The sequence below is a fragment of the Camellia sinensis genome, chromosome 15 (genome assembly GCF_055761805.1).
Source record: "Camellia sinensis isolate YWXY chromosome 15, ASM5576180v1, whole genome shotgun sequence".
Lineage (NCBI taxonomy): Eukaryota > Viridiplantae > Streptophyta > Magnoliopsida > Ericales > Theaceae > Camellia > Camellia sinensis.
This window is the reverse complement of record NC_138975.1, coordinates 86,445,981-86,518,069: the sequence shown is the minus strand read 5'-3', so window position 1 is coordinate 86,518,069 and position 72,089 is coordinate 86,445,981. Positions and strand designations below refer to the sequence as shown.

At 38.8% G+C, this 72,089-nt stretch overlaps 3 protein-coding genes and 3 long non-coding RNA genes across 7 annotated transcripts; 1 reads left to right on the top strand and 5 right to left on the bottom strand.

Annotated features, from left to right (window-relative positions):
• Nucleotides 1-29,985: 29,985 nt before the first annotated feature.
• LOC145813391 (uncharacterized) lies at nucleotides 29,986-32,049 on the bottom strand. Its single transcript, XR_014356402.1, has 2 exons — nucleotides 30,513-32,049; nucleotides 29,986-30,279 (listed from the first exon to the last, which is right to left on the bottom strand). It is a non-coding gene; the product is annotated as an uncharacterized LOC145813391 (long non-coding RNA).
• Nucleotides 32,050-32,131: 82 nt separating this feature from the next.
• On the bottom strand, nucleotides 32,132-37,902 carry LOC145813562 (uncharacterized). 2 transcript variants are annotated; one of them, XR_014356709.1, is made up of 5 exons: nucleotides 37,391-37,902; nucleotides 35,809-35,847; nucleotides 33,388-33,472; nucleotides 33,196-33,223; nucleotides 32,132-33,100 (listed from the first exon to the last, which is right to left on the bottom strand). It is a non-coding gene; the product is annotated as an uncharacterized LOC145813562 (long non-coding RNA). The 2 variants fall into 2 exon arrangements; XR_014356710.1 differs by lacking the exon at nucleotides 33,196-33,223.
• Nucleotides 37,903-39,730: 1,828 nt separating this feature from the next.
• Nucleotides 39,731-42,278, top strand: LOC114282235 (uncharacterized). The gene is made up of 2 exons (XR_003636170.2): nucleotides 39,731-39,869; nucleotides 41,925-42,278. It is a non-coding gene; the product is annotated as an uncharacterized LOC114282235 (long non-coding RNA).
• A 3,862-nt stretch (nucleotides 42,279-46,140) lies between these two features.
• On the bottom strand, nucleotides 46,141-49,490 carry LOC145812740 (uncharacterized). The gene is made up of 6 exons (XM_082907862.1): nucleotides 49,293-49,490; nucleotides 49,124-49,213; nucleotides 48,942-49,028; nucleotides 48,505-48,846; nucleotides 48,324-48,407; nucleotides 46,141-46,422 (listed from the first exon to the last, which is right to left on the bottom strand). The coding sequence occupies exons 1-6, from the start codon at nucleotides 49,455-49,457 to the stop codon at nucleotides 46,411-46,413; spliced, it is 780 nt and encodes a 259-aa protein (XP_082763988.1). The 5' UTR covers nucleotides 49,458-49,490; the 3' UTR covers nucleotides 46,141-46,410.
• A 213-nt stretch (nucleotides 49,491-49,703) lies between these two features.
• LOC145813101 (uncharacterized) lies at nucleotides 49,704-50,342 on the bottom strand. Its single transcript, XM_082908366.1, has 4 exons — nucleotides 50,048-50,342; nucleotides 49,919-49,948; nucleotides 49,749-49,830; nucleotides 49,704-49,710 (listed from the first exon to the last, which is right to left on the bottom strand). Exons 1-4 carry the CDS (start codon nucleotides 50,340-50,342, stop codon nucleotides 49,704-49,706), a joined length of 414 nt encoding a protein of 137 aa, XP_082764492.1.
• Nucleotides 50,343-50,486: 144 nt separating this feature from the next.
• LOC145813543 (uncharacterized) lies at nucleotides 50,487-52,631 on the bottom strand. The gene is made up of 3 exons (XM_082909075.1): nucleotides 51,432-52,631; nucleotides 51,243-51,342; nucleotides 50,487-51,167 (listed from the first exon to the last, which is right to left on the bottom strand). The coding sequence occupies exons 1-3, from the start codon at nucleotides 52,493-52,495 to the stop codon at nucleotides 50,517-50,519; spliced, it is 1,815 nt and encodes a 604-aa protein (XP_082765201.1). The 5' UTR covers nucleotides 52,496-52,631; the 3' UTR covers nucleotides 50,487-50,516.
• Between the last annotated feature and the right edge of the window lie 19,458 nt (nucleotides 52,632-72,089).

Below are 72,089 nucleotides of genomic sequence, written 5' to 3'. Positions count from 1 at the left end.
CCAACCCCACATCTTTCTATCTCTTTTATTTACGTGCTTTCTGTGTATGGTATCATGTCTTATTTATCATACTCCTGACTTGCATACATTTTTCATGCATTCGGGTTTGGCTCATTTGCATTTGTTAAACTTATTATTTTTAACCTAATTATGTGCACTACCTCATGTCTTGAGACGATACGCATGCCCTATGTTAGTAGTCGAGCCTCTAGTTGCATCTTGTGGGTGTATTGTATTAGCTATCTTTATATATGATCATGCATATACTTCTAACACATTCTTTTGGCTTACCATGGAGTACTAGGTAAGCATGTTTGGTTTTACCATACTGTATGTCCATGTGAGCTATTATATCCATTGTCATACCATAAGGCTAGATACTTAAGTGAAATATCTGCGTAAATGCCAACGGATGGAAATTGTGTTGCTTGTGTTGAAATACAGTTGATTCTTATGCTTTTAAAGACATTTATTTATTCTGGATTATACAAAAGGCTTTTCAAAATGCATGAAATCACAGTATAACTAGAACAAGTGACATAATCTATATTTATTTGTCTCAGATAGTAATGATAGCATTATCAAAATTGGTACATGGATATAAGGAGACTATAAAAATCACATCATGACTTAGTAGAGACCGAACTTTTGATCGGGTGAGTGGGGGTGCTCGATTCATGACCTTCTCCTTTCATACCTAAGTTCCTAAACTGAGACAGATTGGTTATGATGAATAGTGGCCTTTGGCATGAGTCACGAGTTTCCTAATTTTCCCAAAAAAATTAAGTGGCGACTTTGAGATCTGGTAATGTAGTTCACTTTGAGGCAAAGATTTTACAATAAAATGGATTTTCTATGCAAATTGCTAGATCTGGACTCTCATTTATATTTCACATTGCACTTGTGAAACTAGATCAGAAGATTGGGAGTCTAAACTATTGGGCGCACTCAGAAACCCCGAAAGGCATCTCACACTCTATTTGTCATGTTTCCTTTTTCTTTCCTAATGGTTTACACAGCTCCCTTCTTTCTGTGTAGGAGCATTTTTGTCCCATCCATGGTTTCGACTCTCCATCTGACGTAGTTGAGTAATACTCGGCCCTCCCCAAGACCGTTAGACTTTTGGTAGACAAGTACGGCTTTGGTCCTTTGTGCGAGTCCTTCGATGACACACGAGTTAGCCACGACCTTCTCACAGCCTTGATGGAGCGATGGTGGGACACCACTTGTGAAACCCTATATTTTTTAGGCATTAATATTTTAGTGTGAATATTGGCGGCAGTTTGGTGGTGAGATTTTTAGATGAGAACCTAACTTATTTTCTTTATTTGTTTTATCTCTTTTTACCTCCATTTCATTATTATCATTATTCATCTCTTTTATTTATTTATTTATTTTTGTTTGCTTGGGCTCCAAGCAAAGGTTCTTTTCTTTCCCTCCAAACAACCTTTCTTTACCTACAAGTCATCTTTCTTTCTCTCCAAGTTTACTTGGAGGCTACTCTTTGCTTTGCCTATAAATTGGAACCCATCCTCTCAACTTCTTTCCATTCTTCTTCTTGGTCCATCTATATCTCTCTCCCATATTGTTCTCTCTTAAATTATAGAAAATTAGAGTTTAGATTAAGAGTATTTAGAGTGAGGGTTAGCATTTTATTCAAGAGGAAAATTGTAGATTTTGTTAAACTTTACATACCTTTTGGATCCACAACCTTTGGAGATTTATGGTGATATAACAGATGATTAAGGCATTGATGTTTGAGGGATTTTGCATCAAGTGGTCATGGCATTGTTTTGAGGTAATTCGGGTGGTATACAATATAATTCCTTTAAATCTCTTTGCAAAGAGTTTATTTTAATTACTTCCAATTTTTAATCCTCTTGATTATTGTGATCATTTGATAAATCCTGTGAAATCATTATCTGCTAACACATTTGAGTACTCTAGTCATTTGATAAGTTTTCTGAAGTTGTTCTGTGTAGTCATTGTTGATTTGTCTAGCTAAATGACGTGAAAATGCTCCGTACATGGATCGAGTGCACCTTGCCAATAGCTTAGATAAGCAATTGTGCTTGGGTGAGATAGGTGAGGCCGGTCACTGGTCATGTACTGAGTAGGACAAGGTATTTGGTCCTAGATAAATTATCATATGTCGAGTTGGCTTGTTTGTGCAATTTGGTAAATTGTTTGATTATCGAATCTAATCGGTTGTGTAATTGTTGGATCCCTATTGATTTATTCTCTATCTGAGCCTTGTTATTCCTATTGTATTGTATACTTTCCGAATTAATTTATTTTTCAAGTGTGGAGGAATTTAGTGGAGATCGGATCAGAAGTTCTAAAGAGATTATTTGTGTTAGAGATTTTTTGCCCACAACTATATATTATTTTTGGAGATTTGTATAATTTATATTTTGGAGACATTTTTGTTAATTGTTTATGGAGACGATTTGTATATCTGAGATTATAAGTTATCTGCAATTACAAGTTTGAGGTTGATTTGATTTATTAATGGCCCAGAAGTTGGGGCGTTACCCCACAGACTCCTTTTATTTTTTGAGCTCTAGCGAGATGACCATGACGCCAGAGGACTTCTGTCTGGCCTTTTAGTTGGCGGCCTCCCTATCCCGCTCGACTAGGACCTTGCCCGCCTAGATGATGCATTGAGGTTCTTTCTAGGCATAGCCCCACGTCACAAGAGTGGCTTGGTTCCACACAAGCGGTTCCATGATTGCTTCCGACACAGTGGACCGATTACTCACATCTAGATTGCCTATTACACTAGAGGATTCCTGTTATACCTATTTGAGAGTGTTTTGTTTGCGAATAAGTCTAACAAGGTCCATGTTCGTTTCTTGGTTACCATAGTGGACATGGATAATATTGGAGACTATGACTAGGGCGGTGCAATTCTGGCCACCATGTACAGTTATGTGAGTGTTGTCTCGTGTAACTATAGTACCGGTCTAAGCAGACATTAGCGCCTATAAGAGGTATACTGCTTTCTTTCTTTGTGCATATATATCTATTCACCATCTGTCTGTTACTTATTTTTCTGACTGTCTATTCCCTGTGCTTGCCTGTAGATGTAGTTCTTCGAGTATTTCCCAAAGGTGAGCCTTGTGGTGTGAGGCGTCTCTCTGGACGTCTTTCTTTGGACTGACTAGTACCAGAGGCGCCACAAGAATCAGCAGCATCCCCTTATTCCATCCATGCTTTAACTGCCTTGATTCCTAATTCACCTCTGTTTGTCTACTGATTATCGAACTTCCCTTTTGCAGATCATGTGGCATTCGTGGGAAGTTGTGCCCCGTACTGGTGAGACCTGCTATCCAATTGTTCATGAGGCCACCCGACAACAGCTCTTACCGGAGGGACTGTTTTGTCATTTCTGGTACTTGGTCGAGTAGGTCTGCCGCCAGTCATTGGGCATAGCCCAGCCCAAGATTCCATTATTTTCTCTCGCTAGCATGAGGGCAGGAGATACTTTCACTAAGGAGAAGCTTCTCCTTATTTGAGGTGGCACCGCTGTTGAGGGTTTGTTGGTGGATAGGGACTTTATGAGGTACATCCTGTTCCATTTTGGAGGATGATTGATAGGAGTTGCAAAGGGTCCTACCATCTTTCCTAGTGCCCGAGATCGAGACCGGGGTCAAGTTCCAGTTTCGGTCCCAGTCCCAAACGCAATGTCGGCTATGGTGTGGGTGCTAGTGTAGTGGTGGAGGGCCTACCGGTGGCGCCTCCTGTAATACAAGTGATGGTGTGGCATGGCACAATGATAGTACACATCCTAGAGCCAACCATAGTGCCCTATTATGTGCTTGCTAGAGTAGAGCAGGTATCTTCTCTGTCTTTATCAAATTTTCCCTAGTATCCAGTCTATGTTTCATACTTGATCTTTGGCCCCCATTTTACAGGTTCCTCATGCACATGTTGAGGACTGCTATAGGACGATGGTAGGAATGGTAGTGCTAATTTGGGAGTTTGCCATGGGTGTTGGGGCTTCGATTGAGGTATCTCATTTTCCCTCCTTGCTGGTGAACTGTTCTAGAATTCTTGGCATAATATGAGTTCTTTTCTAATTCTCTGTAGGATGCTGTCCCATCCAGGCATACAAGAGGTGCCTCTGCTATGGGAGGGAGCAATTTTGACGATGACTTTAAACCCAGCAATGACAATGATGACGACGACGATGATGATAGAGATGAGGGTCCATCTTAGGGTGCTTTGAAGCGCTCTTAAGCTGGTTGACTAGGCCCATTGTCATGACCTGAACCAGCCCCTATAGGTTAGGATCATAACTGGCCAGTAATCATGAGATTACCTTCGGCCTCAGACTCAAATCAAATTATATTTAATAATAGGGGGCCAGAATACGGAAGGAAGATACAAAGATTGTCCAATAAGCTATGTAAACATGGCATAATAAGAAAAAAAACTCTTCACATGTATATAATAACTCTCACATTACTTACATAAACATATTATACATGCCCAAGATCATTCAAAAGTAGTCGTAACAAAACTAAGGTTATATACAACTTAGTCACACATGACCACAAAAAAAAAAAAAAAAAAACAAAACAAAACAAAACAAAACAAAACAAAACAAAACAAAAAAAGAGAAATCAAAAGCCTCATGCGTAAGGCAACCTTGGCTGACTTCAAAATTTGGGTGCTCTTGCACACTTTCAGTAAGGCTGGGGCGGAACATCCCTTTGCTCACCTATATACATATAAATAAAGAGTGAGCTAACACCTAGTAAATAATACCAGAGTAAAGGGGTTCATGAATGAGATTTATTAAATCAAAATCCATATACTATACTTGTTGATCAATATCAAAGAAAAATGATCTCGAGTCCAATATATCATATATCATATCCATATATAAAACGGCCTCAAGACCAATTCATATATACAACGACCTTGGGTCCATTACGTGCAAAGCGACCTTGTGTCCAATTCATATACAAAACGACCTTTGGTCCATTATATGCAAACCTTGGGTCCACCATTTCATATTCACATTTGTGCGCACTTTCAAATCCAAGATCATGTTCATATTTGCATTCATATTCAAAATGACCTCAGGTCCAATCAATTCCTTATTCAAAATGACATTTGGTCCATTTAATAGTCATACAAAAATGCCTTAGGCCCAATTCGTATCCTTGTTAATATACCAAATGGCCTCGAGCCCATTTCACATTCATACATCAATCATTTCATATATTTCATTACAAATCAAACGGATGGAATACTTATTCATAATACCAATTCAGAAGTTTAGAAACTTACCACATAGGTAAGACTCAAAAAATAATACATACACAAAATATCTTTATTAAGATATTACTCATAGTGTTCTGGTGCTTGATTCGTCTTTACACTTAATCCTACATAATTCACAACACATTGGGTCATAATACAATTCAATCCGTTCTTTCGTTTGCTTAATTTCATAGGCTTCTTTTGCGTCCATAATTTATTTAGGATGCTCTAATGAGTGCCTAAGAATGCTCAGAAATGAAAGAGAACGATAATTAGAACATAAGACAACTTTTTAAAAGTTTTTGAAACAAGGCACTCCGCTCCAGCGCAAGTTTGGTCACTTGAGTGGTTTGCAAACTCTGCAAAAGTACTAGTTGCTTGAATTTTAGGCTCAAGCACAAGAACTGGTCACTTGAGCCAAGAGCAATTCAAAATAGGGTTCGCTCGAGCACAACTTTTGCCACTTGAGCCACTGTACAATTGTCTGTAAAACTTTTGGGAGCTAAATTTTTCGCTCAAGCGACACTTAATGTGCTCGAGCGAATTGCACAAATTTTGGATTTTCTAAAATTTTGTTTGAGCTGCAAACACACATTTAAGGGTCCAATTTCATGCTTGACTCACCCAAATATGCAAAAACTCTTCCAAATACATATATTTGAAGTTAATTTCAACCCATAGTTCACAATTCCATGGATTCAACAAAATTCGAACCGTAAACTTGATATATATATATATATAATCTATGTTCTATATCATGCATTTATAAGTTTTGAGACTTGAGATTGGACCTCAAAACATAGCAATTCGTGTATGCATGTATCAAACAACCCTCAATTCAACATGATTAACATGCTTTATGTTCAAATATGAAGAATTATGGCAAATTTCTACATGTATGTACATCTTGATCATGTTTTTTATCATCTTAGCTCAATTCATGATCTTAGCTACATACTCACTTTGAATTCATATTTTTATGAGCTTAAACTTATGAATGAGGGTGTAGACAGCCTATTTTTGATGACCCTTAAGACTTGGGCGTCTCATGGTGAACATTCAGTGATGAATTGTTATGCTCTACAATTGTTCAATTTCTTCAGCAAAAGGCTTTGGTTTTCTAACTTCAGAGCCCAAACCTTGCACCCTCTTTGGACCAAAACCTAAGCTGGCCAAAAAGTGGCTAGGAGACCAATTTTTATTAGGAGGTTGTGGATGGTGGTGGGTGGTGGTGGCAGATGGGTGGTGGGTGGTGATGGGTGGTGGTGGCAGGTGGGTGGTGGTGGCAGATGGGTGGTGGATGGTGATGGGTGGTGCTGGCAGGTGGGTGGTGGGTGGTGATGGGTGGTGGATGGTGGTGGGTGGTGGTGGCAGATGGGTGGTGGGTAGTGATGGGTGGTGGTGGCAGGTGGGTGGTGGGTAGTGGGTGGTGATGGGTGGTGGATGGTGGTGGGTGGTGGGTGATGGTGGCAGATGGGTGGTGGGTGGTGATGGGTGGTGCTGGTAGGTGGGTGGTTGGTGGTGGTAGGTGGTGATGGTGATAAGTTCACCATTTAAAAGTGTAACAAATAACAAATAACAATAATAATAATAATAACAACAACAATAATAATAAATAAAATAGCATAAAATAATTATTATATTTTACTTTTTTACATCACCCGATTTTATAGCAAAATATTTTTTTATATGAAGAATGTGTAAAAATTCGCAGGGTCCCTCTTCAAGTAAGAGTGTATAATTTGTGTAAACACTGGGGTATTCACTTTAATTTTCTGTACAGAAGGTTATATGAATCTTTTTTCCCTTTTCATTAAAAAAAAAGAATGTTTATTATTAATTTTTTTTTTTTTGGGTATTGTAGACGTCCCCGAACGTCCTGGGGGGGACCCCCGTTCTGTTCATATTGGGTTCACTACAGTTTGGACTCAAATTGTCACGGTTCTTAATCTTAACCAAAACGTTCAAATCCGGCAAATCGTTTTTGAGAAAACAGATTTTTAGAAAAGAAGTGCCAAACATGGACTGCTTTGCCAGATACAGAGTCGCCACCTAAATATTTTATTTTGGGAGAATTTAGGAAACCCTGACTCGTTTACCTAAGGCCACGTGTTCGTCATCACCAAAGTTGCCTCGGCTGGGGAACTTGGGTACAATTGGAGAAGGTCAGCTATGAGCACCCCCTCTCGCCTGATCAAAGATCGGCCTCTACTAACCATGATATCGAGTTTTGAAAACACTATGCATTCTTATTCCGGTTATTAGCCTAGATTTACTATGTGATGCGCGCAGCAAACCATTATAGACTAGATCGCCTAATTTGGAACAAAGCATTGCATATCCGTTTGTTTGGAAAATGGTTTGAAATTTGCTACTTGCGAGTAGGCTAAAACACGGATTTCAACGAGTTATTCCAACTCAAACAATCCAACCTTCACCCACAGGCATTCAGGCAGTAATATCACATAAGCACATAGCCACATGGTAAGCATGCTGTCATGTTAACATTCACACTCGTGCGAGATGCTAAAGCATAAGTACTTACATCGTACTCTGTGCCAAAAGAATGAACTAGTTAGTAATCATGCATGACCCTAGTTCATGTTAAAGTGACTAATGCATCGCATACAGAATGTCATTAAAATAGGCTCGGCTAATCTACAAATGACATGTAAGATGCGACAGATAACACGTATTCAAGTTTGATTTGAAATACTATGCAATTAGCATGATGCGTTAAGCCCGGTGCATGCAAGACTGGTGAATGATGCATGCATGCATAGCATAAAGTATGCTAAATTAAACGTGCCCTAACACTAACCATCAAAGCAGGTAAGTAAAAGGGAGAAAGAAGTGGGGGTTGGAAGACATGCACACACGCACCCGCACTTATTACAAATTCGCCCTCGCTCGGAGGGACCAAAAGAATATACAGATTAATTAACCTACAAGCTAATTAATTATTACAGGCGATTAACTAGTTAAGCAAATTAACTAAGCTAATTAAGTAGAAAAAGGCCTCGGGAAGAGGGTCCAATGCATGCGTGCTCGGTTTCGCTCGGAAATCCGCTACCATGCACAAGTTGCCTCTGTTTTCCCTACTCTGCTCCTCTGAAATTTGCAAAAGTCCTAGGGAGCACTGTTTGGACACTGTGGAACACCACCGGCTAAGGCAAACGGTCACCGGCCATGGCAGGATGGTCATCGACCATTGGTTGAGCGATCGGCCACCAATTGTTGGTCGGTCGGCACTTGGTGTAGTTGACCGGCCAGCTCTATCTGCAGAAACTTGTTTTGACAGCAGCAGAGGGCAAAACATGGCATGGCAATGCATTTCAAGTAAATGTATGCACCAACACACCTTTTATCATGTTTATGACTCAAAGGGGTATGTTCCTTGGTTCTCGGGCCACCAATCGCGCATTTCAATGCGTGATGGCTCAAGAGACCAAGTTGTGCATTTTGATTTTAAATGAAATGCAATGCACATAAACATACAAGGGAGCCTTCAACCTCTATCATGGCTTGATCAAGAGGTGAAAGATGCATGCAATGATATGCAACCTAGGCATGTTAGCTAACATGCTATGAGGACAAGCATGCAAGTATGATCATGGGGCAAACATGCAAACATGCAAGCATGTGGGATGCAATGCCAACATGCAAGTGTGCAAGACATGTGGCATATTAAGCAACCAAAGCAAGGAGAAGAATGCATGCCAAATGCACTAAGATTTAAGCATGCAACACATGCGATAGGCCAAGTATGCAACAACACACAAGGTGAGCATGCCACAACATGCGAGAATGGACTTAGACTAATTTAGGCAGCCCTCAAACAAGCCTAAAACAGTGGCCAACATGCTCAAGAATGGAAGCCAAAACACATACAAATAGGCATGCATGCAAGGTCCAACACTTAGGCACATAGAGACAACTTTTAAGCACACTTAAAAGAGAATAAACATGGACTAATGGCATGCATTATGAGCTCTGAAATTGCATAAAATAGAGGTGCCAAACCAACTAATTAAAGCAAACAAAGCATGCTCATGACATCCCACATTCAAGGCCTACAAGCTAGAATGCAAAGAGGCTATGCAAAGCATGTTGAGCATGACCAAAGAAAATGAAAACAGAGCAAAGGCACACTGAAATATACACAAAAGCTTCACAAAGCTTGGCCAAAGCCATGCTAGAACAAGGATCAAAGCTTAAAGCATGTTAAGGCTAAATCATGGCATTACAAGACATGTATACTAAGCAAGCATGGTGTGTCTAAACCAACCTACAACAGTGCTAAAACATGGCAAGATAAGCACAAATAACAGCTAGGACATGGCCAACATGAACCTAAATAAGATGCTCACTCAAGAGGCTAAAATGGCCATTTTCAAGGACAACAAGGAAAGGGGGTGGCCCTCTCCTTCTTGGGACCCTAAATCACCATCCTCACCACTGAAATCCCTCAAGATTTCAGTAGTAAGGAGGCCCAAACAATGTGGTCCCGGAGCTCACCAAAATAGCACAAAAAAGGGGCCTGACAAGGTTTAAGAGGGGTCAAACAACCCAAAACAACAAAACACCCTTAATCAACTATTTAAAACACTCAAAATCAAAACTTTTATTAGTTATATGCAAAGTCTAAAAACAGGTGTAAGGTAGGTTAAAATGCTATGCAAAAATGGGGTAAAAAGGGGTAAGATTTTTACCCTTGTAGACCCTCTTTAAGAATGGAAGACCAGCAGCTTCTTTGGCTCAAACCAGCTCCAAAACTTCAAGAACAGCCCCTTAGTACCTCAGTAGCTAAAGGAAAGTGTAGAACTAGGTGTTTGTGTGCAATAGTAAGACTAAAACACCTTAAGGCAAAAAAGAGAGAGATATAGAGATAGAATAGCTACAACTATGAACTAACCCTAACTCAGAGCTCTCTCTGTATTTTTTTGTAACCCAAGAAGAGGGAGGAGAGGCCCTCCCTTTATAGAAGATCCCTCTTGCAAAGTAAGCTAGTCAAGAGGGAAATCCCTTTATACACGTGTATGGAGGGGGTGAAAGTGTATGCTAGCTAGCACAGCTGGTATAAAAATATCTGCAAAAGCAGATGAACAGTGATCGACCAGCCAAAGATGCCATTTTGACAAAATAAATGGCCGACCGACCATCAAGAGTGCCGACCGGCCAAATATATGGCCGATGGCAACAAAACACTGGCCGGTGGCCTCTATACATGGCCGGTGATGTGTGGGGATGCCTCACAAGGCATTCCCTGCCCCTCAAAGGCAAAACACAAGTGTTTGGTGCAAAACTAACCACGAAACAGTCGAGTCGAGAGATCCTGAGGCAAGGCACGTAGTCGAGACCTCCGGGAACTCAAGACGAACACAAACATGGATGATCACCGAGTGTTCAAATGGTGAAGTCCAAGTCTTGAGGACAGTCAAAAATGGGGTGTCTACAGGTACACATGTTTATTATTAAATTGTAACCTGTTGTATTTAATTTCAGAACATTAATTTCATTTTTTCTATTAATTGATGCACACAAATTATTTAATAATTGTGTAATTTTTATTTATTTTTTATTAAAATGAAGGTTTTCGTAGACATCTATGACGTACTATTTATTAACATTATAACTGTGTAATTAAATGCTTCCAAAAAAAAACCCCTCATTCTTATTCATTACGTGAATAGAAAAGTTTATAACAAAATAGCAAAAGTAAAACAATCACAACAAAACTCACCAAATAAATAAGCAAAACAAAAAAAAAAGGAAAAAATATAACCGCCGTATGATTTTTAAACAAGTTAAGCATCCTTGTTAGGTGGTGTTGGAGGTGGAGGGAAATGCTGATGGTACAGCTGAGTGACTCGATGGTCAATCAAATCAATGCGGTTCCTTGTCAGTTCAGCACGTCTCTCGGAGTCTACACGGAACTCACCAAATTGATGAATTAGTGAGTTTTGAGCGGTGGCAATTTCATCGAATCGAGTACCAAATTCATTCAACCGAGTACCCAGTGTATTGAGCTGATTAGCCACTTGTTGTTCCCATTGTAGGTGCTGATTGTACCGTTCTTGTTCCAAGGCTAAATAATCAGTCCAGCAATGGGGTTGTTCATTTGGTGGCATGGCATTGTCATTGGGTTCTTCCTCATCAGGTATTGGTTCATTTTGAAGATTAAGAGAGCCCATCAACGTGTCAGAACCACCAGCTCGGGTCAATGTATACTTAGAAATTGGTGAAGTGATTCTGATCCATACTTCACCTTCAAGGTTCACATCATGGACTTTGAAAATTATGATTAACAAAGCTCCAAAAGGTAGGGACCGGCCACTCTGAGTATCCAATTTTGCAACCATCCTTTCTTTTAGTAATATAAAGCATAAATCTAATTTTTGTCCAATTTCAAAACAATATAACAAGTAAACTTGAAAACATGAAACAGTATTATAATGTCCTTTTTTGGGGGTGATATTTTCAACTATCCATTGATGGAGAATACGAATGTGAGGTTTTAAATGGCTGACTTTTAATTTAGTGCCGCTAAATCGGTTGTCACAAATTATGGTATAAATCTGAGTGACATCATCAACAATTTTTTCTAAGACAGACTCATTTTGAAAATAACATTGTAAATCTCCTGTTTTGACTCCAATAATTTGTGCAAAATGACGAAGAGAGAGTGTGATTATTTTCCCCTTAACATAAGAGGTAAGACTGAACGATTCATTTTGTTGGTCACCCGCTGTCAAGTGAACATAAAATAATCGTAGAAGACGGGGATATATCTCATTTGGTAAATTATTTAATGGTAACCATCCCATTGTATCTAATTTGCCAAGTAAGAGTGAATCATATTGAGAAGGTAGTTTTATGTTTCTCGCCGTAACAATTGGTCGATGAATGAAATGTTCATAGGCTTGTTCATGATGATATGTTGCAAAATCATTAGTTGGATAGCCATCATCTTGTTGCTGTGGTGGTGGTACAGGGGTTGACAATTCACCAAGTTCGGGTCTGGTTCGTTTTGTTCTTGGCATGATGACTGTAAAAGTGAAAGAAAAATGTATATTAAAACATATGAGAGGTAAGAAAAATGTATGAAAAATATATCAAACATTTGTATCTTTTTGTGCATACAAACTTATTTTTATGTAAAAAATAAATATAAAAAAATTTGGTGACAAAATTTAATTAGGCAGATGCCAAAGAAACAGATTTGTATATAAAAAAAAAATCATAGGGAATGATATTTGTCATTGGGGTTTGATTCATACAGTTTATTAGAACTTAGAAACTGATAATCAGAAAAATAAATGATAGTGTGAAAAAATTATAACAGATATCAGAAAATATAACAGATGAAAATGGAACAGATATGAAACAAAGAATGGTGACTGGGCTGGGATGACTGGGCGGATGTCCCACGGGATGACCGGCCGGTAGATCGGCGGGATGACCGGCCGGTCGTCCTCCCCTTTCCCTCCCTCACTCCCTCTGAAGCTAATGTCTAAAGCAAATATGAAGATGAACTGGCATCAAAACTAACCTGTAAATTATGGAAGTGGAGAAGGAGGACCTAATTAGATGGTGGATATCTTCTATTTGTCTAATTTTTGTTCTGTGATGTAACTGGAGAAGGTGTTTTCGAGATGGTGAAGTTGGTGCGGTAAACGGAATGAGATTCAGATTTAATAAGAAGGGTAAGGTTCATAAGGGTGAGGTTCAGAAGGTTCTTGTAATTTTTTTTTTTTTTACTTTTTATTTGTTAAATATAATATTATTACTTTTTTCATGATACCACATGCGTGTACTGAGCTGCATCCTCTGCTTTTTCTTTACCTCACTGTTGAACACAGATATTATATAATAGGGAGTAGGTACTAAGTAAGTGAAATTACGATCTCACCCTTTGTATTTTGTTTTATATAATCACTTCTCATTAAGTCCAGAGGGGCATAATGGTCATTTCGTATGTCAATTCCCACAATTATATGAGCTCAACGGGTACAATAATAGATTGCATTTCTGTTACACTTCTGTACTAAATTGCAAAAAATGTAATAAATGGAAAATAAATTGATAATGTTTTGTAAGATTTATATTATGATCTGTATTTTAAAATATTAAAGTTAGTATATTTATTCCTTCTTTATTAATACGACTCCGCTACGTAGCTCGAAATTCTTTGGCACGAATTTGGCTCGACACCAAAACGACGTCGTTTTGGTGTTGTTGTTTTTTTTTTTTTTTTTTCCTGTGTTGTTTGCAGAGAAGGAGAACAGAGAAGAAGAAGAAAAGGAAGAAGAAAAAGAAGGGAGAAGAAGAAGGGTGGAGAAGAAGATCGGGAGGAGAAGGGAGGGGAGGGGGCCATAAAAATCGGGCTGGAGGAGGAGGTGGGGCTGCGCCTGGCTAGCTGCTGCGACGAACTGGACAGGAGGGGGTTGCGACTGCGACTGCGACGATCGGCGAGGCGGTGGTGCGACGATCGGCGAGGAGGTGAGGAGGTGGTGCTACGACGACGGCGGCGAGGCGACTGCGACGGTGGTGGTGCTGCCTCCTCCTCTTTCTCTTCTTCCTCTCTTCTCTCCCTCTTTCTCCTCTCCTCTTTCCTCTGTTTGTGCAGAGCTCCTTTGCTTGAAAAGGGAAAAAAAAATTCGAGCCGTAGAGTTTCGAGCTCTGGATCATTTTCGTTATTAATATGTATTTTCAAAAGGAATAATGTTTGAGGGCCCGAAATTAGTGGCTCGAATTTGGCTCAAAACCCAAAACGACGTCGTTTTGGGTTTTGATTATTTTTTTCTTCCTTTTCTTTTCTTCATTTTCTTCCTTTTCTTTCTTCTTCTTCGTTGCAGAGGCGAGAGAGAGAACACAGAGGCGAGAGCGAGAGCGAGAACGCAGGTCGTCGTCAGCATCGCAGCCCGTCGGCGTCCCAGCTCGTCGGCCGATCTTGCAGCTCGTCCCTCGTCATTCGTCGGCATCGCAGCCCCGTCTCCACCTCTGCCTCCGCCCGCCGCCGCCTCCGCATCCACCTCCGCCTCCGCCTCCACCTCCACCTCCACCTCCGCCCGATTTTGTTGGCCCCTCCAGTTGAGTTCTTCTTCTCCTTCTTCTCCTCCTCCTCCTCCTCCTTCTTCTTCCCCTAATTTCGAGCCAAATTCGAGCCCCTATATTCGGGCTCTGTAGCATTACTGTTTCAAAAGTTGTTGACTTTAACAAAATGTTAGAAAAAAATTAAAAACATATTTTATAAATGAATTGATAGAAAAATTAATTGGCAGAAAAAAATTGACATCGGTTTATTTTAAAATGAAAAAATTATTTCGAAATAACAGTTATTCAAAAAAATTACTAAAAGAAAATAATTGACCAAAAAAAATAAATTTTTAATATTAGTATTTTAAAAATAGTTTGGTTATTATTGTTGATAAAAAATATGGATATGGATATCAATATATGAGTTGTGTGTTTGATGATAAATTATTGATTGAATTAAGTTTTGAAAATTACTTTCAAAACACATCACCAAACAAATATTCACATTTCACATGTCACATCAAACTTTCAAAACTTAATTTAAAATACATCTTCAAAATACAATTCAAAACTCTATTTAAAAATCATAACCAAATAAATTTTCTACACTTAAATCATAATTCTACAATCTATAAACTCAAAATACAACTCATACTCTCAAATTACATTTACAAAACACAATCAAACGCAGGCTTGGTTTCCCAACCCAAGGCTTGTATTATTTTTTATCATCTTTTAACATTGGAAATAATTAACTGATGTATTACCATACACTCAAATTTTTCTTCTTCTTCTTCTTCTTCTTCTTTTTTTTTTTTTTTTTTTTTTTTTTTTTGGTGGTAACCCAGAATTTTCAAAGAAGATATTCTTGTAGAAATTCAATTGTTTTGATAAAAAAATTCGAACAAGATGATTTAGGGCAGTGGATTCAATTGTTGAATTCTTTCTTTAGTTTCAAAATTGAATTGTTTTACTCTTAAATTTATTACTCTGAGCAGTGTTAAATCATTTGTGTGTGTTTGCTATTACACTTTCAACAACCAACATCACATCTATTTGGGTGTCAAAAAGAAATCTGCTGATAGATATTGAATCCTCCAAATATTATTACCAGAAGTGGGTTTACAATTTGTTGAGTTCATAGTTTGAGCAGGGTTTATAGTTTAATTTAGATGGAGTAGTTTAATTCACAAGGAACAAATTCTTGGAAGTGTTTGTGTAGGAAATACGTTTAATTTCTTATTGTGTTTTTTTTTTTTTTTTTTTTGGTATGATGCTTCAGGTTGAATCCTCCAAATCTGTAACCTATATAAAAAGTGCATAACCGTTCTAGAATTTCTTATAGAGAACTGCTTCATCTCCCAACCAATCGAACAACCAATCGGAAGCCACCATCTCTCCCTTCTAGAATTTCCTGTTCGGTGCCATAGCTATGGATGTGTTGTATTCAAATCATCCGCCATTGCTCTGACTGTGGCCCATCAAGAGGGGAAATCACCGAGGTACAACGCGTGTTGCCGACCCACGATTTCCTTCCTCACTGCTACTACGAAGCTACTTGTCCATGGCGGTGTGACTGGCTCTGTTCTGGAAGCGTCAATTCCATGTGCTTCATGACAAAGCCTGCAAATATCAATTCGTTTTCAATTGTCGCGAAACCCTCTTCCTTCAATTGTTACAAAATTTCAGTTCAAGGAAGCCTTTTGCTTTGAGTGATTTGGAGAGAAAAGAAAAGAAAAGAAATTGAGTGATATGTATTTCTCTTATTTGTTTGAATAACCTAAGTAGAGAGAAATGGGAAGAAATTGAGAGAAACTCATTTCGCTTATGAGCCTCATTTTCAATCTTCTCAAAAGTGGAGAGATTGGGAGAGAAAAGAAATCACTATTTTCATAATACCTATTTTGTCTCTATAAAAATAAAAGAAATAAAATGATTGAAAATATAAAAAGGTTATTTTGGTAATATAACATAAAATAATTTCTTTTCTTTTCTTTTCTCTTAATGAAACCTAACCAAACAAGAATGAGAGAAATCACAATCATTTCTTTTCTTTTATTTCTTTCTTATCCAAACAAAAAGGAGAAAAATTACAATCATTTCTGAGAGGGTAATTTTTGGGAAAGAATTGGGCCGAGCTGTGAGTTGGGCCCTGCGGCCCAAAGTGTGAAGGAATCGATAAAAAGCCGTAGTGTAACTTCGGCCCATAGAGGTGAGATTACTCCGGTTCAAAGAAGAAATAGTTACTTCGGCCTAAGGAAGAATAAAGCTACTCCGGTCGGAGGCAACTTGGAGTTAGGCCGGTCTCAGAATTAGTCCGGTCGCGATATGTACAGGGAAGGCTGGTTTCGGGATTAGTCCGGTCGTCACATACTATGGTTAGGTCGGTCAGAACTTGTTACTGGGAAGGTTGACCTAAGCACACCAAGGTTGAACAAGGGCAGCCGAAGTAATGAGTTAGAGGAGAAGACCGAGCTAAGGATAGTTCGGCCTTCTATGTGGCTCAGCAGAGCCAGTGTTATTTCGGTCATGTTATAGTTCGGCCATGAAGAAAACCATCCCACTTGGTTTAAGCAGTGGAGAGGGTGTAAAAGGATAAGCATTATCCTTAGGAGAATGAATCCTAGGAGGACTCTGCATGGAGAAGTACAAGTCCTTCTAGGATTGTGCCACGGGAAACTTATAAAAGCCTACAAACGTCACCTTGAAGGAGGTAATTGAACACAATCTTTCTGAGAACTTAGAGCTTTGTCTATTTGTCAAGTTTTCTGACTTAGGCATCGGAGAGGTTTCCGGCACACACCCGCCGGCTAGCTCACGTTTGTGTTTTCAGGTGACAAAGCGACGTCGTACGGAGGAGCGCGGACTTGGTCAACAGGATTATACGAGGAGAATTATTTCCTCCCCGTACAATTGGCGCCGTCTGTGGGAAGAACAGACAAGAACAAAAACCTCTTGACTAAGCTTCTCCTTTTCTCATTCAATGGCACACATTGAAGACTTGCCGCAGTCCGCCGTCGACGGACTAACTCCAGAAGGGGGCGCAAGGCGTGAAGGATTACCTGCCGTCCCTCCCATGGCGGACTTGGAGCCCCAACAACATAATTCCAGGAGGAGTGGCAGGGGAAGGCGGAATGGCAGCCCTCGTCACTCTCAAAGTCCCGACAGACAAAGGAGGAGGATTGATCCTCAAGCCCTGGAAGATCGCGTAAAGGAACAAGATGAACTAATTCGAAGGATGGCGGCGGACATGGAGACTTTAAAACGCCAGATGAAGACTAAAGATGTGGCGACAGGAGAGGGGCGCAAGCATAAGACGCCCCCTCGCCACTCAGAGAATCGTAGTAGGAATACTACGCCCTCCCAAGGAGAGAGCAGAAGCCTCAGGACAGGCGACACTCACTCCTTATCTTCAAGAACTCGTCACTCCAGGTCTGAGAGGACGAGATCCGAAAGATCATACACTGAAGGAAGCACGTATTGGCCTTCACATTCACACCAAACCAGATCCAGACAAACCGAGCTACCCAGGTCATCCGACTTACGAACCGTGCTAGAAGAAAAAGCACGATGCAAGGAGGATGCCAGGGCAAGGGATCCACACCGAGTTTCGGCCTTACAACGGTTGGCTCCTCGGACGCACGGAAGCGTCGAGGTTGGAATGCCGATACCGCGACCGGCCTACGAACCAACGGACAAGGCATTGGTAAGACTACAGACTTCGCTGTTTGTCCCAGCAATCGAAAACGCCCCCCTACCATCAGGCTTCCTTCAGCCGAAGTTCAATACATATGAAGGGAAGACGGATCCGTATTCTCACCTGAGCCACTTTCGCCAAGTCATGGCTGTGTACAGGCGAAACGAGGCCCTAATGTGCATACTCTTCCCATCAAGCCTGGGCGACTTAGGCCTGACTTGGTTCGAAAAACTCCCAGAGGGCAGCATAGCCTCCTGGGCCCAATTGGCAGAAGCGTTCGTAACAAGGTTTCGGACAAATACTAAAACACCGGTGGAGATAGACCAGTTACTCTCCATCGACATGGGTGAGAAAGAAACCCTCAGATCTTACAACAGTCGCTACTGGGAAACATTCAACCAGATTGGAGACTGCCCCACCAATCTAGCCATTGCGCAATATAAAAGAGGCCTACCAGTAGGGAACCGACTAAGGGATTCAATTACCATGACGCCGCCCCTCACCATGGAGGACCTGATGGAGAGAGTGCATCAGCACATCAGGGTAGAAGAGGATGGCGCACGTGCAAAGGCGAAATCTAGCACTACCATAGTACCAGAAAAGAAGACCTCAGCAAAGGTCAATACAGTAGATAGACAGAACAAAAACGGGCGTGGCAGACGAGATAACGGAGAAGACCCAGACAAAAGATGGTTGAGAATCCGCACTGCCATAACAACGGTATTCAAAAAACCAATATATCGGATTCTGAGCGAAATAAAAGACAAGCCTTTTGTCAAGTGGCCAGCCAAGCTAGGGGAAGGCCAGAAGAATTACGATGACAGATCACGGTGCACTTTCCACAAAGAAAAGGGGCACCGAACTGAGAATTGCACGCCACTAAGACAGCACTTGGAAGAATTGGTGGCAGCGGGCCACTTGGACGAATACATTGAAGGAGGAGTGCAGCCGGCCCCCCAAGATCATAATGACCATCCCAATAGAATGCCAAACGATGCACCACCACAAGGCATTATCAATGTAATCCATGGAGTTTTTGAACCTGAGCGCGTATGCGAGCTCAGAGGTTCAATCAAGAAGGCTGAGCACTTTAGAGAAGTGTTAAGTACCCAACCTGCCGCCAAGAAGGGGAAAACAGAGGCAACAAATGTCATGTCCTTTTCGGATAAGGACTTAGAACGAATTTACTGCCCCCATAATGATGCCCTGGTCGTCACTCTCCGAGTCAAGGATTTTGACGTCAAGCGGATTCTGATTGACCAGGGTAGTTCATGTGAGATCATGTATTACGACACGTTCAAACAACTAAAGCTGCAAGACAAAGACTTGGCACCTGCAGTTTCTCCCCTGATTGGATTCAACTCCATGCCAGAGTGGCCTGTCGGCAAAATAATCCTTCCAGTCAGAGCAGGAAGTGTATCAAAACAGGTGGAGTTCTGGGTATTGAAGGTCCCCTCCACCTACAACATCATCTTGGGCAGAACATGGCTGCATGCCATGCGTTCGGTAGCGTCATCATACCATCAGGTAATGCGGTTCCCCAATGACGCCGGTATAATTGAAGAAGTCTATGGCGATCAGATCATGTCAAAACAGTGCATCGCCACAGCAAATGGAAGCCGAGCTGCCAAAGGATACGTTCATTCGGTGGAAGAACCAGAGAGTAATGGACTATTCGCAGACGTCGGTAAAGAAGCTGATCAGAAAGCGGTGGAAGACTTGGTGGAGGTAAAAATAGATGAGAAGAACCCGGATAAGTTCTTCTTGCTTGGCTCATCATTGTCCAGCGCTGAGAGATTAGAGGTCATGGAATTCTTGACCTCTAATATCGAAGTGTTTGCCTGGACACTGTACGACATGCCAGGCATTGATCCAAACTTCATCAGTCACCAACTCAATGTCCACCCATCCGCCAGACCAGTCATTCAACGCACACGCAGATCGGCGCTCCACCACGCCGAAATAGTGGCAGAAGAGGTAGGCAACCTGTTGGAGGCAGGAGCGATAAGGGAAGTGCACTACCCAAAATGGATCTCCAACACCGTCGTAGTGCCAAAAAAGAATGGTAAATGGCGTGTCTGCGTCGACTACAAAACAGTCAACAAAGCGTGCCCAAAAGATAGCTTCCCTCTACCAAGGATAGATCAACTGGTGGACTTAACAGCAGGACATAACCGACTTAGCTTTTTGGATGCATACAGAGGCTACCACCAGATCGCCATGCATGAACCAGACCAGGAGGTCACTTCCTTCACAACACCAAGAGGGTTATATTGCTATAAGGTCATGCCCTTTGGCCTAAAGAACGCAGGGGCGACATTCCAAAGGATGGTCACCAAGATGTTTGAACCATTGTTAGGCAGAACAATGGAGGCGTACATCGACGACATGGTGGTCAAAAGCAAGGATGAGAATGACCATCTGAAAGACCTAGACGAGATGTTCCAGATCCTGAAGAAACACAAGCTACGCCTCAATGCGTCCAAATGCGCATTCGGAGTTGGATCTGGCAAATTCTTGGGCTTCCTGGTGACCAACCGAGGTATAGAAGCCGACCCCACTCAGATCAAAGCAATCCAGGAGTTGGAGAGACCAAACTCAGTCAAAGAAGTGTAGCATCTTACTGGTATGGCGGCTGCACTCAACCGGTTCATAAGCAGATCGTCGGACAGACTACGACCGTTCTTCCAAGCTTTAAAGGCCAAGTTTGAATGGGATGAAGAATGCGACCGAGCTCTGGAAAGCTTGAAGGAATACATGTCTTCCCCACCACTACTTGTTACTCCAGTACCTGGTGAAGAACTCTTTTTGTACCTAGCAGTCTCTCAACACGCAGTCAGCGCAGTGTTGGTTCGTGCAGAAGGAATACAACACTTGCCCATCTTTTATGTCAGCAAGACATTGTTGGGAGCCGAAACAAGGTACTTACCATTGGAGAAACTAGCATTAGCATTAATGATGGCATCCAGAAAATTGGCGCACTACTTTCATGCCCACACCATAGTTGTCCTCACGGCCTTTCCACTAAAAGCTCTATTTGAAAGGGCGAACTTTAGTGGGCGAATTTTGAAGTGGGCGGTGGAGTTAGGACAATTCGACATCAAATTCCAACCCAAGACAGCAATAAAAGCCCAATCTTTGGCGGACTTCGTCGCGGAATTTACTCCTGGAAGTCATCATATCTGCCCAGTCGACCTGACTGACACAACCCAACTAGGGACGGAAGTTGACGCCGGAATAGCGCAACCCCTAGTGGAAGGTAGTCCAACCGAACTAGGGACGGAAGTTGACGCCGGAATAGCGCAACCCCTAGTGAAAGGTAGTCCATCAAGCACAAAGGCAAACTACATTAAGGACCACAAGGAAGAGACGAACAAAGGCTCACCAGCAGTTCAAACAGAGGACGAAGGGCAGACAGCCAATATGGACTTTGAAGAAAACACCATCCTTGACCCCACGGCATCGTCTGACCCTTCCACCTGCTGGAAACTATTCGTTGGAGAGATGTGGAAGCTCTTTGTGGATGGAGCATCCAACCGACATGGTACAGGGCTTGGCATAGTCCTCATCTCTCCAGACGGCCTGGTTATAGAGCAAGCAATCAACCTTGGCTTCCCAGCGTCCAACAATGAAGCGGAGTATGAGGCGCTTCTCGCAGGACTCAAGTCGGCACACTTCATGAAAGCAGCCGAACTAATGGTGTACAGTGACTCACTGCTGGTGGTAAACCAAATTTCTGGCGAATACGAAGCAAAGGATGACAGAATGGCCAAGTACCAAGAGCTAGTCAGAACGGAGATCAAGAAGTTTGATGTGGTAAGGATAGAACAAATTGGCAGGGAGGAAAACAGCCGAGCGGACGAGCTAGCAGGCCTTGCCTCAATGGCAGATACATCAATCCCTCATCCATTACTCGTCGACTTCTTACCAAAACCAAGCATAGAAGACCCCGAAGCAGAAGAAGTATATTGCGCAGAATTAGGGCCCTCTTGGATGGATCCCATCATCCTGTTCCTAAAAGACGGCATCCTACCAGAAGAGAAAAAAGAAGCCAACAAAATAAGGGCGAAGTCGCAGCGGTTTTGGCTATCTCCATCTTTGGCATTATATAAGAAGTCGTTCTCTGGGCCTTACCTCAAGTGCGTTCATCCCAGCAAAGTAGAAGCATTCCTGTTTGAAATACACGAAGGGGTATGTGGAAGTCATCAAGGGGGAAGGTCGCTCGCCTACAGGGCTATTTCACAAGGATATTGGTGGCCCTATATGCAAGCAGACTCAGAAAAATATGTGAAGAAGTGTGAAAAATGCCAGAAATTCGCGCACCAAATACATCAACCAGCAAGAGAACTCCTACCTTTAACTAGCCCATGGCCTTTCGCAATGTGGGGCTTAGACATAGTAGGACCACTTCCAACAGCACCCGGAGGCAGAAAATTCTTTCTCGCAGCAACAGACTACTTCACAAAATGGGTGGAAGCAGAAGCATTGGCATCAATCAAAGAAAAAGATGTGAAGAAGTTCGTTTGGCAAAATATTATCACTCGGTTTGGCATACCAAAAGCACTGATCTCAGACAATGGAACTCAGTTCGACGGCAGAATCTTCAGAAGCTTTTGTGAAGAATACAAGATAGAGTTCTACAATTCCACACCGGCGTATCCTCAAGCAAATGGGCAGGCTGAAGCATCAAATAAAGTCGTCTTGGATGGACTAAAGAAAAGGCTAGAGAAAGCAAAAGGCAAGTGGGCAAATGAACTTCCTCATGTTTTATGGGCCTACCGCACCACACCTCGGCGATCAACAAGAGAAACACCATTCTCCTTAGCATATGGAATGGAAGCGGTGATCCCACTAGAAGTTGGCCTCCCCACAATTCGAAGCGAAAATTTTGATCCAGACTTAAATGGAGAAGCCATAGCCTTAGAACTCAACCTTGCAGAAGAAAGAAGAGAAAGAGCGTTGGTCCACATCGCCGCATACCAACGAGAGTTAATCAAAAAATACAGCAAAAAGGTTCATCCTAGACAATTCAAAATTGGCGATTGGGTACTGCGCAAAGTAATGGGAAACACCTTGGTCCCAGGAGACGGCAAGTTAGGCCCCAATTGGGAAAGTCCCTATAAGGTGGTTGGGTTAGCCGGCAAAGGGGCATACCACCTAGAAGACAAGGATGGCAAGGCAATCCCTAGGCCATGGAATACGACCAATCTCAAGTTATTTTACTTTTAGCTTTTCTTTTTCAAACATGTAATTTTCTCTTCCTTCAATAAAATGAGCAATTCTTTTTAGCACAAATTATTCTTTGTAAAAGTTAGCTTTAGACACTAAGTTTATTGCAAACATGTTATTCTAAGTTAGCTGGAAAAACTAACTTAGAGGTTGGGTGGATTAAACCAACACCCTTCCTAAGCCCAGGATAAGGATCCGGGCTGCAGGACATTTGGTCGGAATAACCAAATACTATAAGTTGGCCGGAAAAACTAACTTAAAGGTTGGCTGGAATAAACCAACACCTGTTACTCTTCAGCCGAAGTAAGTGCAAGGCTGAAGAGTGGTTGGCTGGAATAAACCAACACCTGTAACTCTTCAGCCGAAGTAAGTGCAAGGCTGAAGAGTGGTTGGCTGGAATAAACCAACTCTTGTTACTCTTCAGCCGAAGTAAGTGCAAGGCTGAAGAGTGGTTGGCTGGAATAAACCAACACCTGTAACTCTTCAGCCGAAGTAAGTGCAAGGCTGAAGAGTGGTTGGCTGGAATAAACCAACTCTTGTTACTCTTCAGCCGAAGTAAGTGCAAGGCTGAAGAGTGGTTGGCTGGAATAAACCAACACCTGTAACTCTTCAGCCGAAGTAAGTGCAAGGCTGAACAGTGGTTGGCTGGAATAAACCAACACCTGTTACTCTTCAGCCGAAGTAAGTGCAAGGCTGAAGAGTGGTTGGCTGGAATAAACCAACTCTTGTCACTCTTCAGCCGAAGTAAGTGCAAGGCTAAAGAGTGGTTGGCTGGAATAAACCAACACCTGTAACTCTTCAGCCGAAGTAAGTGCAAGGCTGAAGAGTGGTTGGCTGGAATAAACCAACACCTGTAACTCTTCAGCCGAAGTAAGTGCAAGGCTGAAGAGTGGTTGGCTGGAATAAACCAACACTTGTTACACTTCAGCCGAAGTAAGTGCAAGGCTGAAGAGTGGTTGGCTGGAATAAACCAACACTTAATACTCCTCAGCCGAAGTAATTATGTCGGCTAAGGAGTGGTTGGCTGATAAGTATAGTTTAACCAACCAAAAACCGAAATAACACTTGGAGTGAAAGGAAGACATTACAAACGCAAGCATACACACAATAACCGGAAAAAGAGAAGTAAAATTTTCATTCAAAGAGAAGTCATTACAAGAGGGCTTAGTTCGGTTACAAAGGAGAAAAAGTAAAAAAGTCAAGAGAAAAGTTCATCAATTTCAGCGTCGAAAACCGCATCGGCATCAACTTGAAGACCGGTCTCCGGAGGGAGCTCATTCACACTAGGGTGAGCCACTTCGGCTACGGTTCCACTGGGAGGATCAACAGTTAGGTCTTCAGCAGTGGGCACCGACCGAACTGGCTGGTCCACATTTTCGGCCGGAGTATCTTCATCAGAGGCATCATCAGAGTCAGAGCCTTCCAAAAACTGTTGTTGCAGAGCAGCCGCGTACTCCGCCAGGGACTTCGGTATAAAATAATCTGGAGGGTTGAAGACCTCGGTCTGCTGATCTTGACCGAGCTTCTCCACTGCCGCCCTCCAGCCGCATTTGAAGAACAGCTCCTTTGCAGCGTCACATTGTTGGGCGTAAGCATCCTCTGCCCTCTTGAAACCTTGTTTCTCAGCCTCCTTCACCTTCTCCTTCATTTCGGCGTCTTTCTTTCTTTCAAGCTTTACCAGCTCACGCAAGTACTTGTCCTTCAGCACAATGGCAGTCTTTTGCTTTTCGGTCTCGGCCGAACTAACCATTCCGGTCAAACGACCGACCTCACCTCGGAGTTCGGCCATTTCCTTTCTGGCCGACTCTAGTTCGGCCGATTTCGCCTCTGCCTCGGCCGCCGCTTGCCTGGTCACTTTCCTCAGCTCCAGTACTCTCCTGTGGGTGATTTGGTTCTTTTGAATGGCCTGACAAAGCAAACAACTTCCCTTTAACCGAAGAAAGAGTTAAAAAGAAAAAGAAACATAAACAAAAAAGCAACCGAAGTCACTAACCAGAATCATGGATTTAGTAGCAGACCGGATGGACTTTAGCTCGGTGGTTAACTGTTTTTGGTGATGTTCCATGTCTTTGGGCAGACACACGCTCTTGGCCAGGTTGATGGCCAACAGGTGGTCTTTCTCAGCAACGACCGAGTCTGTGTCTAGAATGACTCGGTCGTTGAAGGTTAGTTTCGGTGCCCAGCAGCCGATAGTTCGGTCGGAAGACTCCGGTTGGGGGCTCGGTGGTAAGCTCGGCTGAATAGGAGTTTCTTCATCAATCAGAACTCGTTCGGGTTCGGAAGTTCGGGCACGTTTGGTTCGGCGGGAAGAGGATGGCTGTTGGGAAGGAAGGGCGACAACAGCAGGTTGCGGTTGGCTGGGAGGCGCCACTTCGGGCCTAGCTGTTTCGGTAAGAAGGGCCCTGACCCTGCTCCTTTTCGCCATCTCTTCTTCTGCGGTCAGAGGGACAAGTCTTATCTCGGGCAAAGTTGGGTCCGGTTCCGGTGCCTCTTCAAGAAGGAAGTCAGTCACCTTTGCTTTCCGTCGACCGCTGTAACGGTAGGTCGGTTCGAAATTTAGAAGCTTGGCCCAATCCCTTTCTTTAACCCGAAAAGCGGCTCGCAAGACTCCGAGGTTAGGATAGCTATACAGGGAATGGAGATGGGCAAAATCTGCAAAAAAGAGAGAAGTGTTAGTTCGGCTAACAGACTAAACAACCGAGATAACTTACAAAGCAGAAGACCGAAGTAAAATTACCAGGCTCTCCCATTTTCCAATTTATAGGTCGGCCAGGAATTTGAGCTTGAAAATCCTCAAAGTTCCCAGAGACCCAAAAGAAATCGTCATCGTTAAGATCTTTGTCCGGAGTGTGCTTGATTATCTTCTCTCGGCGGCGGCGAATTCTAAGGTAGTAGACCCACCCAGCATTCTTTGAGCCGATAGAGTATTGATGAAAGATCTCGGCTAGACCAAGATTCAGTCCGGTTTGGTGGTTTAATGCGGCTATCCCCATGATAATACGGTATGTATTGGTGGATAGTTGGGTGGGACATAACCTAGTCTGTCTAAGAAATTCGCAGATTAGCGGTTGGACAGGAAACCGTAGTCCGGTCTCTATTATGGATTGAAGGGTAAAAGGCACAAAGCCTTCATTGTTCCAGGGGGTAGCATCTTTTTTGGCCAACGCCAGATGGACATCATCAGGAATCTGGTAATCTTGCCTAAATTCGGCCAGGCCACCAGGGGTTTCGACTAAATATCTATACTTACCCATTTATTGTATAATTTATGAATAAATTATTTCGGTACCAAAACTAGGCTCAGTAGCTCGGTTGAGCACACGCGGGAGTGCCTGGGCAACCTAAGTCTGCAAAGTAGAAAACAAAGGGGTTAAGCACAGATCGTTGGACCGCGCTACAAATTATAAGCAAGATATACAAATCCTACTTCGGTTTAGCGGGCTGGTTCTACCTCGGCTCATCAGAAGGTTTCTTAGCTCGGTTTCGAGCAGTTTAGACCGGTTTAACGTCTAGGGGCAGCTTTCTGAGTTCGGTCTAAAAATCTAAGAAAGCTGGTTTAGTCCCAAGGCCTAAATCGGTTGTGATGTGAGGAAAGTTACTCCGGCTGAGCCCCTAGGGGCGGCTTTCTGAGTTCGGTTTAAGAACTAAGAAAGCCGGCTTGGCCCCAAAATCTTAGCTCGGTTATAGACCGAAGTACCTAGTTCGGTATGAGCAAGCTTGTTCGGTGATCCTATCTTGACTAGAGTGGGTCAGAAGAAACTACTGATATTCCTACAAGTTCTAGTCCGGTTATGTTCTGAATCTATTCACATACATGACACAGACAGTATCCAAGTTCGGTCGGGACGTGATTCTGGATCAAAATCGAAATTTTTTCTCTAGGGTATATGACATATACATAGAGTTCTAATAGTTTCTCCGTAAAAGTACAAAAGCGAATCAGAAATGGACAAACTGTTTTCAAAAAACATACAGAGCATGGAAAGCAAAGTACGAAAACAAAGAAAGCAAGAAGGATAGGCTTGCTTACCTGTATAAGAGAGAAGCTAGAGATGGAGACGGTGGCAGCAATGGAGGCACGTACACAGCAAACTCAAAGACTCAGGAAGCAAGGGAGAAGAGAAAGTGAAGAATAGAAGGTGAAGTGATTCAAGAAAGAGAAAGGCTGTTTTGTGAAAAGGGAGAGAGAAAAAAGGCGGCAAAAAGAGGCGGGAATTGTACGAAATTTCTGCAGGACGGCGTAACAGTTGGCCACGGCTTATCAGAACCTGCCATGTGTCACTGGAATGGGAAGCGTTACAGACGCTATGATTGAAGAGACGTTTTTGACCGGACAAGACGGGGCCCGGAGTAAAATTAGCTCGGCTTGAAAGTTCAAGAGTTTTTAGTTCGGCCGGAAAAGCTTCGAAACGACGCCAGCTCGGCTGTTGGACAGGTAATCCCAATCATGCTATGCAGATGGAATTAAGGGGCAATTGAGAGGGTAATTTTTGGGAAAGAATTGGGCCGAGCTGTGAGTTGGGCCCTGCGGCCCAAAGTGTGAAGGAATCGATAAAAAGCCGTAGTGTAACTTCGGCCCATAGAGGTGAGATTACTCCGGTTCAAAGAAGAAATAGTTACTTCGGCCTAAGGAAGAATAAAGCTACTCCGGTCGGAGGCAACTTGGAGTTAGGCCGGTCTCAGAATTAGTCCGGTCGCGATATGTACAGGGAAGGCTGGTTTCGGGATTAGTCCGGTCGTCACATACTATGGTTAGGTCGGTCAGAACTTGTTACTGGGAAGGTTGACCTAAGCACACCAAGGTTGAACAAGGGCAGCCGAAGTAATGAGTTAGAGGAGAAGACCGAGCTAAGGATAGTTCGGCCTTCTATGTGGCTCAGCAGAGCCAGTGTTATTTCGGTCATGTTATAGTTCGGCCATGAAGAAAACCATCCCACTTGGTTTAAGCAGTGGGGAGGGTGTAAAAGGATAAGCATTATCCTTAGGAGAATGAATCCTAGGAGGACTCTGCATGGAGAAGTACAAGTCCTACTAGGATTGTGCCACGGGAAACTTATAAAAGCCTACAAACGTCACCTTGGAGGAGGTAATTGAACACAATCTTTCTGAGAACTTAGAGCTTTGTCTATTTGTCAAGTTTTCTGACTTAGGCATCGGAGAGGTTTCCGGCACACACCCGCCGGCTAGCTCACGTTTGTGTTTTCAGGTGACAAAGCGACGTCGTACGGAGGAGCGCGGACTTGGTCAACAGGATTATACGAGGAGAATTATTTCCTCCCCGTACAATTTCTTTTCTTTTCTTTTCTCTTATTACTTAAGTAATCATTTCTTTTCTTTTCTCTCCTTAGTTCCCAAACATAGTGTTACTCCCTCTGGTATTTCTTAATCCATTTGTGCATCAATAAATTGAATACCTGTGAAGTGTCTAAAATTTTTTGTTTCCTCTCTAGTTGAGACACAATAATTACGTTCTTTACTTTGGTTTTGGAGAGAGTGATTCTCTAGTTCGTTGACCCTATTGATGAAAGAATGCCAGGTGTTCACTAAAATTCCTATAAGAACGTTCCTTATGTTTCTTTTTTTTTTTCCCCCTCGATTTGTTTACTTTGTTTTTGGGAGAAGTTGTTTACTACCTTATTACAAACTTGCCTTGACTGCTCAATTGTTTGGTATTAGATACAAAAACTAGAAAACCAAATTTGGGAAACGGATCATGTGAAGTATGGTTTGGAGAGGAGACAACTTTCACAGATGGATTGATAATTTTCAAATTTGTCTTCTGTTTGCCACCTTATCCACGCATGCGAGAGGTGGTGCAAATTTATTTTCATTTTTCCTCTAATAATGAAGGGCTAGATGTATTTAGTTCAGACAATTGTTCTCGGTATAGATTTCTTTCCAAGGTTCTTATTAATTTCCACTACAAAGCATAGATTTAGTTAACCAAATGTCTACTAATAAACTTACGCGTCCATCACCCTAGGGGTTCACAATGGAAAATTCAATGCCTCAACTTACTGCATAACAGAGTAGTTTATTTGCTTGAATTCCATGTCTCTTGCTTTTATATTGTGTTCAAAATTTCGATGATTAATTAATGGCATCACTACAAGAATTAACACTTTTGGCAACAAAAAAATTGGTCGCTAAAAGTCAATTTTTGGTCGGCAAAAGTTATCCGCGACCAATATTTTTGGTCGCTACTTTGGTCGCCAATTGAGGGTCGGCAAAAGTAATTCGCGACCAAAATTGTGGTTGGTCGGCAAAAGTTGGATTTCGCGACTAAATTTTTGGTCGCGAAATATTTAATTACCGCGACTAATTTATTTTGTCGCCAAAACACTTTGGTCGCGAAAAGTGATATTTTCCCGACCAAAAAGTTTGGTCGCCAATTATCACATTCAACGACTAAAAAGTTTGGTCGCCAATGGTGACATTCCGCGACCAAAAATTTTGGTCGCCAATCGTGACATTCCGCGACCAAAAAATTTTGGTCGCCAATCGTGACATTCCGCGACCAACAAAGGTTTTGGTCGCCATTTGTTAATTTTCGCGACCAAAACTTTTGGTCGGCAAAAGTGAGTTTCCACGACCAAGAGCTGTTTTGGTCGGCAATAGATGTATTTTTTGCGACCAAAACTCTTGGTCGACAATTGTTATTTTTCGCAAAAAAAAATAATTTATTTGTCACGACTACTAAATTGATCGCCAAAGCAAGAAAACAATACACCTGTAATTCCTAATAATTCATTCAATCCATAATAAACCTATAATTTTAAAGCATCATTCAAATTAACTGAATCATTAACATTCGACACAATACATAATTCATTAACATTCGACACAATACAACTATTCTAAGTTTTCATTCACAAGTCACATCCATCTAGCATAACAAATTGAAACAATACATAATTCAAATTTACAGCATCAGGAAAATTGCTTAATCCACTAAGTTGCCTTGATAGCCAATCAAAAAGATCCTTGCGCCCTTCCGTGCCAAGCTTCGCATCCATCAAAGCAGTAGTGATGTAAGGCACCTAATAAAGAAACAGAATTGGAAAATTTATCAGAGAAGCATGATAGTGGCAGCAACACTGGATTGCAAACCCGTATCTTTGCAAAAATCAATTAAATCCTATAAACATGTGCATCGAATTGAGACAACTAGCTAGGGGTGGGCGCGGATCGATTGCGGCCACGGAACCTCTAATCCGCCGTACTAACACAAAACTTAAAAGATCAAAAGTGAAGCAAAATTAAAAATACTCACTCATAAAGTTTACAGAAGAGAAGACAAAACTAATAAACCAACAAAATTACAAGATTGCCAAGTCCAACTGACTTCGTCCTGGTCCCAGTAAAGCCCCCAAGGCCTGAACCTGATAGTATATCTTTAAGAATACCGCTGATGCCAAGGAGTAGCAAAGTGTGATTTCAATCTGTCAGAATTCAATTTGAAGGAAAATTGTCAAAACTCGAAGAAAATTGACAGAGAACAATTGAAGATTGCAAGAACAATTATGTTGGATCTTACCTGGAGAGCAGAAGTGAAGCAACTGCAGAAATTTAGCTATTTACATTGGGTTTTTTTTTCTTCACAAAAGATTAACATGAATGCTCTAGAAACTGATTCAGAAACTGATTAACGATACAATCTGTTCATACTCATTAAAGATACAATCTGCTTTGTTATATAGATGTCCAGACACAAATAGATAAGCAAGAATTTCATCCCAAACCTTAAATTCAATCAACTAACTCTAAACATTCTGTAAGAGATTCACATTAACTAATATAGTCCATAAAAATGTAAATCCCTATACTGAACTCAATTTAAGCTGAAAATTGAATTGGAACTATTTTTCCATCAACCAATCCCCATTGAATAGAAAAGAAAATTCACAGCAACTATGACCCAAAAGATACCCATGAAATGCAGGCAGATTGGCAGCAAATAAAATTTTCAGCATCAAACTCACTTGGAGATCATTGACAGAAATTTCAGCATCAAATTTTCAGCAAATAAAATTTTCAACCAATCCCCATTGAGAATGCTGCCATATACAAACAGCATAGCAGTGAAGAAAAAATGCCTGTTGAAATTAAAAGCAAACAGAAATAATTTGTCATATATAGCAATCAAACTCACTTGGAGATCATTGACAGAAATTTTGGATGTTAGTGAAACCCAAAAACAGGGCAAAGAAGGACAAGCTGGCCGTTGAAAGATACAACATGTTTGTTACAAATTATACAATTGTGTCAAAATTTGGTTCACTTAGAATTTAAATAAATTGAAAAAGCTCATTAGTTGTCATTCATTTAACTAATGAGCTTTCTCCAAGAATAGCTCTCCTAGATAAACACCACACTTCAGTTGACAGTTGAACATTGACAGGAATCTGGTTTAACATACCAATTCAACAACCTAAATCCTGGGAGGTCCCTTTCTTCGTGTCCTTTCCTGAGTAGATTGAACAACTCTTTTATCATAAAAATTTGGATAACCACGACCATGGCCCAAATATAGAGATGGCCCATGTGGATTATGAATATAAAGCCCCCAATCATCCAAATAGATGAATATGTGCGAGTCAACATTGATCTGTATTTGTTTTGATCATTAAGAAGTAAATGGCTTCCATTTTCTTTGCCAACCTCAGGAGTAACCTCACAGCCAAAAGGGAAAAAAAAAGGAAGAAAACATTAAACCTGACATTTAGAAGAAGCCATACACTCCTTTCAAGATTTTATCCATTTTGTTATTGTAGTAGGTAACTATTAAAAAGTTCCTAAAAACAACCACTTCCAACTATTAAAAAGTTCCTAAAAACAACCACTTCTATCTACCAAAGACAATGCTCCAAGCATGATGAGCATGAGGTTTTGCCATCTAGTGGAGTGCTGGAAAATCTTCAGTGTTCCTCTTGAAGTGGTGAATATATTATCTTTTTAGGAGAATTGTTGAATAAGGGGGATGAAAAACAGGATTCTTTAGAGGTCACACAATACTTTTGAAAAACCAAATTGTTTCTCAAACTGTCGTTTAACATACATTATCTAGTGAATATAGTGATAGTAAGCACCAAAGTTCATAGACTAAGTTATGCAATTAAAATAGAAGACCAAATTGTGTTTAGGAAAGGCTGATGCTCAATTTCTAAAAAAAAAACAAAGGGGGGTTATAAGGGGCTGATTTGATTAGATTCTGATTTTATTTTATTGTAGAACCAGTTGAGTTTGTGAATTTTTTAATGAGTTTGTTTTACCAAATATGGTTTTTTTTTTTTTTTTTTTAACAAAGTAGTTTCATCCTGGTGTTATTTGGGGACCAAATATGCTGAAATATAAATTTGCTACAAATAATATATACAGGAAAAAAGTTAGCTGGACAAAACATTCAACCAACCATTCAGCTATTACAGTCAGCTTATTCTTCTCCTTCATTGTCATCCATTAAGGAGAAAGAAACCCAAACTGTTAGTTACACATATCAAATGTTTATGTGTATATATTTAGATCTCTCTATGTATAGAAAATATACAGGGGACTTTTTAATTCTTTTACTTTAGAAGCAAATTATTAATAGTAGAACTACAAACAAGAAACAAACAAGATAAGGACTCAGTTCAATGACCCTAGACATACAACAGAAGTGATCTTTTTCACAATCTGGACAGTTTTAGATGAGGAGAGGCAACATACACTGATCTCTTTTTTGGTAAGTGGGGCAAAGGCGGTATCGTCTTTCACACCAGCAATTATGTAGAGCCGCACCCTCTGCTGTCCAAATATCATCTCAATATCGTCATCTTTGTTTAGGAATTTTGAAACATCAAAACCTGTTCCCTCAAGGACCTACGTCAAAAGAGAGAAGTTGGAATGCAGCATCAGAATCTAAATTTGAGTACAGCTATTTTAAACAGCTATTTTAAAGACAGCTACGTCAAAACCTGTTCCCTCAAGGACCTACGTCAAAACCTGTCATGAAGCAAATACAATGATAAACCCATTTGTGATATATCTGCTCAAATTCACAGCCATTATGATTAAAGCTACAAACAAGCCGAGCTGAGCTCGACTCATTTGTGATATATCTTCCAAATAATAAAGCTGGAAGAACACTTTACAGGACATGCAAATACCTGAAACCCTGCAATATGAACTTTTCTGGATAAGATCCTCTTTGGATATCTCGGTTCGATTTCCCTTTGATCGATTAACTGTCGCCTGCAGCAAGAGTAGTTCAATGGAACACAATCCATCCTTTTTACAGAGAGAATATGCACATCCAATCCCAAAAAAAAAAGAAAAAAGAAAAAATCCATCCTCCAAATTAAAAATTAAAAAGCTCATTAGATAATAAATAGTTGGATTAAAGCGATTAGCACAGAAAACAATGTTATTATGGTCTTCGTTGCTTTCAACAATAAATTTCAATGTGTTCATATAATTTGAGCAGAAATAATAAAGCAAGTCTTAAAAAATCTTATATTTATTTCAGACCAACTTCTTGTCCTTTTTTTCCTAATGTTTTTATTTATTTATATATTTTTAAGTAAGTCATTTCCAAACTAAATGCAACTCTAGAAGAAAATAAAATAAAATAAAATGCAACTGCAACAGATCCTGATATAAGAAAGTGTCATTAGGCATAAAAATATATATTTCGAACTCCTAATCAAGTTTTGGATGGATCTCTTTTGTTTAGGCTCTCAGTATGTCATAGAAAATGTACTTACCAAGGTAATACAGTATCTAATGTTTTATGCAGTTGGTAGATTAAAGTGCATTTCAAGCACAAACTTGCCTAAAATATCATAGCGCATAAATTTCATTCCCTTTCTGTAAAAGTAAACGAGGCAAATCGGAGAGAGTAGTGACTTGTTCAAGTTTGACTAACAAGTTACAAAATGGGTTCAAAATTGGCCCATAGATTGCATACAAGCTCATCAAGTCTAGTTTGAGCCAAGTTTACAAAATTACCAGCTTTAAGATGTACTCAAACTTGGTCTGTTTACAAAACAAGCAGGTCTCGAACTACTTTTTAGTGAACCGAACACTAGCAGATCGGTTTGTTACAACCCTACTTAAAAGAGGAGTGTCGAACACAAGCAAATTGATAATATCCAAAGCAAGTAATATAAGGAGTGTCTAAAGGGAAGAGTTTGTTACATTCTCTGAAAATGTTTTTAACAGTGTTCCCAAAAATCTCAAAAGACTATGAAGCAAAAGAAACATTTTCTGAAAACCATAAAGAGAAAGGACTGAGCATGACATGCTGTCACTATGGATAGCCATCTGCTCAAAAGTTCACCAAGTCCCTCATCCCGAATGGACTAACAGAATGAAGGGCCACTGCTCCTGAAACCAACGTAACTCTTACCAATCCCTCTCTCCAAATCTCCAAAACTTGAAAAAATACTCACCATAAAGCATTTAACTCCAAAAGAAGAAAAGAATATATAATAATAACTCAAAGATTGCAAGGCAATGCCCCAAGTGAACCATCACAGATCTAAAGGGGAATGATAATATCATTGAAGATTAACCCAGTAGACGGAATGATCGTAATCTGTAAGGTCATGACTGTAGGAGTCATAAAATCATGATAGATTGATACATCACGCCAATTTGACAGCATCTGCCCCTTCCCTGATAACTGAGCTCAAAAAAAATCTATCACTGATTCATAGGTGCCAGTTTTTTTTCAAGAATGCAGTTGTCAAATCAAGATTTAAATTGTAATTTTAAATTCTATTTTATGGATTGTGAATTGTAAGGTTTGATTAAAGTTTGAAATTTTATAAAAAATGATAAACATTCATCTACAAATAACAAGCATGTTATGGAAATGCAGGATATAATACACTTCTATTGACATGCTTGAATCAACAAGTGGATGAAGAGCTTAACTTAGTCACCAATCATTCTCTTCAATTCCTTTTTGTACTTTTTGAAAGTTGCATTGAGATAGTTGGCTTCTTTTTGACAATAAAATAACCCCAGTTGACAAGAATGAAGTTAGAATTCATTGTTTCACTAAGTGATGTCATCATCTAGCATATGGATTGTCATCACATCAAAAGCCAAGTATGGCCATAAAAAACCAATTCCCACTTCTTTCTTATGTTTTCTCACAGTTTTTTTTATTTAATCTATTCAATAAATTTCTACATTATATCTTGTACCATCCAAACAGATCCCTTACAGCCACCAGGAAATTCAAGGCAAACTTCATTTCAGTTGCAATTGCCTCAAGCAAACATGGACAATCTTAAATTATTATCTTTTCTTTTTCTTTTTCTTTTTCTCTATTACTTGTCATATAGCTAACCTTCCCCAAATTCTAAATGCACAATGAATTGAACCGTTACAAGAGAGTGACTTTGGGTACTGTACCACTTCAGTGAAGTGAACTGCATTAATATATTGATAGCATTACTTCCAGGAAGGGGAAAAAAAAATGCGTCAGCCTTGTATAACAGAAAACATGCTATGAAGAAACACAACAAAACCTGATACCACACAAATGCAATAATAATACAAGGAAATAAAAGCCAAACCTGTAAAACTTGGCAGTTTTCCAATGTGCTTTTCCCCCCCTGAAAATATTCAGATCATATCCTTAGGCAGAGGTTTCAGACAACTAATTATAATTAGGCTCCAAGATAAGTAGGGTGTTGATCAAGATTACAAATCTCAAAACTTCAAACTTCTAAAAAGCAGATATCAAGCACATTACAGCTATTTCGTAAAAGATAATACTGATTCCTGTGAAGCAGACAGTTGACCAGCACGGAGTGGCTGCACTCCAAGAGTTCAGTCTCAAAAACAGAAAAGAAGCATCGGTGACAACACCTTGCTGCAACCCCGCCCAACATCCAAAAAAATACCAAAGAAAAACGAAAAGAAAAACATACTCATATATGGGGAGAACATTTAGAATTTAGTGTAGGATCATTTTCAGAAAAGGAGACAAGGTGCTTGATCTATCAATTTTTTAACAAGAAAATTAGTCCTTGAACTCCTTAATGGGATTCCAGTACCTTCAAATAGGGTGGATAGGATGAGATAGAAGTATGGGAAATAGATTTTCTATTAAGTCCTATAATTGCTTGCCTTATGGAGGGTTGAGGAATCCTTTAGAAGTTTGGAGTTCTGACAAAAAGGATGAAGATGGGTATGAGTAGTATGATAGATGAGCTGTTATCGAAGAGGGGCTAAGAGAGGGAGATTGTGAATAGTTGAGGAAGAAGATGAAAGAAAAAGAAGCGCATTACAATTAATTTTTCTCTCAAAATTCATCCTAATGCAGTCACCACCACACATCTCACCCACAATTGAGCAACATATGGGAGCTATGTGTAGATTTCTAGACCTGAAGAGAGTTATAGGTTTTTGGGCCTAAATCATATGGGTAAAGTATACTTAACCCTAAATTGTTTCAGTAAAAAAATTAATAAAGCACAATCAAAAAAATTGATGGAAAAAAAATGGGAAACGCAAACAAACTGAAAACATGCACAGCAAGCAAGGTATCGCACAAAAATCATTGGGCAAAAAGCCAGGGTACCTCATCATTACTTTATACTTCATTATCATTATGGTAAAAAGTTCCTCAATCACATTAAAATATATCCAGAAATGATACCTAATTCACTTAGCTTGGTGCGAAGTACATGTCAAGACTGTAATGCAGTAATTCAAGAGTATAAAACAGCTCATTTTGTAACTCAACAACTACAATTCCCATTATGGGTTCATATTACATCTTTCTATACAGGACATTGATAAACCCATCGATCTCAAAAACTAGAATTTTTAAATTGATAACAATTCAACAGACCAATCTCAGATAACAATCAAACAAGCAAAACTAAATATATAAAAACCCACAAATGAATTTGTGAACACAGCAAAATTACAACATGAACAGAGAATCACAATGATAAAACCAAACTAAACTCACAAAAGAAAAAGTGAAATTCAAACAAACCCATATCACAAAAACTACAGGTTTAGCAAATTCAAGGTGAGGAAACTCTTGAGAGGTAAAGATCTGAAAAGTTAAAAATTATAGTTAGGGTTTGAAATTGGGGGAACGAGAGCAAGAGAGAGAGAGAGAGAAAGAGAGAGCGTGTTTACCTGATGAAAGAGGTCTGAAATCGAGAGGATTAGCAATGGTAGAGTGTAGGCGGCTACACGCACTGCTACCGAACTTCCTTCATCTCTCCACCGAACCCCACTGCTGCTCCAACGCTGCTCCTGTTTCGTTTCGTGTTAGTCACCTTCTTCGTGTTTGCTCTCTGCCTTGGTGAGTTCGCCGCCGACCTCACGGTGGGGAAATAGGGCGACGCCACCACGGCGTGAGACATTTTTGGTGGTGGTGGTTTTGAATGGTGGTCTAGGGTTTGTGCTTGTGTGAATAATAGAGAGAAACAGAAACAGATGGAGAGAGTGAGAGTGAGAGAAACAGGGATATACATTGTGGGCATATTTTGATATATTTGTTTGTTTGTTTGAGAGAAACAGATGAGAGAGGAGAAAATGAAAATGTGTTTCTGATTTCCCGCCCCACATTTCAAATTTCCCTCAGAAATTTTTGGCGACCAAAATATCAAATTAGTCGCAGAAAAGGTACCCTTCGCCGACAATTTTTTTTAGTTGCCAAATTTCAATCAACGGCGACAAAAATATTAGTCGCTAAAAGTACTAATTTGGCAACTAATTTTTTTTGGTTGCTAAAAATAAGTTTTTAGCAACCAAATTTTTGGTCGCCAAAAAATATGTGACCTTCCGCGACCAAATTTGTAGTTGGTCGGCAAAAGCATACCACTTTCTGCGACCAACTCATTTTTTGGTCGCCAAAATATAACCTTCTGCGACCAATAATATTTGGTCGCCGAAAATAATGATCATTCACGACTAATTAATATTTGGTCGCCAAATGTCATTTTTTTGCGACCAAAATTTTTTTGGTCGGCAAAAGTGGTCGGCAATTGTGTAAATTCTTGTAGTGCATAGAAGTCAAAGCAGTATTTCTTATCCTTAGCTATGAACAGTGAATGAGGGAATTGTTTTGGGGAGAGAATTCAGGCACCCATACGCTGCTAGCTTGTTTTCTTTCTTCACCTTCCCTTTATTAATGCTTTTGTCTTTTTGATCGCTCCCATTAGTTAAATAAAATTTGTTTAAAAAATAATCACCCTTGCTTCTTGTTGTCATTATACTGCTGTGCAGCTACTTTTGTTTTAATAACTCTAGCAGGGTGCTTGGTTGCAGTTGGACCTTGATAGTTACTCTTGTAAATGTGATATTGTTATACACATATTGTCTGTAAGTCACAATAACAGAAAATAGCTGATTTGCTTGTATGTCTCTAGCTTTTATATTTTGGAAATTTTTTATGATTAATTAATGGCACAAAAAACTGAATATTGCTGCGGAGGTCAGAGCAGTATTTCTTATCCTTAGATATGAGCTGTGAATGGAAGAAGCTTTGCTTTTTTAGTAGGGAGTTCAGGCACCCAACCTAGGAGTAGGGGTGAGCAACGGATATACCGATCCGCCAAAACCGATTAAACCGAATCAATTCGCCGCATTTTGGACGGATGCGTGATGACGAGCGGACGGTTGCGGATTGATTTTCTCAAATCCGCCAATTTGGCGGACGGATGGCGGATTTGAGATTTTTTGGCCGCAACCGAACCGCCAAACCGTGAAATCGCGAGCACTCCTAGTAATTTATAAGACTTTGTGTTTTCAATTTGTTTAAATATTATGTTTGTGTTTTCAATTAAAAAAGAGTTTAAATATTCTATTGAAAAAAAGTTTTCAACTTGAATATATTTTTTGAATTGAAAAAAATAAACGTATTATTCATATATATTTTTTAGTTTTTAAATGTAACTCTAAAAATAATAAATAGAAAATATTAAACCGCCAAACCGATTCGCATCCATCCGCCAAACCGCCAATCCGCTCAATTCACATCCGTCGGATTGGCGGACGGATGCGGATTGATTTTCTTCAATCCGCCAATTTGGCGGGTAGATGGCGGATTGGAGGTTTCATGGCCGCAACCGACCCGAGCCCACCCCTACCTAGGAGTGTTCACCTTGCCTTCGCTGATGATTCTGTATTATTGATTCTTCCATTAGTTTAATAGCAGTTTTTTTCAAAGTATTCACCATTATTTCTTGTGATTATAAGCTACTTTTGTTTTAATAACTCTAGGGCGGTGCTTGGTTACAGTTGGACCTTGATCTTGACTCTTTGTATATGTGATATTGTTACACATATACAGACATAGTTGTATATTTATTGATATTATCACTCGTCAAACAAATGTTTTAATTTGATCTTTAGCAACTCCAACTTTTTGACAAACTACACAATCAATTATGATATGCCCTTCCATTTTAATGTTCAAATCTCCGCCACTTTTTGTAGTAGTATCTCTTGGTTGTTAACAAAAATGTTGTTGATTCAGATTGGTGTACTTATTGAAGACACAAAATTTGTCGATTCATGTATGGGAGGAAAGCCTTGGAAGGCAGGAAAATTTTCTTCAAGTCTTCGCCTTGCGCTATGGTCTGAACACCTTGGTCTTCCAGCTGGAGAGGTTTGTACATCTAACAAAACAATTTTTTATCTTTCTTTTCATAATGACTACACGCTTTTAATGAACTTCACCTGGATACTGTATCATGACAGAATTGACTAGAAATATCCCTCCATTTTTCATTTTCTTTTTTTAACATTATTAAACGCTTCTTCAAGTGTACAATGTGAGTCATCACTCTCAACATTCCAACTTAAAATCTTGCCATCTTATTTTTTCTCAGGAGAGACTTGCCCACCTTACCAGGCTCTCTTTGAGGGGCATAGCAAAGGAACTCAAACAGACTCAGTTCTATCACCCTCTTCCCATATACAGTACCCTGAAATTCAAAATTCAAAATTTGATTAATTGGCATCTTTTCAAAAATTAACCACAAGAATTTCTAAAATAATTGTGTGTGAGAGAAAATAGATATAAGAGCTTATATAGTCTTCAGAAATGATGAAGTCGTCGTTGAAAATGATAGATTAGCCATCTTTGGTCACCTACAAAAAATCACCTTCATTTTACTTCCTTGTTTAAGGTCTCGCCTCAACTCCATAACATATTCAGCTATATTCTTTAAAAATATATATATATATATATATTTTTTTTCCACAAAGTATTATATAAGATTGCACTCAGAAAACAAGCAAAAAACAATATAATCAGTACAAATCCATACAAAGGAGCTTAACAGTATGCAGAAAATATAATCATAAAAAACATATAGGAAAACAAATACCTATAAAAAAAATCAAAAACATAAAGATGAAAACAAAGCCCTTAAAGAAAACTCATGAACGAACCTTTCCAATCCAATCAAGACTACCCATGTAATTATATTTAAAATATTATACTGAGCTGGTCTTTTTGCATCTTGGCAAATAATATTATTTCATATCGCTTGAATGTAAGTTTATAATATGGAAAATTGATGGTGTGCAATTGATTTTCATTGCTTCGTTTCAAAGGTTCCAACTCAAAGAATCAATGAAAATGCAAAAGTTTGAAGAACAAAACAAAAACAACTACTCTAACCCAGTTCCAAATTCATCAAGAAAGAAAAATCATTGACAGAGCAGAGGCTCCACTTTGAACAAAAGAAAGGAAAACTCACAAATTCAGCAACAAACACAAATTGAATAATAAAATAAACAAGTACAACAAAAGTAATCTTGCCCTTAGCCTGGAGAACATGTAAAGCCGGGGGTGTTTTTTTTTTTTTTTTTTAATTTTTTCCGAATGAGAACATGTCCAGCTTGGGGTCCATGAGCATTTCACTTTATCATCATGGTTGGTGTTATGGTTATGGTGCTTCACACATATGTTGAAGGGAAAAAAAAAAAAATGGAAAAGGCCTTTATCTGTTAGTATTGGAAGCTTGTGAAAATCAATATCCATTGGTGTAGCTGCATGATGTAAGTCTTTATGATCCATTTCCATCCAACAATGAAATTGGGGTGATGATCAAAATGTCTTCTTTTTTTTTTGTTTGACACTCATTCATCATTCAATTGTTTCAATGATGTTTAGTTTCTCTTCTCTTTGTTTTTGAATTAAATGTTGGGGCTATCATTAACTATGACATGTTTAATAAAGTGGATTGGATTTTTGGCTTCTTTTTATTGCTTCCACACATAACCTGAAATCGGTTACATGGGATTCTTCTCTTTTTTGCTTTTGAGTTAGCTATTGCAGTTTATGTTAATTGTATTTGTCTGCCTTTTTATAGCTGGCTAAAATTGGATTTACCTTTCCTCTGTTTTATCCCCTCTTCTACTAAGAACTTCATTTCAATTTATTAATAATAATATTATAATTTTTTTGAGGGGATTTCTTACTGAATTTTTTTTTGTGTTCTCGTCTATTGATAAAAATGCCAGTAGTCTTCTTGGTCTAACAAGCTTATGCCCATTTCAATTTTGTACCATTTTGTGCTTACTTGTCTATTAGCTAGACTTTCATTAATAGATATAGTCACCCACGTGTGAAAGGGAAAATAATACAATATTGCAATTTGTATGGTTGATTTTGTCTCTTTCCATTTCTTGAGTGGTGTTTTCATTTTTGCAGAAACACCTGTTCTGTTTATAGGGCAGCAAAATAGAAATGGTCTGGAGAGATTTCAGTCATCATTCCAAGTTACTGAAAGTCCTGGGGCTAACATCGATGGTTGTTGCTTTGCTAGAGACTTTTCGCCAACTACTTCAAAACAAGGGAGACAGAATTCTTCATAGGTTTGGAATTGAATTTGGAGTTTATTTAGATGTCTGTCTTTTGTTGATGGGAAGCTGGAACACTGTACACAAACTGTGTTTTTCCACTTCCCATTGCCACTGCCAATTTGTCGATGTGCTTGAGCCAAACTGAAATTTTGGTATCATTATATTCACATTTAAATCATTGTCAACCCATGTTTTATTGTTCTCTCTCTCTCTCTTTCTAGATATATATATATATACATATGTGGGCAAGTAACTCCTTGATATGCTCCATAATATACATTTCGCTCACGGTAGTGCGACTTCCATGCGTGGAGCGCTTGGGGTCCAACTAGTATTATTACAAGAAGAAGGTTTACAATTCACTGATTTAAAAGTTCGTAGCTTGAGCAATGTTTAAAAGCTCATTTTGTAAGATGAGCAATTGTAAACCCACTTCTTGTAATGATATTTCATTTTGTTGTTGTTGGTTTTTTTTTAATTAATTTGTTATTATTAGTTTTTTGTTTTTGTTTGGTATGAAAGATCATTACAAGAAGTGGGTTTACAATTCATTGATTTAAAAGTTCATAGTTTGGGGAATGTTTATAATGTAATTTAGATGGAGTAGTTTAATTCACAATGAACAAATTCTTAGAAGTGTTATCAAAGTAATTTTGGCTAATAACATCATCCTTCATCTTACATCTCTACATGTAAAGGCATTGCATCTTGCTTTTCTCTTTTCTTTTACTTTATTTTGTTTATTTATTTGTTTATTTTTTTAAGGTTCCTCTGGTTATAATTATTTGCCATCTTGTGATTTTTGAGTTACAGTTGTGGTGTGAGCACTTTGAGATTGATGAATGAGTTATAACTATAAAAGGTAAAATCATGAGTTAACTATAGTTGGAGCTTTTATTTAGTAAGATTTTAAATTCATGCTTGCTTCGCGCCAAATTAGCCTTTATTCTCTCTTTCAATTTGTCTATTTGGGTACAATCCTCATAAAGTACAAAAAGTAAAAACTGCACACCTATATATATTTTTTCCCAATATGGACAAACTCTGCTGCATAGGTGCGATTGTTCTTTACTTTGCATTGTCATTTGACTGAAGGCTATAAGTGTGTTTTTAAATATTTATTTCTTTTTTAAAGTGTTTTGAAAATTTATGAAACTTTTCAAGGGCGGAGGACTAATCCAATTTGAAAAGTAGTTCAGGTAATCAATATCATTATTATATATATTTAGTTTGGATTATATTTATGCTAATGGTAATTCATCTTGATCATAACACTTTATATGCAGTTTCTAATAATAATGAAAATGCTTGCTGTTTCTAATAATAATAAAAATGCTTGCACGTAGTCCGCGCAACAACTCACAAATGTGGAATGTGGATTTTATGTAATGAGATACATGAAAGACATCATTAGAGATCAAAACATCCTGAGAAAACAAAGTTTGAGATAAATTCTAACTTTTATTACTATATTATATTCATGATACTAGTATATCTTTTTCAATTGTTTCTAAAATTTCTCTTGTAATTCAATGGGGAAAAGACTTACACAAACACCGAACTTGATGAAGTGCGAGTTGAATGGATTAATTTCGTCCTAAAAATGTGCGTTGAACTCCAACATGCAAGTATGATATGTGGGTATCTATATTATGCTTGGCGCGTGGCGAGCCCTACGGACGTCACGCCAGCATCACTACACATCCACATGGCAAACCCTTAAGGCACCACGATGAGTATGTTAGCACCATCACACATCCACGTGGCAGACTCCTGAGGCACCACAATGAGTTGGGGTTGCATGCCTAGCCTAAGCAGGGGCATGCAAAACACCAAGTATGAAAACAAGGCCACACTGAGCTGGCTCACCTAGAGCCCTCCATGGCCCTTTATAACTCAAGAAATATACTCTTTACCCACTCACCCCAACTCCATAGCAACATAGTCGGACTCTTAGCTCACCTATGTTTACTTAGCTGCTCAAGATGAGCCATTGGCTCACCCATGCACTCATCCTCTTGGCTGCCTAGGTTGGAAGCAGGACCTAAGCACTCCCGCTTGGGATCATTGGAGGATTGTGGGTTGGAGGCTAAGATCTCGGGATCGTCAAGGTCGAGTAACTGTCTCTTTGTAGTGACAGCTCCTCCTTTGACTTGACTTAGAGAAAGGGACGTTGACTTTACACTTACATCTAATACACATATGATACGCCTCTCAAGATATCATACCTACAGCTGCAACTCTTATGATGTAACCTTCACAAGGACCTGAATCATACGACACAGTTAGTAGGGCTGATATCACCCTCCTGTCGAGTCGAGGAGAACTCGCCACCTGTCTTGAGGTTGCTTGGGCTCCAATACTCTTAGAGTCTATATAACGGCATCATAAGTGCAGCCACAATAGCACAACAAGAGCAACAAGAATCACATAATATACACTGAGCGTTCAAGGTCTCTCACTGCCATCATTTTCCTCTCTAAATCTGCCTTGGTCTTCTCCTCTTCTACCTCTGGTGATCTCAGGCCATTGAAGTGCCTACCATCTTTCAAGAGGTAAACAACCAATCGCCTCTAATCTCCATAACCCACATGATATAACTTTCATCATTGGATTCTAATTATGTTTTTTTGGCCTATAAATCATCTGCTAATTAGGGTTCTTTACTATCTTCACAATTTGATTTTGGTGATGGATTGTTTGTATTAGTGAGATGTAGATTTTCTCATTGAAAAAATTTTCTTTGGTAAATCAGTTTTCACATTACAAGTATGCACACATTTATTCTGTGTAAGCAAGCATACATGATTGCTCTATCCCCTTTTCAAAGATGTGAATGACTTTAGACGGTCACTAGTAATAGATTTTCATTGCTCCCCAAGAAAGTTTGGCTCACTCCTGATTGGAAAGCTTCACATCCAGGAAATTAACATCTACAGTAACATAAAACAAAGCACCTCGAATATCAAAAATTATTAATCCAAACACAGCCTACTGTAGTCTCCATAGTTGAAGGAACTCACAACTTACAAGTATGAAGTATCTTAGGCCTCGTTTGTTTTGGAGTTAAATAGATTGAAGGGAATTAGGATGGAGGTGGGTTATTTAGTGTTGTATTTGTTTGTAGAGTTGGGGAGGGTATTAAGATGTAGGAGGTGATATAGATGGAGGTTGGAAGGGGGATTGAGATAGAGGAGGTGGAGATGGAGATGGTATTAGAAAAATAGTGAGGGGATTAGAAATTTTTTTATTTTTTTATTTTTTATATATTGGGAATTTTTTTTTAAATATTAATGTTTAATTTTTTATATTTTTTTTGTTTTGTTATTTTATATAGAAATAATTTAACAATTGTTACACTAACAATTATCATCAAAATAAACACAATTTTACTTAGTCTCCTCACTATCAATCCTCTCCATTGTATCTCTGAAAACAAACGACCCTGAGTCAAACCAAGCAGTCACATCAGACAGCCTGCTAAATTAATTCTTGCAAAACTTACGCATCACTACAAAAAAAATTGTTTTTTGCGATGGCGTTTTGCCGTCGCAAATACTCCAAACGCCGTCGCTAATAGTTTTTTGCGACGGGGATCAGTTTTTTGCGACGGCAGGTGGGGGGTCGCAAGAGAGGGGGTTGCAAAAGGGATTTAGCGACGGCAAGAGCCGTCGCAATTGTTTTTGCGACGGTAAAAAACATTTTTTTGCGACGGCATAATTCTGTCGCCAAAAAACTACGAAAATATGTTTTTTTGCGACGGTAGAGACTTGCCGTCGCTAAAGTAGTTTTGTCGACTGCCTAATCCCGTCGGTAAAAGCATCTTCGCTAATGACCATTGGCGACGGGAACGTAAGCCGTCGCGAAAGGTCTTATTCTCAATTTAATACCTACCTTTTGCGACAGTATTTGAGCCGTCGCAAAAAGATTAATACCATTTTTTGCGACGGGGGAGCTCCGCCGTCGCAAAAAAAAAATTTAAAAAAAAAAATCCCCGTACAAAAATAATTAAAAATATAAAAAAACCTGTATTAAATGAAAAATAACTAAAAAAAATCTAAAAATTACATAATAATATAAATACATATATAAACAAAAGGCGGCACATGATGAACATTCATAATGTTGTTCCATTAATAACAATACAGAAATAAAAATTATACCACTACATAATGTCGCATAATACATACATAATATTGTTCACAAATTTAAATAACATAAATCAAAATCAAAATCAAAACCAAAAGTTTTCGTCTTGCTTCCTTCGTGGGTTCAAAAAATAAAAGCTGGTTATAATCTTTATACGCCCGCATTCCACAAGAAGCAAACTGCAACTAAGGAAATATCTGAAAAAAACAAAATAAAAGTAATTAATAACAATATAATGGTGTTAATATTTTAATTACAGAAAAATATAAAAAAATTAATTACTATATAATTACAAAGATAGTTTAGTAAATAATTTTGACTAGACCGAAATCCGACTCTAACTCCCAAACCGGGAACCCGATTCGAGCGCCGTCTTCTCCCACAAGTCTCTCGTGCCTAGGCGGTCGTGTGTGCCAAGTTTCGTGCCAAACCGACTCCGTTTAGTGATTTTGGGGCGTTAACACCTCGAGTTCAAGTTTCTTAAGAAACTAGTTTGCCTAAAGTGAAATCCGGCTCTAACTCCAAAACCGGGAACCCGATTCGAGCCCCGTCTTCTCCCACAAGTCTCTCGTGCCTAGGCGGTCGTGTGTGCCAAGTTTCGTGCCAAACCGACGCCGTTTGGTGATTTTGGGGCGTTAACACCTCGAGTTCAAGTTTCTTAAGAAACTAGTTTGCCTAAAGTGAAATCCGGCTCTAACTCCAAAACCGGGAACCCGATTCGAGCCCCGTCTTCTCCCACAAGTCTCTCGTGCCTAGGCGGTCGTGTGTGCCAAGTTTCGTGCCAAACCGACGCCGTTTGGTGATTTTGGGGCGTTAACACCTCGAGTTCAAGTTTCTTAAGAAACTAGTTTGCATAAAGTGAAATCCGGCTCTAACTCCAAAACCGGGAACCCGATTCGAGCCCCGTCTTCTCCCACAAGTCTCTCGTGCCTAGGCGGTCGTGTGTGCCAAGTTTCGTGCCAAACCGACGCCGTTTGGTGATTTTGGGGCGTTAACACCTCGAGTTCAAGTTTCTTAAGAAACTAGTTTGACTAGACCGAAATCCGACTCTAACTCCCAAACCGGGAACTCGATTCGAGCCCCGTCTTCTTCCACAAGTCTCTCGTGCCTAGGCGGTCGTGTGTGCCAAGTTCCGTGCCAAACCAACGCCGTTTGGTGATTTTGGGGCGTTAACACCTCGAGTTCAAGTTTCCTAAGAAACTAGTTTGCCTAAAGTGAAATCCGGCTCTAACTCAAAAACCGGGAACCCGATTCGAGCCCCGTCTTCTCCCACAAGTCTCTCGTGCCTAGGCGGTCGTGTGTACCAAGTTTCGTGCCAAACCGACGCCGTTTGGTGATTTTGGGGCGTTAACACCTCGAGTTCAAGTTTCTTAAGAAACTAGTTTGACTAGACCGAAATCCGACTCTAACTCCCAAACCGGGAACCCGATTCGAGCCCCGTCTTCTCCCACAAGTCTCTCGTGCCTAGGCGGTCGTGTGTGCCAAGTTTCGTGCCAAACCGATGCCGTTTAGTGATTTTGGGGCGTTAACACCTCGAGTTCAAGTTTCTTAAGAAACTAGTTTGCCTAAAGTGAAATCCGGCTCTAACTCCAAAACCGGGAACCCGATTCGAGCCCCGTCTTCTCCCACAAGTCTCTCGTGCCTAGGCGGTCGTGTGTGCCAAGTTTCGTGCCAAACCGACGCCGTTTGGTGATTTTGGGGCGTTAACACCTCGAGTTCAAGTTTCTTAAGAAACTAGTTTGCCTAAAGTGAAATCCGGCTCTAACTCCAAAACCGGGAACCCGATTCGAGCCCCGTCTTCTCCCACAAGTCTCTCGTGCCTAGGCGGTCGTGTGTGCCAAGTTTCGTGCCAAACCGACACCGTTTGGTGATTTTGGGGCGTTAACACCTCGAGTTCAAGTTTCTTAAGAAACTAGTTTGCCTAAAGTGAAATCCGGCTCTAACTCCAAAACCGGGAACCCGATTCGAGCCCCGTCTTCTCCCACAAGTCTCTCGTGCCTAGGCGGTCGTGTGTGCCAAGTTTCGTGCCAAACGGTCTCATCTTTTCCCACAAGTCTCTTAACTTACAACGTAAAGAATGCAAAGATACATTTTATACCTGATCTTCTGGTGGTGGTGTATATGGATTCTCATCTTCTGCAGATTCCCTAAATGCCCGGTGGCCACTCGATGCATCAGGAACCTATGATAGTCAATGCATAATGTGTTAATCATATTCGAATTTTATACATAATCTTGTGTGAAAATTGAACTATCAAACAATTTAATTTATATCGAACCTGTCTGTTGGGATCCACACTCGCCCCCTGTGACACAAACGCCATCATCTCAGCTCTCATCTGCTGTAAATGTGTAGAGAACTCTGCTCGCAGCTCCTCCTTCAACTCATCCCTTAGCTCTGCACGAACCTGCTGCGTGATCTGCTCAATAGTCGATGGTTGGGGTGTTGACTGTGATGGCCCAGCACCATCTTTATACACCGCTCTCCGAGGCACAATTCTCCCGTATGTGCGAAAATATCCATGTCCGTCATGACCTATCAACTCATGGAAAATGGCATTCCTAGCCTCCAAAGTCTGACCATCCTCAGGTAGCATAGAGAGTTGACGATTAAACTCATCCTGTATTGAATAAGACATACAAGTATATGCCAAATTAAGATGGTTGACACACATAAAATAAACTTCAAATACAATCAAAGGTGTTTGGAAACTACCAAGGTCTGGATAACCTCTGGGTCATCTGCTCTACGTGTCATAAGCCAAACATTCATCTTATCAGTAGACTTCCCGTTATTGGTCATCTACATTTTTTTAGAAATATAAAAATTAGAATCCAAATAATTTGCAAATATTCAATGTTTATTTATATACAAAAATAAAACAATAAAATGTAAACCTCATGTCGTATCTGAGAGAAACTAGTACGCCCTGTGGTATGAGCTATGCCGTGAGCTCGCCGATTTTTAGCATTCCTACTTGCAATTTTCTATAACAGGTTCAACAAATGTAAGTATGTAAATATGATTTGTATGTTTACATATCATAAATATAACTTATTTGTATACCTCAGCATCAGAAGTACGCCAATACTCCACAAGTTCTTCCCACTGGCTTGGCACAATGTGCAAAGGAACATCATCCTTCAGATTAGGATCAGAACTTCTAGGCTTGAAATACTTAACCTTAATCTTGTTCTTGTGATCCTTCCATATGCTGTTGCAGTTTTTCATGCAGATTGGTTTGTACTCCTCTGGACATATATTCAAATTGTCCTATAAAACACAATTTCAAAGTGTAAATAATAATAACACAATTTTGGAATTCGAATTTGTGGTCAAAAATATACTTTTACCTTCACATCCTTCCAGATAGCATCAACAATATCATCAGGCACATTGTTCCAGTCAAGAAAAGTAAGAGGAACAATGTTACCATTCCGCACAATGATGCCAAGTTGAGTATTTAACTTAGCGACGTTATCCCCTATTGGGCAGTAATTTTCATTAAATTGTATGTCCAGCTTTTTACCAGTACCCCACTCTTTAATGCCCTTGGCACATCCTCTACCACGCCTAGTCGAGATTGATGAAGAACTAACATGACCTGCGAGATACAAAAACAATAAACAATATGCAACGGTAATAAACAAATGCAAATTTAAATTATGTGAATACAAATCGAATTCTTATACCTGATGTAGGCTGTGAAGAAGACGAAGGGTCTGCAAAATTCAATGAGAATAAACAAGTTATATATAATGAGCATAAATAAATGTATGTTTAAATAATTTTCATACAAAAAAAATGGCAAATTTATATACCTGCGGATAGCTCATAAGCTGATGACTCTAGTCGGGATGCTAGCTGCTGTGGTGCCACTGATGGTGGACGCACCGATGGTAGGCGTGGGGGCTGAGTACATGGTAGCTGCTGTGGTGCCACTGATGGTGGTCGATGCGGTGGTACTAATGGCCCCTCAGATGGTGGTGGCACTAATGGCCCCTCCGATGGTGGCCGATGTGATGCGTCCTCTGATGGTGGTGCTACTGATGTCCTGTTATGTAGCACATCAGACATCATGCGCCGAGGATGATCAGGCTTCCTCTTCCTTCCCATAATAATCTGCAAGCAATATAACATTAATTGACATTAGAAACATAGACAATGGGTTGTCATCAACTATAATATGACATTAATTGAACTAATACAATTACAAAGACAAAGTAAATTAAAAAATTGATGATTAACTACAACCTTTGCCTTAATTGAATTACTAATGTTGATTAAATATCAGCCTATTTGAACATCAACTGTTTCCCCTTCTGCGGCTTCCCTCACCCAACCAACTTCTTCATCACGAAGCATTATATTTTCTTCCAATTGTTGGCTTATGTATGGCTCGATTTGTGGATCAGTCGAACTCATATCAAATAAACCTCTTTGAGACATCTTCACCACGACTTGCCAGTCTGGTTGTAACGGGTCTGCAACGTACCAAACTTGCTCTGCTTGGGACGCCAAGATGAAAGGTTCATTGGTAATTCGATCATCTCGGTACAACAAATGATTGAAGTTTACCAACGTGAAATTGAAGACATCTTCTTTTTTTCCGTGAATATTGTCAATCCAATCACACTTAAACAACACATGTTTCTTCTCATTGGAATATCGAAGCTCAACAATATCTGTCAATTGTCCATAATAGTACACAGACCCCACACGAGGATTCTTGTCTTTTCGACTAGCATAACTTATGGTATCTGCCTTCAAAGCTACACCACAATTTTGTGTGGCTCGACGATCATCCATGGCCTTTACTCGATACCGAAACCCATTCAGTATATACCCGTTGAACCTCCTTGCCAGGTTATGAGGACCATTTGCCAATAGAATAATCTCTTCAGAAAATATGACATCAGTAGTCCTTCGCAAAGTTTGGACCTATTTAACACGAAAATGTAAAATTTAAATGTAGTTCGACTTAAGTAACTAGAATCTATAGAGTTAAATACATACATGTTCCTTGAACCAAATGTGAAAAGTTTCAAAATGTTCACGCCGAAGCTGATGATCGTCGACACGAGGCATTTTGAGCTGAAGTACTTCAAGGTGTTTGCTGTGTAGATTGAGATTTTAGCAATACAAAAAATTTTGTTGAAAATTCAATAAAACATAATAACATATTGAGTGAGTGACTTAACCTACTTTATGAATGGTTGAACCGCGCTTGTATTGAATAAGATGTACCGATGAGCTTGTACCCAAGAAGTATTATCAAGATAAAAGCTTGTGTTTTCACCAATAGCATGACCCAAATTATCAGCACCACTATAGTTTCTCACGGGTCGACTAGATTTGGTTTCCACATCATTAAGATATTGTGCACAAAAATTCATGCATTCTTCCATAAGATATCCTTTAGCAATTGATCCTTCAGGATGAGCTCTATTACGCACGTATTGCTTCAAAGTAAGAAGATACCTCTCAATTGGATACATCCATCGAAACTGAATCGCTCCACCCAATAAGGCTTCATCAGCTAGATGTATAGGCAAGTGCTCCATTATATCAAAAAAACTCGGAGGAAATATTTTCTCTAGATGACAAAGTGTTAGAGCGATACGATCTTGAATATATTGCAAATCCGTCGCACGATTCACTTTCGAACACAATTGTCTAAAGAAATTGCTCAATTCAATCAAGGGTTCAATTACATTCTTTGGTAACGATCTTCGAATAGCCAATGGAATAAGTTGTTGCATCAGAATATGACTATCGTGGCTCTTAAGACCCCCAATACTTCTATCATGTGAGCGCACACGACGTGATATATTGGATGAATACCCGTCGGGAACTCTTACTTCCTTCAACACTTTCAAGAACAAATCTTTTTCATCCTTGGTCATCGTGAATTGTGCTGGTGGTAAATAGGCTTTATTCGACCCTCTTAACTGCAAATGTAGGGGTTTTCTAATATTCATATCTTGTAAATCACGCCGAGCATTAACACCATCCTTCGATTTTCCTGCAACCCCTAATATTGTCCACAACACATTATCACAAACATTCTTCTCTATATGCATCACATCGAGGTTGTGTCTTATTAGATTGTGCTCCCAATATGGCAATTCATAAAAGATACTCTTTTTCTTCCAACTATGGGTGCGATGTCCAACTTTCTCCTTCTCTACCTGTCTCTTATGCCTCTCCTTAAGGTCATCCCTCTTGTATTGGGTTAAAATACCCTCAGATTCTAATTGTAGCAACATCTCAGTTCCAGACAACAATTTTGGTTTGAGTCTGACTTCCCGACTACCATCAAATGATACTTTATCCTTCCGGAATTTATGGCCAGTAGGTAAAAATCTGCGATGACCCAAGTATGATTGTTTCCTACTATGCTTCAACCAACACGATGTAGTTTTCGTATTACAACAAGGACATGCATATTCGCCTTTAGTGCTCCATCCTGACAAGTTTGCGTATGCAGGAAAATCACTAATTGTCCACAGTAAAGCTGCATGCATTTGAAACATTTGATTTGTTGATGCATCAAATGTTGACACACCCTCATTCCATAGTTCGTTCAACTCCTCAATTAACGGTTGCATATACACATCAATCTTGTCACCAGGTCCTTTCGGGCCGTCAATAAGCACGGACAAAATTAGAAATGGTTGCTTCATGCACATCCATGGCGGCAAGTTGTATGGAATGAGCACAACAGGCCAAGTGCTATGAACTATATTCATCGTCCTGAATGGGTTAAAACCATCAGATGCTAAGCCAAGCCTTACACTTCGGCAATCATTACTAAAGTCAATATTCCGACGGTCAAAATCTTTCCATGCAAGGGAGTCAGCAGGATGCCTGAAGACGCCATCATCAGTTCGTTCCTCTGCATGCCATCTCATGAACTTGGCCGTCTTGGATGACATAAACAACCTCTGCAACCTTGGCTTTAAAGGAAAATACCTCATCTGTTTTGCAGCTATTTGTTTGCCACCTTTGTTAGGACCATTTGAACCACCATCACCATTTGATTTCCATCTAGAACTGTTGCATATGACACATTTATCAAGATTGGCGTCCTCGTTTCGAAACAACATGCAACTGTTGGGACATGCATCCCACGTCTCATACGTAAAGCCCAAATCTGTTGTGACCTTTTGAGCTTTATAATATGAGCCCGGTAGTTTTACACCCAACGGGAACGCCTCATTCAATAACTCAAGCAACATGTCAACAGACTTGTCTGTCCATTGATTAAGCACCTTCAAATGTAGAAGTCGAACAATGAATGACAAAGATGTGAACTTCTGACAACCCGGATACAATTCACTTTGTGCATCTTGAAGAAGTTTGAAATACTTTGCAGTCTCTGCATTTGGACCGAGCTGGGATTCAGATGCATGGGGATCAGGCCCCTGTGGGTCATCACCCTCAACACTTGTACCGGCATGTGGATTTCCCATAGCCCCTTGTATCATTCCAATCATATCATCCCCAATGTCTAAATTAGCTAATGTTTCATTCTCTCGATTTCCATGTACAGATACGTAAGATTCCCCATGATTAATCCAATGTTTGTATTTTTTATAAAAACCATTCAAAATCAAATGCTCCCGTACACCCTCTCGTACAAAATAGTATCGATTCTCACACTTCCTACACGGACAACTGATCATCGAACCTTCAACCCTATTGGTGTAGGCAAACACAAGGAATTCATCAATCCCATTAATGTATTCGCTCGACATCCTATTTGGCAAATCAATCCAACTCTTATCCATCATCTGTAGACATCCACAAAAATATCTCATCAAAGTAACTCTAAATATAATACCTACGTATTACACCCTCATCTATCAAAACAAGTAGTACACTTCCATTCCATAGAAATGAATATAGCTATCCATTCCAAAGCTCCAAAAGAAAAGTAAATTGAGTAAAAGGATAACGAGGAAAGGGGACTTTACTGATGGTGCATTATTTTATTTATCTATTTGTTCAAAACTTAATTATGGACATATATCATGTATGTCATATTACATGTTTAACATGAATGTGTATATTATAATCATATAAAAATTTAAAAGAATGATATAACATTATAATTGATGCCTAATATCTCCAGAGTAAATTCGTTGGGGGTCTGGTTCATGGTACAGAATGAATCAGTCCAATCTGGTCTCATGAATTTATTTTGATTTCTACATTAATATGGCCCAATGTGTTTTAATGACTCGATCTTTTTGAAGGTATAGGTGTGTAGATCATTTATAATAAAAATTAGATTAATTTGATAATTATAACAATATAATTTCATCGTATTTATGTTTTAAAAAAGAATATTATTTTGAAAATAAATTGTTCATTATTAAAAAAATAAATACAACAAAATTATTTTATTATAATTATCAGATCAATATATCTTCCTACAGATAAACTTATAAAATAAACATATTATTCTATTAAAGTACGACTTATGATAAAGTTAGGAGTTTAGAATGAATCGAGTCTATATAAAGATAGGAGATAAGCGAAGTCTATTATTTTACTTTTAAAAAAAGAGTAATATTATGTATAAATGAATTTTTTATCGGATTTCCTAATATTACACACGAATGTATTACATGTGCCATCTAAAAATATAAAATTTTGAATAATAAAAAATTTGAAATCAATCATGAATAGTGGACAGTTATTCTTTACATTTTTTTAATCTTATTTGATTCTTTCTTAGAAGATGATTGAATGATTTGGAGAGTTGGTAGAGCTTGAGTATTTTTATTTTTTATTTTTTAAGAGAAGGAAGCTGCCCCTTATTTTACAAAGGTTTCAATAGTATATTGTCCTTCTATCCAATTGCAAACCTTATCAATGTGATCATGGGTTTGGAGGATTACTCATAAACAACAAAACTCCATTTTTAATTGAAAATTATCTTGCAAACTCGCACAAAAGCCTAACAAGAAACCAATTAGAGCTAATTCAGTTTACCAGAACTCTTGTATACATAGTAGAAAGTCAAAGGCTCAAGTCTTATCACAGTCTCGTAAACAAAGGTTTCCCTTCCCATATTACGTCTTTCTCCCATATATTCAAAATAAAAAAAATTCTCTCAAAAATGTGTATCATAGAGTCAATGGAGGATTTGGAATATTATATAGTGTCATCAAAAGGAACAACAGAATGTATTAACTGTCTTGAATAGAAAAAAAAAAAATGTATTAACTGTCTGAGGCTTTGTGTTATCAATAATTTATTAGGGTTTACCAAGTATACAAGTCTTAACTAATCATGGGTAGTTCTCATCTGCAGGAACATTTTACCTTTTTCAAATCTTGTGGCTGATTTTGTATTTGGAATCTTGGAATGAACAATTGGTCCAAATGGGAATTTACTTAAAACCCCTATGCAAAGTCTCTCAAGTGAGTCCATATACGACTTGTGTGATGCACCTCAAATTTTACTGATTTTGAACTCCTAAAAATGTTGTCTTTCACACAAAAAAATTTCAGTATCCCCACCAAATAAAAATCTGTCATCTTGCCCCACCACTGCTGTCAAATTCATTAATTCTCAAAACCTTTTGATGAGACATAGAAAGTCAGATTATTGGAGAAAATAAGCCTTACATACATTTAAATACGTGTGTGTGTGTGTGTGTGTGTGTGTGTGAGAGAGAGAGAGAGAGGCTATATTGCCAATTTGAAACCTATTCACAAACTAACAGTGTGTGCAACACACGATGAGTGGTGGATGTCTAGCTGCTAAAAGCCTAAACCAAGGTTTTTAGATTATTCAGAAATTTAGAACTTCAAAACCTCAAAGATTAGATCAATATGTTGTATCTCCAATTTACATTTTGCAGCTTCTCGGCAGTGACAAAAAATCTAAAGGATCAAATTCTGCTGATATATTTTAAGCACACTCACCATGCACACACACACACACACACACACACACACAGTTATACTTGTAAGCTAAATCCTAATATTGTTAAATTCCTTTATTAACATTCTGAAAATACTTTACTGGTACCAAAACTAATTTTATAAAATTAGTGATTGAGGTGTGCAATATAGAAGATTTTTTAGCTTTACCAAAAGCAATAAAAAATGCCAGTACTGCCACTTCATTCGAGATCAAATGCACCAGTCAAGTTCTTATAATAAACATAGCAAAATGGAATTTCAATGACAAATCATCTTCAAATGTTTCTCTAAGTAATTCACAATTACTTACTAAAACACAGAAAAAGCATCACTTGATTTGAGAAATTAAGATTTTTTCCAGTAACTTATTTCACATGACGAGAACCCTTTGACACTCCACAATTCCATATCTGAGCATACTATTGAAAACATAATGGAGCAGATACATACATACATATATATATATATATATGCAGAGAGAGAGAGAGAGAGCATACCTGAGTTGCTGTCGTCGTCGAAGCACCGCCGCACCACCGCTGGCCCTTCGCCGTTCGTCGCCGGTCGCTGGTTTGGGGATTTTGGGGGAAAATTGAGCGGCAAGATGAGAGGGATTTCTATCGGACACCGCTAGGGATTTTAGGGATTTTGTGCTTCAAATCAATTTTAGGGATTTTGCGATGGAACCGAGCGGCAAGATGAGAGGGAAGAGGGGGGAAAATGTTTTTTTACTTTTTGCGACGGTAAGGTTTACACCGTCGCAAATTATACAAAACGATTACCAAACGACGCCGTTTTAATAATACTTTTTTGCGACGGATTTTTGCCGTCGCAAATGGTCGAGTATTTGCGACAGCAAACTTTTTGCCGTCTCAAATAGTTTTTTTTCCCGACGGTTCAACATTGCCGTCGCTAATAGTTCCTGATTTTCATACTCGCCCGTGCAGTTTATTGCCGACGGTTAAACGCCGTCGCTAAAACTACTTTTTTGCGACGGTTTGTTTTGCCGTCGCAAAATACCATTTTTTGCGACGGGGATCGCGCCGTCGCTAATAATTCCGTCTTTTTTGCCCTCTTTTCTTGTAGTGCATGATAAATCAACAATCAAACTGCCCAATTCACAAATCTAAATAACCATTCAATTTATGCATTAATCAACCAAACAAAAATATTTTCTTGCTTTTGAAAAGGGTCACCTCTATGCTCAATTCATATCATATATCTCTTTGGTTTATCTAATTCTCATCATCATCCCCCCCCCCCTCCTCCCACAAGAATCAAATGTTTGTCATTATGTTGCAAGTATAGGACAGAAAAGGATGATGAATTTAGGGTTGGTTTGGCAAGGGCTCATTGGGCTTTTTTGGCTCAATGAGCCATAAAAGACAGAATAGGCTCATAAGTCATAACAGACAAAACATCCCATCCAACCCCATAAGTATTACACTCTTCTCTCACAAAAAAAATCAAAAAAGACAAAAAGCCAAAAGTCCTTCCCAAACTAAGCTTTTGAGCCCAGGCTCATATAGTCAAAAAAGCCAAAAAATTAAAAAGTCAACCTACTTCCCAAACAGAGACTTAATACACATGCTTGGAAGAGAAATATGGTAGGAAGTCTTAAAAAATGTTTTTTATTTAATGTCAGAAATAATAAGCGCTGTTACATTCACCTAGAGAAATAAGAAGTGTTGCTTTTTTCATCTCCGACTGACTGAAAATTCCTGGAAATTCATTTTTCAGACCGGCGCTGCTTGAGGGCCCGAATTTCGGGGCTCGAATGCCCCGAAATTTCCACTTTAGGTAAAAAAAAAAAAAAAAAAAAGGAAAAAAGAAAGAAAAAAAGAAAACAGTTTCTAAAAATGGAAATTAGGGGCATTAGGGGCAAATTTTTTAGGGCCACCAATCATTTTCCTTTTCAGACACAAGTCCTGACACCACTTGTCAAATACATCGCTGTGAGATACTTTTTATTTTATTTTATTTTATTTTATTTATTAGTAAATATTTATGGTTAAACTAAACATATAAGTTACATTGCTGTCTTTTCCGTTTCCTGCTCGTGGTTCTTGTGGTTTCACAGTCATCATTGTTGTGCTGCATCTAGACTGTCACATATTAATGTCATAATGATCAGCAATAAATAAGTTGAAGAACATTTCTGTTATTTCAGAAAGTAAACTACAACCAATTTACTGATTATCATCTAGCAAAGGATGCTTTATAGATTGACATCTTCAAGTCTGCTTTTGCAAACAATATTGTACATTAATCTAAGTGATTGGAAAGAGTATTAAATGTTGGTTTTCTTATTAGTTGATAGTAGAGGTGAGCAACGGATATATCGATCCGTCAAAATCAATCGAATCGAATCGATCTGTCGCTTTTGGATGGATGCGTGATGACAAACGGACGGTTGCGGATTGATTTTCTCCAATCCTCCAATCTGACGGACGGATGACGGATTTAAAATTCCTTTGGCCGCAACCGAACTGTCAAACTACGAACACCCCTAATAGTTTATAAGACTTTGTGTTTTCAGTTTGTTTAAATATTCTGTTTGTGTTTTCAATTAAAAAAGAGTTTAACTTCTGTTGAAAAAAAGTTTTCAACTTGAATATCTTTTTTGAATTGAAAAAAATAAACGTATTATTTATCTATATCTTTTGGTTTTTAAATCTATCTCTAAAAATAATAAATAGAAAATGTAATATATACTGGTCGGTTTTGTTTTCAAAAATAGATATAGATATAATATTACAGAGATATACAATTTCTACTACTGTTATGTTCATGGTTTTGGTGGTTTGAATTGTTTTTGTATTATAAGAACCACAGATTGTAATACTTTATGTGGATGAGACATGCTGTGATTGTAGTATGTGGATGAGGCATGCAGTGATTGTGATATTCTAAAATTTCAAACATTCTTACTTTAGATAAGGCATGCAGTGATTGTAATTATTTTTTAAGTCATTAACTGTAATACTTTCCTTTTTTTTTTTTTTTTTTTGAGGAAGTGCACAAGTTGAATTATGTTGAAAATTTATAAAATTTTAAACCGTCAAACCGATTCGCATTCATTCGCCAAACCGCTCAATCCACATCCGCCGGATTGGTGAACGGATGCGGATTGATTTTCTTCAATCTGTCAATCTGACAGACGAATGGCGGATTGGAGATTCTGTGGCCGCAACCGACACGCGCCCACTTCTAACTGATAGCTAAGTAAGTGCATTAAGTTTACAGGAAAAATACAGGACAAGTTTACTCAGTAGCAAGTTGGCCTTTTTTAGGTAGCGAACATTCTTGCTTTTCCTAAAAGCTTACTACATTTTACAGTTTCAACAATTATACAACTTCATGAAAATGCTTAAAGATAAAATTGATGTCTCTTTGTTTATTGCATCTGTGGTTGGTGTGTTTTGTGTCTGCATTGTACAGTGTACCAATCCTTCATTTCCCTTTATGTTGAGGTGGTTTGGACACAAGAAAAAATAAATATTAAAGAGGAAAAGCACTGTAGTGGGCTCAACCATTTGGATTGGGCTACATATTTCCAGTTAATTATATAATATTGTTTTAAGAGTTGAACTGGATGTATTGATAGCTGAGTTTTCCTCATCTTTGTCCCTATCCTGTGAAGTGGGAGTGTTGTATTAGGTTACGTCCAATTCTGATGAAAACATTAAATTAGAAATCATGTCAATGACCCACCCTATTGTGAATTCTGTTTTTTTCTTTTATATGTAATTTATTTAATTTACTGTGGCAGTGCACCTCATCTTGAATGTGGCCAGTCCATATATCCATTAATAGGTATACAAATTGAGGGCCTAATGTTAGTAGCTGCTATTTCATACCACAGTTATTGAAAATTAAAATTTTAGATTTTTTCCCTTCCAATTCTTGCTTTCTTTAATTTTGAACAAATGACTAAGTTTATTCCCATGGTTCTAATGAACTAATTTGTGTTTTTATTATTCAGGTCAAAAATTACTTGGAAATATGCAAAATATGATAAAAAAAAAAAAAACAAGACATAGAAGAACACTTTGAGTTTTCCTTAAGTTTTTCTTATTTTGGAATGAGATTTTTTATTTTTTTTTTTGGGTGTAATCACAGGAAAAAAAAAAAAAAAAATTTATTCCTTAACTTTCTTTGTATATGTTTTTCCAACATTCGACTTTCATTTATGAAATATATGAGATTATTAGCTTATTCGTATATGGTCAATGTTGTCATTTAAAAGATAGTTAATAATAGGTGTATTATATATTATTCAAATGTGCACAAATATTATTGCTGTGATTGATAGTCAAATTTTGTAGTCTGAGACTTTTTTTTATCGCATGCACTAACGGTGACCAAAAAAAATTGCATATAACTATGATCTTATCTTATTATTAGTCATGAATTATTTAAGTTCAATCTCAGGTTTTGTTGGTTATTAATTGCATTTAAAATTTGTGATCTAATTGTTTATTATCATAGTCAAAACATGTGACGAAATTATATTTTAATAATGGTTCAAAAGTGTGATTGAAAATGACCCTTAACAATCACACTCTCAAATATCACACTTTGACAAAATAAACAAATTCGCAATTAAAGCACATACATCACATTTAAAATTCGTGATCTATTTATGATTTTGTAGTAGTGCTAAATAAAAAGTTTAACACAACAATTCTAAAGTGCTCAGGACACTAACCGTGATAAAAAAAAATGCATATAACTATGATCTTATCTCAATATTAGTCATGAATTATTTAAGTTCAATTTATGGTTTTGTTGGTTATTAATTGCATTTAAAATCTGTGATCTAAATGTTTATTATCACAGTCAAAACATGTGACGAAATTATGTTTTAATGACAGTTAAAAAGTGATTGAAAATGACCCTTAACAATCACACTCTCAAATATCACACTTTGACCAAATAAAAAAATTCGTAATTAAAGGACGTATATCACATTTAAAATTTGTGATCTATTTATGATTTTGTAGTAGTGTTAAATAAGAAATTTAACACAGCAGTTCTAAAGTGCCCAGGAGAACACCCCCAAAAAGCTATCATGTTCTGTTCTAAGAAACCATCCGGTCGTACAAAAACTCATCCGACCAACTAAAAAGATGTTTGGCCGGGTATATCCTCTAGGGAAAACTCAATTTGGTGCAGAAGGTTTAGAATAGAAATAAAGTACATTTTCTAAGGAGGGGGTAGATGGGTCTCAACCCTCAAAAATCACACAAATGGCTATACACAACAGATATGCTAAAACAATTTATAAAATTAACTGAGTTAAACAAGATGAAATTCAAGCCTAAGAAATAGATCTTAACCTACAATCATCTCTTTGTGAATAAGGGTATGTTAGTACCAAAATTCATGTTATCAATTGAAGAGAGTAGGTTAATGCCTACCATTTTTTAGTGGAAACTTTGCCTCTAAAGTAAGAGATTCATCAAAGGCTATTGAATACTCCTTTTCTATTCATGGAACAAGGATGTTTCCATCTCTTTCTATGTTCATAAATGATAGAGAAGAGAGTTTTCTACATCTTTGATCCAAAACCACTTACTTTACTTCCAAGGAAAATCAATGAATATGAAAAATAACAACTTTCTCAACATCAAAGCCCAAAGATCATCCAACTAGCCCCATGAAACAACCACCTCTACTCATTTAGATTGAACATGGATTGAAACACATGAACTAATATGCTAGAATGATGAGATAGGTGATGAGAAAGTGTGAAAAACAAGAAAGAATTTACTCTACATAATCAAACTTGTGGATGAGTGGCTACTTTCTACTTTCCAACCATATCCATAAGGTTCCAATGTATACAACAATGAATTATATCTCTAGAAACCAAGAAAATAGAGTAAAACTATAGGAAAGTACTGAAAATTATCAACTCAATAGATAAGTGGTTACTTGCTACCTCCATCCACATCCATGAGGACTTATCACATGATTACAACAAGCAAATAATGAAAAATAAAGCGTAGAAATGAAGAACAAGAGAGAGAAAGTGATAAAAATGTTCAAAAGTTTCACCTCTTGAAGATGATGAACTTCTTGGTTCCCAAACTCTTTCTTGGCACCCTTAGAGTGTTTAATATCCTCTGCAAGAAGCTTAGAGTGATGCTTCAATGGAGTTTTGATGATTAAAGCTATGAAAAGTGGAGGTTGAAGATGAAGTGTGGGAAGGGGGTCTCACGTCTCTCTCTAAGCCTTTAGCAAATTTTCTAACCCAATGAAATGAGGTTTCGCCCTTTATTTATAGAGTTTCAAACATAAATAATCTAAGATATTTGTGGAAACCTGGTAGAAAAGGCTGAAATTTTCAAATATGCTTTGTTCCCGGACAATTTAGCCGACCGTATCAATATATATCCGATCGAATGTATTTTTATCTGGCTATGAACTGTTGTCCGGCCAACTAAAAAATACATCATTAGATCAATAAGGTAAAGTTAGCATGATTTGAAAGAAGAAACAAGTATTTCAGAGGATTCCACTTGTAACACCCGCATCCTTTAATCCATTGGAGAGTGTATTTAATTCCCTTATTTTCATTTTTGGGAGTCTTTGGAGTTGTTGAATGTTGGTTTTGGAGGAGTATGATCCGATTTAAACTCGTTGGGTTTGTTTGTTTGCGCTTGTTCTTGTCAAAAAGTTCCTTAGGAACTTAGAAATTCTATTCTAGGGTCAACACCAGCCTTCCTAAGAGTCGACCCTTACCTGTTAGTGAAGTTTCTGGAAGTGTTGCTGGAATTTAGGGTCGACACCAGCCTTGGTGGTGTTGAGACCTGCCTCTTGTTGCTATCCACAAGGGTCGACACCAGTCTGGGAAGGGTCAACCCTTGTATATTGCAGAATCTGGGTATTAGTTACTGGAATATAGGGTTGACCCTTCCTGTCCAAGGGGTCGACCCTTTGCTTGATGCCAGCATTGTCTTTTCTTGTTGAAAGGTTGACACCACCACACTAGGGGTCAACCCTTGCGTGTTTATTTTTAGATTTGTGGGTCCGAACAGGTCCTACCTTTGGAGGGTTTTGGGCCTATTTTTTATTGACCTTGGGGCTACTTTTCTACTACTATAAATAGGCTCCAAACATAGTTTCATTTCACTTTTCTCCCCTTTCCTGTCTCTCAGACTGTGAGTTCTCTTCTCTCTCTCTAAAACTCAAGCTTTTTCACCAAGATCTTTAGATCTACTTACCTAGAGTGATCTTTCCACCTTGGTCCTTTGAGAAAGGTTGTAGATCTCATCAAGGGCTTCCTTTTGGTCCGAATGGTTCGTGGTTTCGTCGCCGGTGAATTTTTGGTCGTCATCACTTCCTTTAAGAGGTAGGGGGTTTTAGTTCTCTTTCAATACCCTCATTTATGGATAGATTTGTGGTATTTTCCTTATATAAATATGAAAGTTTATATTTTTATGCATATTGTGATGAATCATGAGGTTGGGGGTTAGGGTTTGAAAAGAGTTGGGTTCACTTGTTGGGTTATGATTTTGGATCATGAGTTTGGGTGTAAAAGTAATAGAAGAGTTGGAATAAAATGCGTTTTTGTGAAAATCTTTAATCTCTCTTAAAAACCCTAGTTTGGCTTATAAAGATAGATGATGATTTTGCTTCAATTGATAGTAGAATTATTAAATTGAGGTGTTAAATTACACATGTACAAGTTTAATTGAAATTTTAAAGAGTTTGAAAACTTATGTAAAAGTTGCGAATGAGCCCCTCAATGTTAATATTTTAAATTATGTTATAATATGAACCAAACTTGGGGGAAAAAAATTACTAATTGTAAGGATGATGCGAGAATTGTGATAAAATGATAAAGTGAATATTTAAGAATCTTATTGTATTATGTTGAATTGCATTGAGTTATGTTAAATTGTGTTAAGTCAAGGTTGGGTTAAGATGAGTGTGAGTAACAATAAATGGGAGATTGTGAAATATGATGGTGTTACGTAAAGGAGTTGTATCAAATAAATTAATGCTAGAGATTTCATTTATAGCCTCATATAGTAATAGATAATCGATGTGTTGTGAAAATTAATTTGGAAGACTTGATAATAATATGGAAGAGTAAAGAAACAGTTTGAACCCAAAAATTATGAACACATGAATGACTTGGTGGGTAATAGAAAAAGGTGGTGGAACATAATGTGTACTCGTTATGTAAGTGGAATTTTAACTTATGGTGGATGCGTTTTGAACTAATGTGTTACGGGAATAATGGATGATGTGTTGGCTTTGCCCACTAATCACAATGATGGATGACTTGATAAAATTTATGGAATGTAATGTTGTTTCGAGGTTCGTTTCTCGCCATTTATTGAGTCGGCAAAGTGTGGCGCTTGAAATGGTTTCCGCCTTCCTTTTGGAGTAGCGCCCGGTAAAGCGTGTGGTATGTTGGGATATGTGAAGGTTTCGTGTTCCTTACGGCTTGTGATCGATAAAGCGTGAGGTTCTGCATTCCTTCTGGCTTGTGACCGGTAAAGCGTGTGACTCATAGAGATGACTTACTAATGGATATGGTGTTTAATATGAAAGAATGGAAAATGAGATAGTAATTGGATTAGAGGTTGGTGATGATAGACTCACTGGATTACTTGTGACTATAAGGGAAAATTATGAGTTTGTTTTGTGAATAATTGAGACATTGTGTTAAAAGGGGTTTGTTATTCTTGTGTTATATTTGAACTCTAATTGATAATGCAAATGTGGATGTGATTGTCACGACCGAAACCCGCCCCTGTAGGTTAGGCATCGCAACTGGCCAGTAATCCGTGGATTACCAAAGGCCTTTGAACAGATAAGCATACAGTAAGGGGCTGCGGAAGCGATAGTACAAAATAGACAAGGTCTAATGAGCTGTAATAACGTACATGAGACAGAACATTTCAAAACTTATATATATACATAAGCATGCAAGTCAAAGGACACCAATATATACAAAAATGTACATCTCAAGACCTGTCTTTACAAAACACATACAGAGACTAGCATGAATACAAAGACAGCTATATAACGAGACTTCAATCAAAACCTCCTCGGGAGGCACAACGGTTGGCTGACAAAAACATAACAGAAGGCCGTCAACTCTGGCCCTAGTCACCCGCCAGCTCACCTACATACATAATATAAACTGTGAGCGGAAGCCTGGTGAATAATAACAGAGTAAAGGGGTTTTATGAATGATGTCCAGCACAAGTTAGGATCCAGTATTTAAGTCAGAACATATTCAGACTTCAAAACAGAAATAGATTTAGATACACACTCATGTTCATATTCAGATTTTGCATAAGATCATACGTGGTACACCCATTAGCTATCAGATCAGTTTGGTCCAGAGACCCATATGCATAGTTGGTACCAACGACCATAAAGGTCAATATCTTGCGCGCAAGTAGCCATAGTATTGTTACCCCCAGACAAGGGCCATATGCAGATTGGCCGCGGTATTATTACCCCCAGGCGAGGGCCACGTGCAAATTGGCCGCGGTATTGTTACCCCCGGGCGAGGGCCACGTGAACTAAGGGTGTTACAAATACTTTTCAGAAAATGGGACATTCATTCATAATTCGTAAGATAGCATTTCAGAAAACAGATCATACCATACCAGTCAGAAAATACTTAAGTTCAACATAACTTTACAGAGTTATTACTCACTGTGGGCCTTGAGACAGATAGACGGAGCAAACTTGGTCAAACGGTACGTGGCATGTGGCCTACACAACGCATAACAGATGAACACTTGAAACACACGTTCTAATTGTACAAAACTTATTTCGTTGGCTCTTAGTGTGTTTCTAATCTTTTATTCTCATTATGGGGTCTTAAACATGGCTTAGGAATGCTTAGGATGGAATGAGAATGCAAAAATGCATTGAAAACCATTTCTCAAATTTTGCTGAAGATAAGGTCCACGCTCGAGCAGACATGCAGACGATGAAGCTCCGCTTGAGCATAGACTTCCCTGCTCGAGCGGACTGTAAACTTATGAAAAAGTACTGGATGCATGAAATTCACGCTCGACGGGCGCTCGACCTCTGCTCGAGCGTGTGACACAGACCCTCGCTCGAGTGTGGATTGCCTCGCTCGAGCGAACTGCAAAACACACAAACTTCTGGGTATACGCATTTCACGTTCGAGCGTGACTCTCGCCGCTCGAGCAGAAGTGCATGTACTCAGGCTTCACGCTCGAGCGTGGGTCAAATTTCTGGAAAATCCAGATTGACCTCCAAGCATGAAACTCAACCTTTAAGCCTTCAAAACTCATTTTTCTGGGCCAATATTTGAGGAAACATATAATAACTTATAAAACGACATGTTTAAAGAATTAAAACAAGAAATCATGGCCCAAGGCTTGCTAATTGTACAAGAATTCAACTTTAAACTCAAAACCAATTCACGAACATAACATGCATGAACTCTCTTGCACACAACCTCTTCAAAACACGATCAAACTAGGCAAATTGTTAGGAAACATGGTGAATTCTCGGAACATAGATGAAATGGACACATGCATGAAAGAAACCTTTGAAACCATGCTCAATTTGTGAGAAAATACACATGCATGCATGGTATGGTCCAATTCTCCCCAACTCTAATGCAATTCCTACTTAAATTCACTTAATTCACCAATAATCTTGTAGAATCTAACTCAATTACTCAATTTAGAGTTTAGTCCCTTACCTAGAGGCTTCAATCTACAAAATTAAGTTTGAGGCTCCACAAATCTTCTTCAATTAATTCCTCTTCTCACACTCTCTCTCACATTTCTCTCCCTTAGAATAGGCTCAAGTGTGATCAAAATAAATAAAAGAGGTGAGTGGGGGTATAATGAGGCCTATTAAGCAACAATTGATCAAAAGTAATTAAATGGCATTATTTTAATCTAGTTTAATCGCTCCGAATCGAATTTTAATTAAACCTATCATAAAATTCTATAAATTCTAACTAGCACATAACACAAGCCGATTTCTGATTCGGACGCCGATAAGGCTCTCAATTCGTGAACCGAAATTAAAATATGAACAGATCTTCCTACGCCTAACAGATAGAAATACAAAGATGATGCAATACTCATGCAAATTAGTTCCAAATCCTTCCTAAATTATTGTTAGGCTTAACTAAGCGCGAATTAATGTTAATCTGGGGTCGGGGTTATTACAGTGATTTAGTTGTAATATGTTGGATTATAATTGATAATGCAAATGTAGATGTGATGAAATTGTTATTGAATATAGAGGAGATTTGGATTTGTACATTAAGGAGTTACAACAAATATGAATAGACTGGTGGGAATGGAGTGTGTGAGAGCTATTTTGAGTATTAAGGGAACTTGAACTTGAGGTTATGGTGTTCTAATTAATGTAATCAGTAAAAAAGAAAAATGGAAATAAAAAAAAAAGAAAAAGAAGGAGGAATGTTAAGATAAAAATTAAATGAGGAACATTTTGGAATTGATTAATAAATTTAAAATGATGTTGTTCCTTAAGCATGTTTGTTTAAAAAAAAAAAAAGGATTTATGGCTTTCTGATAATAAGGGACAATTTTTATGGATAAAGGTTTTCCTTAAATGTTCAAATAACTTTTGAGAAAAAAGGTACTTTACGTATGATATTTTGAAATGGGCAAATTACACTAACAGTCCCTATAGTTTAGGGCTTGTGCCACTTTAGTCTCTAACTTTTCAATTGTGACACATTTGATCCTAAATTTTGAATCTTGTTTCAAATAAGGACAATTAACATACCATTGCTTAATTTCAAGGGCAAAATCGTCAATTTGATAAAATATAAACTAATTTGACAAAAATAAATGTCAAAAAAATATTTTACAATTTTTAAAAATTATTTCTACCCACTAAAAAAAAATTATGTGAAATTGATAAAAATTAATAAAAATTACATGATTAATTTTTAAAAATTAATTTTACATGATCATCATCCAAATACATAATAAAAATTAATTTCGTAAAAAAAGGAAATAAATGTCTAAAAGATTTATCAATTTTATATAATTTTATCTTTAATAGGTAGAAATAATTTGTAAAAATTTAAAAATAATTTTTTAACATTTATTTTTGTCAAATTAATTTATATTTTATCAAATTGATGATTTTACCCTTGAAAAGTCCAATAGTATCTTCAATTGTCCTTAATTGGAACAAGATTCAAAATTTAAGGTTAAATGTGTCACAATTGAAAAATCAGGGGCCAAAATAACACAAGCTCCAAACTATAGGGACCGTTAGTATAATTCACCATTTTGAAATTATAAAAACGTCACTTTACTATATGGTATCACCTTACATGCATGATCATTTCTATCTATAGGATGGTTGTTGATTTTGAACTATGAGATTCCTACTGGGCAATTGTGCTCACCCCTTGTTTCATTTTTCTTACAGGAAGAGAATTCAAATGGATTGGTTGGAGGATAAAGAAGTTCACATGTCTGTTATGTGTAATTTCATAGCAGATGTGCAAGAATGAATTTTGTACATTGATGTTTATAATTATTTATTTGTAACTCCATAGCAAGAGCTTGGCATGTATTATTATTGTTGTTGTATTCATTTTGCGAGAGAACATGTACTATTATGTTTCTATTACTCAAGGCTAATAGATATTTGTAATTAAAAAAAAATGGACCTAAATTACAGGCTTTTGGTAATATTTCTGAGTGATTAAAAATTGGGGCGTGACACCACCATTTCCATCCATTCACATTATATCCTTTGCTTGATCTATTTGAAAGAAAGAGACATTTTGAGTTTTGAAAGTGTGAGCCTTGGGACATGATGGAAATTTCTGAAGCTACGCAACCAAACAGAGTTTGAAAAAGGTTTTCAATCGACCGAAAAAGTATTTTGGCCAAATAGGTGTAGGGTCGGAATTCAAGGCTTAACTCTAGGGTTTCTTGTTGAGGAACTCATAAGATTAGCACATCTCGATTTTCATCATTGGGTAACTAGAAAAGAGAGCCCAACTTATAAGGTCGGTCAAAATGGGGTCTACAGTTGCCCCTCTTTGGCAGAACTCGGTGCGTCATTTTATGACACGAGTGAATGTCAAAGCCTGAAGATGACCCTTTTTTACCAGACCATAAGACATTGGGCAAACAAACAAAATGAAAATTTAAATGGTTAAACTCGAGGGTTGCCTACGTATCCCTTTGCAAGGAATCAAACCAGCATAGTTTAGGGGTAGGATGCGAATAATATGCTTAAAATACATTTAATAAGTTGGAATTACATGCCACGTGCGATCGATTACTTGAAAGTTGGGTAAGCTGCAAATATGGCAAGAGATGAGGCAAGCCTCATGCAAACGACATTAAATATGTTAAACAATGCAAATGCAATAAAGAACAAAGCACAAATGTGTTCTCAACACGAGTGATATAACAAGGGGAGCAAACAAGTTTTTTCTATGAATGAAGAATGCAAATCCAAATGCGCTCCACGCGAGAGGAAGGAAAGGGGCTAAAGCCAAACTCACTCGTGACCGGCAGTCACAACATAGAACTGCACAACCTATTCTAAACAAGCCATGACACGAGAGGAGAAAAGACGGCCGCAACCAAAACTTGCATGCGACTGGCAGTCACAGCAATAGGGAATCCCAATCTTAACCGACAGTTAACAAAAGTGAACCCTAAAACAAACTCCAAATACGTCGTAACGTGAGAGGAGAGAGGGTGGCCAAAGCCAAACTTGCATGTGATCGGCAGTTATAGCAACATGGAAGCTCAATCCTAACCGGCAGTTAACAAAGGCGAGCCCCAAAACAAACTCCAAACACACCGTAATGCGAGAGGAGGGACGATGGCTGAAGCTAAACTTGCATGCAATCGGCAATCACAACAATAGGGAACCCCAATCTTGACCGACAGTCAACAAAGGTGAACCTTGAAACATACTCCAAACACGTCACAACATGAGAGGAAGGAGGGTGGCTGAAGCCAAACTTACATACGACCGGTAGTCATAGCAACTGGGAACCCCAAACTTGACCTACAGTTAACAAAGGTGGACCCCGAAACTGACACCAAACACGTTGCAACGTGAGAGAAGGGAGGGTGGTTGAAACCAAACTTGCATGCGACCGACAGTCACAATAACAAGGAACCCTAATCCTGACCAATAGTCAACAAAGGTGAGCCCCGAAACAAACTCCAAACACACCGTAACGTGAGAGGAGGGAAGGTGGTCAAAGCTAAACTAGCATGCGACCGGCAGTGTCAGCAATAAGGAACCCCAATCTTGACCGACAGTCAGCAAAGGTGAACCTCGAAACAAACTCCAAATACGCCGCAACGTGAGAGGAGAGAGAAGAAAGAGAGACTGCAATCTCAAGAAAATAGGCCTAAATGCGCCTCACGTGAAAAATGGAATGGCAACAGGATAAAGAAACGATGTAGTACACATAATCATGCAATAAATATAGGAAAGTAGTATAGAAGACATACCTTACAATTTTGAGGATGGGCATACAAGCCACAAAACTTCGGAGATTGCATCAAGATCTTTACAGTCGGCGCCAAGGCGGCCTTATTCTTGCGGCGAGAAATACTAATTCCTAAGCTAGCTGTTGGGACTCAAGGATAACCATGCCTCTAGAAAATGATAGGGAAACAACCATGCACTTCTCTGATCCTTTGTACAAAACATATTGATAATTTGTAACATCTTCTTTGGGCAAGATAAAATAACAGTCAGCTAGATAAGAATATAGTCGGCTGGACCAAGGATCCTCTAGAGTGAAATTTCTCTAAAGTTTTCTAAAGTGCTACATTGTGTGGTTGAGATTTACTGGCAAGTCACATCAATTTTTCTGATGTGACTTGCCAGTAAATCTCAACCACACAATCACACACTCTAGGAAACTTTAGGAAAAAATCACTTTAGAAGATCCTTGCTCAGTCGGCTGGACTAATTGGGTGACAACAGGGGCTGTTTGGACCTTTCACCTTCCAAAAGCTCTATAAAAGTGCAAAACCATTTGTCTTCCATGCACATTTGTCTGAAAACATTTCCTACACTCGTTTGAGCTGCTTTTGAACATTACCTATGGACGACGATAATTTCCTCCATTTCCCTCTTGGGTCTCCTATCGGTTTTGATGAACTGAATACCCCAGACCACAGTGATTCTTCTAGTGAGAGTGTTGCAGAAGCATTCGTCCTTGCTATTACAAAGCACATGGATTTGGAGCTAGCGTATGCAACGGTGTACGCTAGAGGTCACGGTTGAGGCCATAAGGGGGCTCGGGGACATGGGAGAGCTCAAGGATGAGCACCAGGTTGTGCTCATGCATGTAGATACTACTACGGGCCAGGCCAAGGTCTTGGTGAAGGTCGAAGTCATGGTCGCGAACGCGGACAAGGTCCCTTACCTCCGGGTCCTTTTCCTCCATACATTCTGAACCTACTGGACGAGGTTTCTCTTTGACCCCCGAAACTGACTTACTTCCAATTGCTTACATTTGATTTTCAACTAATAGTTCACATTTCCCCTTGTAGGATGATGAGGTTGCTCCACCTCTCGAGGTAATCGCCATTAGCATTAACGAGGACGACAATGAGGATGATGACCTTATTGGCTATTTTGATGACCCTCATGATAGCAGAATTAGTGATCCTAGTGACAATGATGGACTTGGTAGAGTTTGGCTATACTTGGTTTCATTCGATGGCCGCAGTTACAACTTAGCTCATCTTTCCAAACTAATCCCACTTTTGCCATCCTTTTTTATCTTTTTACTCTATAAAAAGATATTTTGTGTAGCTTTAACTTAGGGTCGTCTGAACTTGTGAACAACTTTTGTGTATCAACCCAGTTGTAACCATTTCTGAATGAATAAACCTCCGTTTATGTACATCGTTTTTGCAAA

Excerpts from the sequence above, each read along its gene's own strand:
- LOC145813543 (XM_082909075.1), bottom strand. The coding sequence starts at position 52,495 with ATGTTGCTACAATTAGAATCTGAGGGTATTTTAACCCAATACAAGAGG. Across the intron at positions 51,343-51,431 it reads GCGGTTCAACCATTCATAAA|CAAACACCTTGAAGTACTTC; the intron begins GTAGGTTAAGTC and ends CAATCTACACAG. Across the intron at positions 51,168-51,242 it reads ACATTTGGTTCAAGGAACAT|GTCCAAACTTTGCGAAGGAC; the intron begins GTATGTATTTAA and ends CGTGTTAAATAG.
- LOC145812740 (XM_082907862.1), bottom strand. The coding sequence starts at position 49,457 with ATGAAAAACTGCAACAGCATATGGAAGGATCACAAGAACAAGATTAAG. Across the intron at positions 49,214-49,292 it reads GGCGTACTTCTGATGCTGAG|AAAATTGCAAGTAGGAATGC; the intron begins GTATACAAATAA and ends AACCTGTTATAG. Across the intron at positions 48,408-48,504 it reads GTGTGGATCCCAACAGACAG|GTTCCTGATGCATCGAGTGG; the intron begins GTTCGATATAAA and ends TGACTATCATAG.
- LOC145813101 (XM_082908366.1), bottom strand. The coding sequence starts at position 50,342 with ATGGGAAGGAAGAGGAAGCCTGATCATCCTCGGCGCATGATGTCTGAT. Across the intron at positions 49,949-50,047 it reads AGCTTATGAGCTATCCGCAG|ACCCTTCGTCTTCTTCACAG; the intron begins GTATATAAATTT and ends TGAATTTTGCAG. Across the intron at positions 49,831-49,918 it reads TTCTTCACAGCCTACATCAG|GTCATGTTAGTTCTTCATCA; the intron begins GTATAAGAATTC and ends TGTATCTCGCAG.